This window comes from Phascolarctos cinereus, unplaced genomic scaffold, assembly GCF_003287225.1.
Source record: "Phascolarctos cinereus isolate Bilbo 61053 unplaced genomic scaffold, phaCin_HiC Scaffold_726;HRSCAF=1367, whole genome shotgun sequence".
Taxonomy (NCBI): domain Eukaryota; kingdom Metazoa; phylum Chordata; class Mammalia; order Diprotodontia; family Phascolarctidae; genus Phascolarctos; species Phascolarctos cinereus.
In genome coordinates, this window is record NW_027556098.1 from 389,520,055 (window position 1) to 389,590,536 (window position 70,482).

At 45.0% G+C, this 70,482-nt stretch overlaps 3 protein-coding genes and 1 long non-coding RNA gene across 6 annotated transcripts; 2 read left to right on the forward strand and 2 right to left on the reverse strand.

Moving 5' to 3' along the window:
* Positions 1-512: 512 nt before the first annotated feature.
* Positions 513-17,641, reverse strand: LOC110199167 (F-box only protein 44-like). Of its 2 annotated transcripts, XM_078145679.1 has the most exons (7): positions 17,550-17,641; positions 16,709-16,852; positions 11,257-11,519; positions 7,795-7,921; positions 2,146-2,241; positions 1,072-1,207; positions 513-975 (listed from the first exon to the last, which is right to left on the reverse strand). In XM_078145679.1, exons 2-7 carry the CDS (start codon positions 16,768-16,770, stop codon positions 760-762), a joined length of 900 nt encoding a protein of 299 aa, XP_078001805.1. In that variant the 5' UTR covers positions 16,771-16,852; positions 17,550-17,641; the 3' UTR covers positions 513-759. The 2 variants fall into 2 exon arrangements, with proteins under 2 accessions (XP_078001805.1, XP_020829577.1); XM_020973918.2 differs by lacking the exon at positions 16,709-16,852.
* A 4,380-nt stretch (positions 17,642-22,021) lies between these two features.
* Positions 22,022-36,539, forward strand: LOC144454229 (uncharacterized). The gene is made up of 2 exons (XR_013482553.1): positions 22,022-32,448; positions 33,676-36,539. It is a non-coding gene; the product is annotated as an uncharacterized LOC144454229 (long non-coding RNA).
* LOC110199182 (F-box only protein 44) lies at positions 32,450-43,340 on the reverse strand. Of its 2 annotated transcripts, none has more exons than XM_020973926.2 (7): positions 43,246-43,340; positions 40,855-41,142; positions 37,327-37,453; positions 36,895-36,990; positions 36,118-36,253; positions 34,647-34,830; positions 32,450-33,991 (listed from the first exon to the last, which is right to left on the reverse strand). In XM_020973926.2, the coding sequence occupies exons 1-6, from the start codon at positions 43,274-43,276 to the stop codon at positions 34,687-34,689; spliced, it is 822 nt and encodes a 273-aa protein (XP_020829585.1). In that variant the 5' UTR covers positions 43,277-43,340; the 3' UTR covers positions 32,450-33,991; positions 34,647-34,686. The 2 variants fall into 2 exon arrangements, with proteins under 2 accessions (XP_020829585.1, XP_020829598.1); XM_020973939.2 differs by having other exon boundaries at positions 40,855-41,195; positions 43,246-43,331.
* A 255-nt stretch (positions 43,341-43,595) lies between these two features.
* FBXO2 (F-box protein 2) lies at positions 43,596-57,187 on the forward strand. Its single transcript, XM_020979597.1, has 7 exons — positions 43,596-43,607; positions 45,482-45,795; positions 49,742-50,019; positions 53,059-53,188; positions 53,275-53,370; positions 53,805-53,940; positions 55,993-57,187. Exons 1-7 carry the CDS (start codon positions 43,596-43,598, stop codon positions 56,125-56,127), a joined length of 1,101 nt encoding a protein of 366 aa, XP_020835256.1. The 3' UTR covers positions 56,128-57,187.
* Positions 57,188-70,482: the final 13,295 nt, after the last annotated feature.

Genomic DNA, 70,482 nt, shown 5'->3' on the forward strand with positions numbered 1-70,482 from the left:
ACAGTTGTATAGTCCTTTGGGCACAGGTCTAAATTCTTCTCCAGAATGGTTGGGCTGATTCATAGCTCCACCAACAATGCATTAGTGTACCCATGTCTTTCATAACCCCTCTAGCATTTATCATTTTTCTTTTCAGTCATTTTGGCCAATTTGATAGGTGTGAAAGGGTACCTCATGGTTGTTTTAATTTGTAATTCTCTGTTAGTGATTTAGAGCATTTTCATATGACTACTGATTTCTTTTGATTTCTTCTTTTGAAAACTGCCTGTTCATACCCTTTGACCATTTATCAGCCGAGGAATGGTTCTTATTTTTAGAGACTTGGTTGAGTTATATATATATATATATATTATATATATATATATATATATATATATATATATATATATATATGTGTGTGTGTGTGTGTGTGTGTGTGTGTGTGTGTGAGAAAGGAGACCTTTTATCAAAAGAATTTGCTGTAAAATTTCCTTTCCAGTTCCCTGCTTTTCTTCTTATTTTAGCTGTATTGGTTTTGTTTGTGCAAAATAATCTTTTTAATTTAATACAATAAAAATGATCCATTTTGCCTCCCATGACCTTTTCTTTCTCTTGTTTGTTCATGAACTACGCCCCTATCCAGAGGTTAAGTGACTTGCCCAGGGTCACACAGCTATTCAGTGTCACTCTGAATCAACTGATGTTGTCCCATATCCATTCCCACCTATGGCACAGTAATGTTCCGTGACATTCATGTACCACAACTTGTTTTGCCATTCTCTAATTGATGTCCTTAGTGAGGGTGTCAGGCTGTCTCCCGAAAGGGTCCTTCCCTTCTGCAGGACTGGGTTTCCTAGTGATCTCAGGGCCGATGGTGACACTACTATTGGTGACACTCGGGCCATACCAGCCAGCCCAGAACTGAGTATCTTTGCCTCCATGCTGGAAGTGGATGTAACGGACTCTTGGGGGGTAATTGGAGAATGTGTAGGAGACCTGAGAGAAGCCAGAGGCACCAGTTAGTAAGCAGCATCCCCTCCCCGTCCCGGCCCCACCCCAAACCGTGCGGCCCCCTCCCAGGGCTTCCCTGACCTCTTTCCATTCGGCACCACTCCACTGCTCAATGTACACAGGGGCTGGCGTATACTCAGCCAAGACCTCGCGGCTGTCCGACAACAGCTTCACACAGATACGGTAGATGCAGCCACAGTCGTTTCTGGCGGCAAACCTGTGGGTGGGAGGGTGACAGGGAGAAGGGAATGGTGGGGAAGGCCAGGAAGGTTCTGGCCATGAAGAGAGTGGCTAGGGCTAGCGAACTCTCTGAACTCCTTAGCCACGTGTCACCAGGACTCACAGACATGCTCTAAAGCCCATCAGTCAGGCGCCCAGCTAGGCCTCTCCTGCTTCTTCACTCATGACCGCGCCAGATTCTTGTACTGAGGACACGGTCACCAAGAGTGAATGAAGTTCAGCTGAACGCCCCAGTGCAGCAGGGAACAGTCTCTTGCCTCAGTAGAGCACACCTCTACTCATCATCAGACTCATAGAAACAGGGAAAGAAGCCCTAATCTACTGCTTAAAGAGATGAGCTCTCCAAAACCCAGATGTTTGACACAGGCCTAGTGCTGGGGCTTCCCTGGGAAGGAGCTGTTGCATCCTGGTCTGGGAATAGAGCTGGTCCCCTAGAAAAGGGGTAAGTGCCATCTTTTGGAGGAATGATGACCTGTGAAGCAGAGCCAGCGGAAAGTCTAGGACCCACAACGTGCCAGCAGAGCAGAAAGAGACCAGGAAGCCCTGCTTGGCTTTCATGGATCATAGCGCTAGGGCTGGAAGGACAGCCAGGGGTCATCTAGTCCAACCCCCTTGTTTCCACATGAAGAAGCTGAGGACCAGAGTGGCATAGTGAGTTGCTTAGAATCTGAAAGGTAGCAAGTGGCAGGGCATCACTGAACCTGAGGACTGTGAGTCTATGTCCACCCTTCTGTCTACTGCATCTCTACCTTCGTCACTGATATCCTACATAAGCATGGGTAAGCACCGAGTAGGCTTTCCGTTCACCTATCTAAAAAATAAGAAAAGCTATTTCTTCACAAGGTTATGGTAAAGATGAAGTTGTTCATGGATGTGAGAATGTCCTGCCTTCCCCCAGGCTCCAGCCCAACTCACCAGTCTTTAATCACAATGTCTGGCTTCACTGTGTCCATCAATTCCTTCCAATATCCTGCAGCTTTCAGGTCCACCTGCTGGGACTTGAGGCAGGTGCTGGGGAGACATGAGAAAGTTTTTAGCCCCAGGTCTGCTGAGTAGTGGGCTGTGCCCTTCCTCATTGGGGAAAACATAATTTCTGTATAAGTAATTATTTTATTAATCATGCCAGCAGATAATAAATAAAAGGGGGCAGTGGCACCAAAGTGCAAGAGATCCCTCGTGGACCCCTCAATGCTTTTATGCCCTTGGAAGAGTGTGTGGCAATCAACTCTGATTGGTTAACAATGAGATGAATGAATATTATAATGAGAGGCGGGCTTATTCTAATAAGGGGCTGGAGAACTTGATTCTGATCATTCAATCTTGGACAAAGAGACTTATTTCTTATCCAGACTACTCCCACCTAGGGAAATCTAGACAAAAGGGGGTCCACCTCTGCTCAAACCTGATTGAGTGGAACACAATGGGCCAGAATTCACTTTAAATTCTTTGCCAGATTCTCTATTTGAATAGGGCAATAACTCCACCTAGATAATATGGTCTACATGGGATAAAGTTTTGGGAAAGATCAGGGATCTCCCCAGTAATTTGTTATTTAATACTCATTTCTCTCATCATGTGATTGATCAATCCTCAGTCAGACTTAAGAGCTGTAATCATCCTTCCCATCCCCATCCCAGCAATCGGCATGATGCATGAAGTCTCTCTCTCTCCCCCTTCTCATTCTCCGTCTCTCACTCTCCCCTCCCCCATTATCTATGTCTGTCTTTCCATCCTCATAAGTCTTCAGTAAGGAACCAACTCAAAGAAGTTGATCCTGAATCCATTTTTTCCTCCCCTTTGCTTTTTCTCAGGTTCCTGGGAATTGTTTAATAACAATAGTCGATCAATATATAGCAGAAACAATGTAGTATAGTAGACAGGGAGCTAGCCTGGAAGCCAAGAAGACCATCGTTCCAGTTCTTCTTCTGACACACATTATGTGACGCTGGGCAAATCCCTTCACCTCTCAGTGCTCTTGACAATTCTCGAAGCCTCTGAGCTGTGGAGAAGGTGCTGATTTGTATTGGAAGAGGGAGTTCTTTATACTGATGAAAGTATAGGTCTGATTCTTACCCCTGTTTTATGTAGCAATTTACCCTGTACCAATTAAATTACATTACCTCCCTTATCTGAGCCTTTGAGGTTGGTACTATGAGTGTTATTATTTCTACTTTACATATGGAGAAACTGAGGCTCAGATAATCAAAGTCAGTGAATTGTCCAAGATCACACATTTACTAGGTAAAAGAGGTCAGATTCAAAGCCAGGTCCTTTATCTTAAAATGCAGTGATCTTTCTACTCCTCATATAGTGAGGAGTCCTCACAGGTCACCTGAACCATTCTCTTGAATAAGGGCTAGTGATTTGGGGAGCAGCAAAGGGAGATGTGTCTGGGAATATCCATCAGGCTTTGAGAACTGCCACAGGGTTCAGCATAGCCCCAGACAAACAGGCAACTTCTAGGGCTAGATAGCCATGTGCTTCAATGTAGCCTTGGGGAAACACAGAAACAACCCACCAGCCTCAGCACATGCCAGACACTAGCACTAGGACCCTGGCTTAGCACCAGGTATGCTGCCAGACTCCTACGGCCTCCAATAGCACCAGCCACCCCCACCCCACTCCCTCAGCAAAGCACCAGACATGAGGGTCCCCTGTGGGCCTCAGAGCAATTTTAGTGCAACATCAAGTAAACAGCCAGGGCCTGCCATCCTTGGCACAAGAAGCCTGAGACAGTGCTACTTCCACCTCGGGAACAGAGCTCAAATTTAAAAGAAAGGAAAAAGGGCAAAAAAGATGAGCAAAAAACAACAAAAAAAGGAATCTGATAATAGAAAGTTATTATAGTAACAGGGAAGATCAAGACACAAACTCAGAAGAGGAAAACAATGTCAAAAAACACTTATGGGCAAAACCCCAAAGAAAAACAAGAAGTGGTTTCAAGCCTAGAAATAACTCCTGGAAGAGCTCAAAAAGGAGCTTAAAAATCATGAGAGAGGTAAAAGAAAAATTGGGGAAAGAAATGAGAATGATGCAAGAGAATTATGAAAAAAAGAGTCAACAGCTTGGAAAAAAGAAAACAACTCCTTAGAAAGTAAAATTGGCCAAATGGAAAAGAAGATACAAAAGCTAACCGAGGAAAATAACTCCTTAAAAGTTAAAATTGGGCAAGTGGAAGCTAATGACTCTATGAGACATCAAGAATCAATTAAACAAATTCAAAAGAATGAAAAATGGAAGAAAATGTAAATTACTTAATTGAAAAAACAACAGACCTGGAAGATAGATCCAGGAGAGACAATGTCAGAATCATTGGACTACCTGAAAGCCATAATCAAAAGGAGGACCTGGACAGCATCTTTCAAGAGATTATCAAGGAAAACTGCCCTGATATCCTGGAACCAGAGGGAAAAATAGGCATTGAAGGAATCTATTTATCATCTCAGGAAAGAGATCCTGAAAGAAAAATTCCAAGGAACACTATAGCCAAATTACAGAACTACCAGATCAAGGAAAAAAATATTACAAGTGGCCAGAAAGAAACAATTCAAATATTGGGGATCCATAATCAGGATTACACAGGACTTGGCAGCTGCAACATTAAAGGATTAGAGGTCATGGAACATAATATTCTGGAAGGCACAGGAGCTAGGACTACAACCAAGAATCACCTACCCAGTGAAATTAACATTCAAGGGAAAAAATGGTCATTCAATGAAATATAAGGATTTCAGGCTTTTATAAGGAGAAGATCAGAATTGAACAAAGAAGTTGATCTCCAATATCAAGACTCAAGAGAAACATAAAAAGGGAAAATAAAACAAAGAATTCAATGGAGCTGAACTGTTTACAACCCTACATGGGAAGATGATACTTGTAATTCTTAAAAATTGTACCATTAACAATACAGCTAGAAGGAATATGCATAGACAGAGGGTATGGATACAAGGTAAATTTGAGGGAATGACATAAAAAATAACTAAGGGATGAGGAAGAATACACTGGGTGCAGAAGGAAGCAAGAGGTAGAATGGGGTAAATTATTTCACATGAAAGGGAGCGAAAAACCTATTACAGTAGAGGGGATGTTGGGAGGGTGGGCAATGGACATTGTTTGAACCTTACTCTCAGCAGTATTGGCTCAAAGTGGGAATAATATACACAATCAGCTGAATATAGAAATCTATCTTACCCAACATGGATGTAGAAGTGAAGGAGATTAAGTAAAGTGACAGGGGACTGACAGATGGGAGAGCAGATCAGGGAAACTGGTAGACAGAAATAAAACACTGGTGAGGAAGGAAAGGGTGAAAGGAGACAGAGGACAAACAAGAAGAAAAAGAGGAGGGAGGGAACTACACAGGTAGGAATCATAACTGTGAATGTGAATGGGATGAACTCTCCTATAAAATGCAAGTGGATAGTAGAGTGGATCAAAAACCGGAATCCTACAATATGCTGTTTACAAGAAACACACTTGAAGCAGAGAGACACACATACACAGAATAAAGGTAAGGGACTGGAGCAGAATCTATTATGCTTCAGCTGAAGTTAAAAAGAAAAGCAGAGGTAGCCATCCTGATCTCAGACAAATCAGAAGTAAAAACAGACCTAAGTAAAAGAGTTAAAGAAAGAAACTACATCTTGCTAAAAGGTACCATAGACAATGAAGTAATATCAGTACTAAGCATATATGCACCAAATGGTATAGCATTCAAACTCCTGAAGGAGAAGTTAAGCATTCATACAGGTTCATAACCAAACAAGAGAGACAGCATTACAAAATGTAAAATAGATCATTTTGATTATATTAAATTAAAAAGCTTTTGCACAAACAAAACCAACACAACCAAGGTTAAAAAGAAAACAGAAAGCTGTAAAATAATCTTTACAACAAGTGTCTCTGATAAAGGCTTCATTTCTCAAATATATAGAGAACTGAATTTGCAAGAATAGAAGCCATTCCCTAATTGATAAATAGTCAAAGGATATGGACAAGCAGTTTTCAGACATCAAAGCTATTTTTTTTTTGGTGAGGCAATTGGAGCTAAGTGACTTGCCCAGTCACACAGCTACTGTTATGTGTCTGAGGTGGATTTGAACTCAGGTCCTCCTGTCTCCAGGGCTGGTGTTCTCTCCACTGCGCCACCTAGCTGCCCCTCTAAATCACTATGGATTAGAGAAATGCAAATTAAAACAACTCTGTGGTACCACCTCACACTTATCAGATTGGCTAATGGGACAAAAAAAGAAAATGATAAATGTTGGTGAGAATGTGGGGGAAATTGAGACACTGTTGGTGGAGTTGTGAACTGATCCAGCCATTCTGGAGAGGAATTTGGAATTATGGCCAAAGGGCAACCAAACTGTATATACTAGGTCCAGCAAACTAGGTCTATATCCCAAAGAGAGCATAAGAAAGGGAAAAGGATCAACATGTGCAAAAATATTTATAACAGCCCTTTTCATGGTAGCAAAATATTGGAAATTGAGGGGATGCCCATCAGTTGGGAAATGGCTGAACAAATTGTGGTATATGAATGTAATGGAATACTATTGTGTGATAAGAAATGATAAATAGGCAGATTTCAGAAAAAACCTGGAAAGACTTGTACGAACTGATGCAAAGTGAAATGAGCAGAACCAGGAAACCATTGTACACAGAATCAGCAACATTGTGTCATGATCAACCATAAATGACTCAGCTCTTCTCTGCAATACAGTGATCCAAGATAAGTACAAAGGACTCATGAAAGAAAATACTATCCAATCCAGATGAAGAACTGATGGACTCTGAATGCAGATCAATCAAAGCATACTTTTTTTCACTTACTTTATTCTTTTTCATGTTTTTCCCCCTTTTCATCTGTTTCTTCTTTCACAACTGTGGCCAATATGGAAATATGTTTTACATGATAGCACGTGTATAACCTGCATCTTGTAAAATCTCATAAAAATGAATGCTAAAAATTGTCTTGACATATAATTGGGGAAAAAATAAAATACTATTATTTTTTTTTAAAAAGAGAGATGTTCCTTCCTATCTATGGGTCTTATAATTTATAATATATAAATATAATGTAATACATAATACATAATATAAAAACAATAGACTCAGTATTCTCTAAGGTCCCTTTCAACATTAAATCCTATGATGCTGAGATTTCTATTTCAGGCTTTGTAAGTCTCCTCTCCAATGTATGAGGCAGGAGGGCTTTGGCTCCATCTCCAAGCACTTTTCTCAAGCATGGGGGAACGGGCCAGTTCCTTCTGGTCTCTGGCATTTGGAGAACAGGTCAATTTCAAAACAATTGACGTGCATTCATGAATCCCACTATGCACCAGGCAATGTCTTGTATTCTTATCTCCATCTTTTGAAGAAGGGGAAAAATGAGCCTCCAACTTGAATAAGTTATCCCTGGAAGGGTTAAGTACTGTTCCTCAGCTGCCCAGAGGACTGCCCCTATCCCCAACACAGCCTGCCCTGGTCAGCCAGGTCCCACTCTTATTCCTCCCCCCCCACCTCCCCCCCCCCATAGCCCTTTCAAGCCAAAATTCCTCTTACCCATAGGAGGTGACAAAGCATTTCTTGATCTGGGGGTCTGTAAATTCTGTCCCATGGTCTCTAGGTATGTCTTCCACTTTCCATCTATCTCCTCTGTTCTTGTCAATTTTCCAATATTTGAACCCCTCTAGAAAAAGAGCAAGTCTTTCAGAGGTCCGAAATGATGGATCCACCCTCCACAATATGTCTTGCCCTTCTCTCTATCCAGCCACCCCTTAGCTCAGGACTCATCACCTTGGAAAACCTTTTATGGCGAAAGGAAAAATTGTGCAAGGAAACCTGAAAGTTTCACTTCTTGTGACCCAGCAGCAAAGTTCTGCAGTGAATCAGAGAAAAAAATGTCCACTGCTACTGCTCAGAGCTAGAATTTTTACAGCACTTTAAGGTTCGTCTCATTGGATCCTCACAACAACCCTGGGGAGTAGATGCTATTATTAGCCTCATTTTATAGATGAGGTCACTGAGGGACAAATAGGTTAAGTGTCTACTTGCCCAGGGTCACACAGCTAGGAAGTGTCTGAAGCAGGACCCCAACTCAGGTTGTTCTTTCTGACATCAGGGCCTGGCCTGATGACACTGTACCAACTAGCTGTCCCCAATAATCATCAATTGGCTGGATCAGAACAAAGAAAAATGCAGTTGTGGGACTTGGAATAATCAGGCTGGTTTAATCAGAATTAGGAACTGGAAGAAAAAAAGGATTAAAAGAAATTAAAGGTGCTTTAAATTAGCGCAAGACAGTCTTAAAACCAGGTGGCACAATGCACTGGGCCTGGAGTCAGGAAGACCTGAGTTCAAATGTGCCTCAGATACTAGCTATGTGACCCTGGACAAGTCACTTAACCTCTGTTTGCCTTGGTTTCCTCATCTGTAAAATGAGCTAGAGAAGGAAATGGCAAACTACTGAAGTATCTTTGCCAAGAAAACTCCAAAGGGGGTCATGGAGAATAGGACACAACTGAAAAATGACTTAACAACAACAACATTACAGCATCTGCCAGATATATCATGATGAAAAGATGAAGTGAGCAGCACACATAATGAGTTTCTTTTGTTTTGTTAATATACAGTTTGATTTTATTCAAATGACTAAATACCGTACTTAAGAGTATATCCTAGTTATGGAAAACATATTTTCAGAACAGGCTAGAGCTTGTCTTGCTGCTAAACCAGATTCCAATGCAGTCACAAAGACACCACAGAATTGTATTTAATATTGATGTGGATTTGATGTTCTTAACTGACTCCTACAAAGACTTTAGATAGTGTCATAAGATAATTTCTGCTTTTTCTTACCATAAATTACTTAAGACGAGCCTATCACATAACTAGGTACAGTCTGCAAAATCAAGCAGAGACCACTATGGCCCTGGTGTTAACCGATTCTTATTTCCTGTTCTACCCATCTGAAAATTGAAGCTCGAGACATTAGTTATAGTTCTGATGTTAACCCTCTGGCTCCTCTCTTGCCTGATAGAGGTCTTTTCTTTCTCCCACCTGTTTTTTGATGTGTAAATCATTACCTTTCTCTTCTTCTTTCCCTAAAATTTCATTGTACCCATCCTGCTTATGAAACCAAAACCTATAAAGCTGCTGAAATGAAAAAAAACAACAAAACCCAACAGCCCAGAAAAGAATAAAAAACACCCTCCCTTCAAAAAAAAATGAAACCAAACCAAAAACAAAGAAACTATGGAAAGACCTTTGTAACTAGATCCTGTTTAAAACACCAAAATGGTTGCTGCTGAAAGCTAGGAGTGTTAATCCTTTATCCCACTGCAGAAAAACTTTTGCTCCAAACAAAGTGTGTGTGTGTGTGTGTGTGTGTGTGTGTGTTAGGGATCTCTTGGACAGTCTGGTGAAGACTGTGGACCCCTTCTCAGAAAAATATTTTGCTGTCTACATTCATAATTGAAATAAATGTTAGACCATAGTTAGAAGTTATAGAAAACTAGAAATGTAATTGTTTTTCTCATCCACATTCGTGAACCCCCTGAAATCTATCCCTAGCCAGGTCCATGGACCCTAGGCTAAGAACTCCTGATCTAGGATAAAGCTAACACTGCAGCTTCAGTCTAGAATGTACATGAAGGCTTAGAGGCCACTCTGAGACAAGTAGAAAAAGCTACAGGAGACAAATGGAATCTGCTTCAGGTGATTGGGCTGGGAGAATTCAGTCATTTCAGTCATGTCCAACTCTTCATGACCCCATTTGGGGTTTTCTTGGCAGACACACTAAAGTGGTTTGCCATTTCATTCTCCAGCTCATTGTACAGATGAGGAAAACCGAGGCAAACAGGGTGAAGTGACTGGACCAGGGTCAAGTGTCTGAGGCCAGATTTGAACTCAGGAAGATGAGTCTTCCTGACTTCAGGCCCGCTGCTCTATCTACTGTGCCACCTAGTAGCCACGTGGGAGAACTACATTTCACTCACAGGAGAATCCTCTTCTCATTAATGAATGAGGTTATGAAAGAAGCTGAGACACTCCCATGGGGTAGGACATCCTCTGAGGTTAAGTATTGCTTGAATGACAAGCAGCTGGGACATATATGATGACCTCAGTCATCAGTGATGGCCTGACTCGGGAATGGATCCCTTCTTGCCTAGAGTCAAGGACTTATACCTGGAGGGTCTCAGGTTGAGAATGAAGTCACCCACAATGCACCTTCCATGCCTACAGCCCCGTTAAGGGGGACAGCGCCCTGACCCAGGATACTGGGAAGAATGTCAGTGGGATTGAATAGTCAGTCCTTCATGACATGTAGGAAACCAAGCCCCCAGGAGAGCCTAGTTGGTTTACAAGAGCTCCTGGAATGATGTCAGAGATGTGACTCAGAGTGGGAAACCAATGGACTTTCTGACCTTTACAGATGTAAAGCACTGCCCTTTTAAAATACAAGACATTTTGGTTACTGAGTGAAGAAACATGACATTTGTGAAAGAAAAGCAGCCGGACATAGTTATGAACACCTGAAAGAAGACTATTACCTCAAATGAACGTATTTAGAGGGCCTGATTCAAAGTAGCTCAAAGATACAGCAAAAGTGGGGATGGCTGCAATGCATTGTGGTCCATCAAGTCATTCACATGTAACTTTTTTTAAAGTGTTTTGAAGGATATAGCTGAGAATTAGAAATCAAAGAGCTCTTTGGGGACCATGGGAAAGCTCTCTATCTGTCTTTGTCTGTCTGTCATAGAATTGTGGACTTTGAGTTTTTTAACTTGTGGTAGAGGCAGGAAGCCCTAATACAAGGCATTCTAAGCCATAGGAGAGGAGATAGTGAGAAGCCAGAGACCAGAAGAAAAAACAAACTCACCAGCTGCCTGAACAGAGAAGACAGTCTTGGAGACTGCCCTTGATTTTTGAAAGAAACAGGAGAATGAAGTCAACTAAGAAAACTGCATGAAGTCCTGGAGCTTCCTGGAGGAAGCAGAACCTGTACCGGCTGGCAGGACCCACCTTGGGCGCAGGGGTTTCGGATCAGGTTCCTCCTGAGGCTGCAGAGGAAGTAGAAAACCTTCCAGTCAGCTACTGGCTGATCCCAGTCCTGGGAGATGAAGCCCTCTCTCTGGCACTTGCGTTTCCACAGGGACACGAGGTCGATGAGGTCCCTCCACAGGCTGCAGACTGGCCGGCAGTGCCTCAGCAGCTTCCAGGCTGGCACCAGGGAGAATAGTTCCAGGAGGATGTTCTCGGGCAGCTCATTGATGGTGGCCATGGCCCTGGTGCCAGGGGAGAGGCACATGGTGATGAGGAGTCTATAATGCCTATACACTAAACATGGACTAGGTCTTGGGCCCTTTCTTTTCTCTCGATGCTATCTCTTTTGGTGAGCACATCAGACCCCATTATCATCTCCATGGAAAAGATTCCCCAGTCTTTACAACTCATCCCATTCGTCTTCTAAATCCTAGTCCCCCATCAGCAACTACTTGAGGGACCTCTTCACAAAAGCCATTGGCATCTCAAGCCCAATACGTCCAAAACAGAACTCAGCATCTTCTCCCCAAACTCGCCCCTCTTCTGAACCTCTTTTTTCAAGGGCATCACTATTATTCTAAACATCCCAGTTCACAACCCAAGGAATCCTCCTTAACTCTTCACTCTCCCTCATTCTGTATACAAAAACAAAACAAAACGACTCCAAATGGGGTCAGGAAGAGTTAGGACCCACCGAAATGACTGAATAACAACAAAAACCCCACAACATCTCTCAAATGCACCCTTTTTTCTGCACTCACAGGGCCACCACCCTATGTTACATGCAATCCACCAACCAAAAATCATCTATTAAGAACTTAAAATGTGTAGGGGATACAAAAAAAGAAAAGAAAATAGTCTTCAATTCTACATTCTATGAGGGACATGTGAAAAAATACAAAGTAATTTGTTTTGGGAAATATAGGAAGCTGTGGGGGGGGATCAGCAAAAGCTTGATGTGGAAGGTAGTGATGAGGTCTAGAAGTTTGGGGTGCTGGAACCCCAAGATCGTGAGGCAGGCTCTCCCTGAATGAATTCAACCCAAATCATCTTCCAGCCAGAGAAAAAGTTTATTAGAGATAAAACATATAGGCCAGGTGACGCCCATAAGGACAAGTGGGAATGAGAAAAACTCAGCCTTTTGGGAATGAGAGATTCTCAGCGTTTGAATGGGGGCCAGGGTGGATCTTATATACACTAAAGTAACTTTGGGGTGGCCAAAGGAGGGGGCTGGGAAAAGGGTCTAGGTGAGGATTCTGATTGGAAGGTCTGAGAGATTGAATAGACAATGAGAATAGAAAATAAAAGGAACAGGAAGAAGTGTGAAAGGCATCTGCATAAGATCAAAAGGTGGGGCTAGGGCTTTCAAAGGGAGGTAAGGAGAGTAGCTAAGAGTGGATAATAAACCCTAAAAGTTTAAGGGTTTTCTGGGGCCTGTAGACAAATGGGAGCCAAATTCTTTTTGGAGAAAGGGACAAAGGTCTTGGCTTCTGAAACTGCTTTCTGCTGGCAAGGGGCATAGAGCTGTCCCTGCCTTTCCGGGTCTCATTCAAGGGGTCAGACTTCAGAACCTGGCAGATGCCAGGTTCAGTGGGCTCAGATTTGGTCAGAGGGTGGGTATACAGTCTAAGCAGTCATCTGGAAGTTGATGGCTCCGACCCTAAAAGAAAGGAACCTGGAAAGAATATTTAGTAAACATGGACCAAACAAACACAGGAGAAATATAATCAGTAAGAGAATAAGAATAGGGGGCCAGTATAGAAAGAAGCCAGGACTCCCATGAAAAAGATTTTGGAGCACTGAGGTTATTGTGAATTTCTTGCATCCAACTAGCCTTTTCCAAAATACGTTCAGTGTGGAGCTCAGCTTTCCCAGAGTTGTTGATGTACATGCAACAAGATGTGTTTGCTAAAGCACATACACCCCCACTGGAAGCAAGCAAGTAGGTTAGGACTATTCTATTATCTAGAACTACTTTTGCTAAGGAATCCAGAGATTGCTGGATTTTCTGGAGACCGTAAGCTGTCACATTACCAACTGGTGAATAGTCTCTGTAAGGTTAGAGAGAATATGTTCATGTTGTAGGTTATACCAGGGCATAAGATAGTCTGCTCCCTTTTTAAGAGACCAGAGGACATTTCCTCAAAATCCATGTTTTGCCCTTAAGTTAGAGACTGTGGGCTGTGTGGCATTGAAAAAGGGGGTGCTAAAAATCCAAGGGTGCATACCCCAAAGTCTTTGTAGGGTGTCAAACACTGGGTGCTAGGGTCAGGTCCTAAGGCCTGGGTTAGGGGCATGGGGTGGTTAGTTTAGATTTTAAAATCACAAAAGCTTTAGCCTGGTCGGGGCCCCACTCTAGAGGGCGTGAGTTATGGCCCAGAGGAGCATCATAAAAGGGCTTAACAATAAAACTATTATTGGGGATCCAGAGTCTACAAAATCTAGCCATGCCTAGAAAAGGTCGAAGTTGTTTCTTAGTGGCTGGGACCAGGAGTTCATGGCCCCAAAACTTTACAGACTGGTATGCTATCTGGACTTTGTTCAAAGAGATCCTATAGCCTTGAGTTCCCAAGAAATTAAGTACCGCTGAGGCAGTGGACCTCCTGGGTGGGGCTACAAATACAGCTATGGGAAAATACTTTAGGGTCTCAGAGGTGAACAATGGCTGAGGTGGCAAAAGTAGCTCTCCCAGGAGTTCCCTGATCCCAAATTGTCTCCCACACTTCCAGGGGATCATGGGGAGGTCTGGCACACAGAGGGAAAAGGGAGAGGGGAGGCTTAACTAAAGAAAATTAGCTCCCCAACTTTACCATCAGGTCCCTTCCCAACAAGGGGGCAGGGCAAGAGGAGAGCATAAGGGAGGAGTGTTTAAACAACAGATTCTCAAATAGGCGTGTGTGTGGAGGGGTATGTCTGGAGACATCCCTTAGTTCTCCCTCCATAGCCCGTGATTGGATGGGTCAAGGAGCAAATAGGGCTAGAGTAATTGGTTAAAGCAAAGAACATAACCATGATGAAGTGGGTAACCTTACCTTCAGCCTCGATTTCTGTCCAGGGATTGGGGAGAGAGATGCAGAAAGTGGGAGTGTTGCCTGGACCCAGGCTCCCTTGTCCTCCCCAGTCTTGAGAAGACTGGAGGACAGGGTACTGAGGGGCTGCACTACCACTTCTCTTACCTCGGGGACAATCCTTCTTCCAATGACCCTCCTGGTCACATCTTGGGCAAGGTTCTGGAGGTGTCCATCTTGGGGGCTTCCTCCAAGGGGGTGCCCTGGAGGGGGCACTCCTTGGACCAGTGACCCCCCTGGTGGCATTGAAAGCAGGTTTTCCCACTGCCCAAGTTGCCAGGAACACCCTTGGGTCTTTTCCTAACCATGGCAGCAGCCAGGAATTGAGCATGTTTTTTGTCTCTAGCCCTCTGCCTGTGTTCTTTCTCCTCTGCTGCAACTAGGTCTCTGTTGTTAAAGACTCCAAAGACAATCTCCAATAACTGGGCCTGAGGTGTTTGGGGTCCCATTGCCAATTTCTGTAGTTTTCTCCTAATATCTGGGGCAGATTGGTTAACGAAATACATGCTAAGGATTGCTGCCCCTTCTGTAGAGTCAAGATGTAAATTCGTATACTTTTTAATGGCTTCTACTAGCCTATGTTGGAAAAGGGCAGGGTTTTCCTTTACTCCCTGAGTAATTCCCTTAATCTTCTGAAAGTTTACTTGCTTTTGAAATGCTGTTTTCAGGCCTTCTAACAGGCACCCCCCTCCTCTTTTCCCTATCCTCACTCTTCTGATAATCCCACCCCGTATCACTAGTGGGAACAGCAGCTATTCCTGGGGGGTATTTTGTGCGGTCATTGCTAGCAAAATGATCCCCAAAGTTTTGGGCTTGTTCCCAGATTCTCTTCCTCTCCTCAGTGGTACAACAGGTAGAGAAGAGGACATGCAAATCACTCCAAGAAAGTTGGAATTGTAGGGACACATCCCTGAAGCTCTCAGAAATTTAGTGGCATCTTCAGAGTACAGACCCAACCTTTCCTTAATCTAGTTGAGGTCTGAAATTGAGAATGAAACATGCACCCTAAGTGTCCCATTAGGAGAGGCGAATACTTCCCTTAAAGGAAAAAGCCCTGAAGGTGCTGCAACAGCAGGGGCTTTTGGGGGAGGGAGATAGGAAGTCCCACTTCTGGTGAGCGAGGGACTGGGGAGTGCAGGCTGAACTGGCAAGTCTGAGGAATTCGGCTGGCAAGGGGAAAGACTACCTGACATGGAGGAGGGGGAGAGGGAGGGGTCGGGGAGGAGATGCCAAGGCAAGACCCTTGTCTGGAGCCTGACTGGGGTCTCCTTGGAAGTAGAGGCTAGGGCGAGGCCCTCGCTCAAGGCCTGAGTAGAAGCCGCCTCCAGAGCAGGGGCCTGGGAAGGAAATGGAGGAGCCGGAGGAAAAGGGAAGGAAAACCAAGGGAAAGAGGAGATGGGCAAGGAGGAGTGGGTGTCGGAAGCAAGGGGGGCCAGAGGAGAATAGGGAAATGTAGAAGGGGTCAAGGGAGAATGGGGAGCAGAAGGAAGAGTTGGAGAAGGATAGGGAGCAGAAGGAGGGGTCTGGGGAGAATGGGGAACAGCCTGACAGGCCAGAGGAGAATGGGGTGGAGATAGGTGCTGGGGAGGTGGCTCTGTCGGAGGTTGGGAAGGGGGGAGGTGCTGTAACCCTAGGAGCCATAAGAAGAGGATTATCCCAAAAGGCCATTTGATCCCCATCCCCCGCTAGTGGGGTGGCTCTGGCTATGAGCATCTTACAATCCTTCCTGAGAATGGGGTCTCTAGAAAGCTCAACAAAAGCCATTAAGTAAGAAATCTCCACCCACTTTCTTTTTCTGTGACAATATCTTTCTAACTCCGAGAGGGTCTTTAGCCGTGATGTCCCCAAAAGGGGCCATGCCTCATAATATTCCAGGTGATACTGAGGCCAAACAGTGTTGCAAAAATATACCAGCTTTTTCTTTTTAAGTCCTTTAGAGAAGCTAAAATTTTTCCAATTTTGTAAAAGACAGCCCAATGGTGAATTCTTGGGAACTGAAGAGGATTGACCCACTGTGGGCTTAGGGGAAAGGAAAAAGAGAAAAAAAAAGAAAAAATATCCAACGGTTTCCCAATTCCCTAGCGCCGAGAGAACTGAGAGGATTGGACCTATGCTTCCTGATAGGGAGTCCGTCCTCTATGCTGAGGAAGGTATGCCAGGGTCCAAGTGCTCAAACAGAACCACTGGACTGAGAGCCTGAGAGCGTCAAACTGAGTTCGAGACAGCCTCGTAGCTGCCTGACCTAGCGGACCTGAGAGGTCAGGCCCGAAAACACTTCCAAGCCAAGACCTCGCTAGGTGCTTGGGAATCCCCCTCCCAGCCACAAGACAACAAAGGAATTGGGGAGTGGGAGGCTTCCGTACCTTCCAGTAGAGGCTGGAGAAGAGTTTGAGACTTGGTAATTATTCCTGGTGCAGGGAACCATATGAAGAGGTCTAGAAGTTTGGGGTGCTGGAACCCCAAGATCGTGAGGCAGGCCCTCCTTGAATGAATTCAACCCAAATCATCTTCCAGCCAGAGAAAAAGTTTATTAGAGATAAAACATATAGACCAGGTGACGCCCATAAGGACAAGTGGGCGTGAGAGATTCTCAGCGTTTGAGTGGGGGCCAGGGTGGAGCTTATACACACTAAAGTAACTTTGGGTGGCCAGAGGAGGGGGCTGGGAAAAGGGTCTAGGTGAGGATTCTGATTGGAAGGTCTGAGAGACTGAATAGACAATGGGAATGGAAAATGAAAGGAACAGGAAGAAGTTTGAAAGGTGGGGCTGGGGCTTTCAAAGGGAGATAAGGAGAGTAGCTAAGAGTCGATAATAAACCCTAAAAGTTTAAGGGGTTTTCTGGGGTCTGTACACAAACGGGAGCCAAATTCTTTTTGGAGAAAGGGACAAAGGTCTTGGCTTCTGAAACCTCATCAGTAGTGTTTGAATCTTGATGGATGCTAGGGATCTTAAGGGGTGGAGGGGAGATGAGAGGTCATTCTGGGGATAGGAACTACCTGTGGAAAGACTCAAAGGGTTGAGAGTCATGTGGGAGGAACAAGAAGGCTAGAGTGATTGAAGGAGAGTAGGGCATAAAGAGAAAGGAAGTCTGGGCCAGGTTGTAAAAGGCTTTAAAAAGATTTAAAAAAATTTCTTAAACATTAAAAATTTAAATTAAAATAATTTAAAAATGGAAATTTAAAAAAAATCCCAAAGTACACTTACTTGTTTTATGTTGGTGTTCCTTTGTGCTCACCAGCACCTCTTCTTCCTGGAAGGATTTCATATGTTCTCAAACTTGCAGGGTGGAGCTAGAACTCGCATGCACTAGAGCTTCCTGGGTAGAAGCTGTGGAGGGGCAGTGGCTTCTGGAAGAGGGCTTCTGAATGTTATCTAGACAACTTTTGGTTGGAGAGGTCCAGGTGTGGGTGCTCAAGAGGGAGAGCAAGGAGAAAACAGAGGGGAAGTTGGGCCAAACCCTGGAGACACAGATATAAAGGTAAAGTCTCTGCTCTAGGCTTCAAACCCAGGCTGCATTTGTCTTGCTAAAAGTACAAAGGGAAATGTGTAGCTAACATTTATTTAGTGCTTACTATGTGGGGAGGACTGTGCTAAGCACTTTATACTTATCTCATTTGAGCCTAGCAACAACCCTGGGAGAAAACTGAGGCAAACAGAGGTTAAGTTACACAGCTAGTAAGTGTCTGAGGCCAGATTTGAACTCAGGTCTTCCTGATTCCAGGCCCTGGCACTCTTTCCACTGTGCCACCTAGTTGCCTTCCTATGCTATACGTAGATGACCACGGAATGGGAGGCCCTGGGTGTGCTGAGTAGAGAGATGGTTGTAAAGTTGAGGCCATTTACTCTTTGACCCTCCCAAACCAACTCTAGATTCTGAGAAATGATAATTTCACTTTTGTTTTTAATGACTAATCATAGAATTAGGACCAGGGTTTCCCCCCTTTTCTACTTCATCATCCAGAAACCAACCAGTATGGGAACTCTTAGGCAGAGATTTACCTAGGCCAAGATCTGATCAGATAATCGTAAGAGAAATTCTAAGTTTGGGCTAACGGGTACATTCCTGCTCATTGGGTTTGCTCAGACAGGTTTGGGAAGTAGTGATTCTCCCTTTTGTCAAGCAGGGAAATTGCTAAGTGTCTGCAATCAAGATTTGGGTGATCCAAGTCACATACCCCAAAACCCTCACTGTAATGCAGTCCAGTCTTTCACTGTAATACTCATTTTTCATTCATTGTTAAACAATCAGAAGGGGCAGCTAGCTGGCGCAGTGGATACAGCATTGACCCTGAAGTCAGGAGGACCTGAGTTCAAATCCGGTATCAAACCAAACACTTGACACTTACTAGCTGTGTGACCCTGGGCAAGTCACTTAACCCCAATTGCCTTAAAAAAGAAAATCAGAGTTGATTGCTATTCCTCAGGAACACCTGCTCTTCGAAGGGCATATAAACTGTGACCCTACCACCATGCAGGGTCTTTGGTCTAAGAGAGACAGCCAAATGACTATCCTTTTATTAATAAATGTGCTGGCTTTGTTAAAAAAAATGATTAAATTACAGAAGCTATGTCTCTTGGAATTAAAAAAAATTTAAATCTTCACAAGGAAAAAAAAAAGAAAAATAAACAATCTGAAACAACAAAATAAGGAAATACCTTCAGCCTGCACTTAAACATGGCCAGGACAAGGTTATCCTTCACCTGCTATCATCTGTGTACAGGATCATCTGGGGCAGGAGCATGGATGATCACTTCTGGTAGAGAACAGGGATGCTCATGGTGCATCATAGTGAAGGATAGTCTGAGGACCTGTATTCAAATCCTGGTTCTTCTATTTACTCTCTTTGTGATTTGGGGTAAGTGCCTTCCTCTCTCTGGGACTCAGTTTCCTCATCTGTAAAATGAGTTTTGTGGTTGTGGTTTGTCCTTCATTCTTAAAGAGGACTATGACATCAGGGAGATGATGACATGACTTGCAATTGACTTTGATTTGAGTGAAGGAGGGCTGTGCAAAGTCACCAGCCTCACTTTCTCCTCCAGAGCCACCTGGGTCCAGTGGCCAGATATTGACCAAGACTACTGGAGATGGCCCAGGATGCAGTGGGGGATGACTGGGTTGTAGTGGATGACCTCTTTAAATCTTAGATCCTAGGATCCCATGAGGAACTGGCCCCACTCTAGGGCTCCTTGGGCGTGAGGCTCCCAGCTGCATATCAGAACTTCTTGGTCAGGCTTCTGGCGGACCCATTCTATTTCTCCACCCATGCATACAGGGTTGTATCAGAGGGTAGTATCCAGACACAGTCATGAGTTAAACAGTGCTTCAGACACATATCACAGCAAGAACAAATAGTTCCTCGTCCCAGGAAGCTCTTATCCTATACAGTTATCTCTTCCACAGCATGACTTTCCCCATCATGGTTTTGACACATCACAGGTTGACATCAGAAATTAAATGGAAATTCTGGAGGAGTTTTACAGAAGCCACACATGACACATGAAGGCCAGCAGATGATACAGAGCCTCTGACCTAAGAACCCAAATTTTACAATAAGGTACTGTAAACACTCCATAAAAGAAAAAACAAAACATTCACACTTCTTCTCTGGTATGAATGGAAGGCCAAAATTTTTCATGAGGATTTTCCCGATTGCTGAGGCACTGTGCCCTTAACCTCCAAGATGTGGAAGGTATAACTGTACTAGTCACTTAAGATTCCTTTGCTTCAGTCCTCTCATCTATAAGATGGGGTTGGTGGTACCCATAGTACCCATCTCAAAAGGTTGTTGGAAGGATCATGGTATAGTACAAGTAATGTGCTTTGCAAGCATTTAATTCATGTCCCTTTCTGTGTCTTTATCTCTGTGTCTACTTAAATACATGTATGTTACATGTATGTGTACACAGCCACACACACTCCAAGAGATCTGAGATTTCATGGATGGGAGTCTTCCCCTCAATGGGAGCTATCCTTGCCAGCCCATTCTTTGTGACTCTTGTCTGTGTCCTGCTGGAAGATAACCAGAGGGTCCACCCAGTGTGTAGGAGACCCTCCTCAAATTCTCGTGACTCCTGGTGGATACTAGTGGTATGCATAGACTGTCTATCTCCTGTCCCTCACGCTCACCACAAGGCTAGCTTATCTTTTCCCCCAAACATTTCTTTGATGACATGCTTTACTCTAGGTCCCTTCATAATTGATAGAATCATAAATCTAGAGCTGAAAAGGACTCAGAGGCCACTGAGTCTAACCTCCTCATTTTACAGAGCTGAATCCCAGGCAAGTGAACTAGCGTGCCCCATGCCATACAAGAAGTAGGCATGTGAGATGAGATTGGAACTCAGATCCTTCTGACTCCGAGTCTGGTGCCCTATTACTTCTACATTGCCTCTCCTTCTTTGTCATAGGTCATAGCTTACTCACACCCACCGTACATCTTTGCATTGCCCTCTGGGTGATGTTGTTCATGTTGTTTAGTTGTTTTCAGTCATGTCTGACTCCTCGTGACCCCATGTGGGGTTTTCTTGGCAAAGATACTGGAGTGGTTTGTCATTTCCTTCTCCAGCTTGTTTTACAGATGAAGAAACTGAGGCAAATAGAGGTCAAGTGACTTCTCTAGGGTCACAGTAAATGTCTGAGGCCAGATTTGAACTCAGAAAAAAGAGTCTTCCTGATTCCAGTCCCAGACCTCGATCCACTGTGCCACCTAGCTGTCCCTTCTGGGTGGTACTCATCTTTAATTCAATAGGAGGCCATAGTATTCTGTGTCTCATGGTTATGTAACATGAGGAAAATACTGGTCTTAAAATATGGGCTGTATTATCATGATTAATTAGAATTGTTATTAATATTTAATTTATTGATATATGTTATTAATATTTAATCAATTGTAATAACACCATTAATATAACTGGTTACATCATTATTGATGTTAGTGTTGTGTTATTATTAATTGTGTTGGCTATGTTATTATTAAGAATTATGATGTTCGAATCCGGCCTCAGACACATAACACTTACTAGCTGTGTGACCCTGGGCAAGTCACTTAACCCCATTGCCTAAAAACAAAAAACAAACAAAAAAAAAACAACAACAACAAAGAATTATGACGCATAGAATTTACACAGCACTTTAAGATTTACAAAGTGCTCTACATGTCTTATCTAATTTGATAATATTTGACATTTTTGTTATTGTTATACACTTGCTGTATTGCTTTAATAGGTAGGATGGCCAAGTCCCATCTCTCAAGTCAGAACAAATGTTTCCCCATCTTGTTTGTATATTTTTATTTATTTTTAGTTTTCAATATTCACTTCCACAAGTTTTTGAGTTCCAAATTTCTCACCCCTCCCCCCAACCCAAGATGGCATGCATTCTGAATACCCCTTCCCCTGGTCTGCCTTCTCTTCTATCTCTCCCCCTCCCTTCTCTTATCCTCTTCCCCTTCTATTTTCCTGTAGAGCAGGATAGACTTCTGTACCCCATTTCCTGTATTTCTTATTTCCCAGTTGCATGTGAAAACATTTTTTTTAAAACATGTGTTTTTAAAACTTTGAGTTCCAAATTTTCTCCCTTCCTCCCTCCCCACCCACCCTCATTGAAAAGGCAAGCAACTCAATATAGGTTGTACATGTGCAGTTATGCAAAACACTTCCTTAGTAGACATGTTGTGAAAAACTAACTCTATTTCCCTTAATCCTATCCTGCCCTCCCATTTATTCTATTCTTTCTTTTGACCCTGTCCCTCCTCAGAAGTATTTCCTTCTGATTACCCTCTTTCCCAATCTGCCCTCCTCTCTATCACCCCCCTGCTCTCTTGTCCCCTTCTCCCCCTATTTTCCTGTAGGGTAAGACAGATTTCCGTACCCAATTGAATGTGTATGTTTCCCCCATCTTCTTTGACATTTGTGGTCTGACTAGGTGTCTACCACAGAAAGAGCACAGGAAACTTCGTGTGATCTTTCTGGTCTAACTGGGTTTCAGTTATCCTATGTGAAAAATAGGACTAGTACTACTGCCTTACTTTCTTTATGAGATTATGGTGCTGGAAAGAGAAAGCATTTGTTGAGCACCTAATATAAGACAGACAGTATACTAAGTGTCCGGGCGTACAAGAACTAGACAAGACAGTCCTTACTCTCATGGAAGTTACATTGTAATGGGGAAAGTGAACACAGAAGGAGGGGCTGGAAGGGAGGGAAGGACTACTACCAAAAGGAAGTCTAGGGTGTATGCAAGGTGAGCATGGCTGGGGCCCCTCATGGAATGACAATGACAAGAGCAGGCCCCAAGTTGGGGGGTCAGCTCCTGTGCAGGGACATTGTCCCTACTCAGCCCCCACCTCTCCTCAACAGTCCTTGACCACAACATCTGGCTTCGCTGTTGTAAGGAAGTTCCTTCCAGTAACTTTTGGCCTTCAGTCTACCAGCTGAGAGTCAAGAGAGGTTCTGTTGGGCCATAAGAAGATTTTTAGTTCCAGATATGCTCACTGAAGAGTTTTCTCTTCCCCTACTGACCCTTGTATACCTGGGAAATTTGGCCCTGGGTAGGTCAAGAGGTCAAATTTTCCATTCTCCCCAACCACATCTAAATGCCAGTAAAGGACATGGGTTCTAGAACAGTGTAGGGCCTGGTGGGTCTCAGGCCCCAGAAGTCTTTTCAGAGTTGAAAGGGTCCTCATTGGCCATCTAGCCCAAGTAACTCCTAAAAAAGAATATCTAGAACAGATGGGTCAAACATGGGGTCAGAGGGGCATGGAGGCAGGTCCTGAATCAGAACCAGAAAGAACTGGGTTCAAACCTAGTCTCTGACACCTACTGGTCATTTGACAGGCCAATGAACATCTTAGTACCAACCTACCAAGATTATGAATTCCCTATCTTGAGACTCCTTTCCCCCCTCATCCCCTTTGCCTAACCCAACATAATTTTATGACATTTTTTGAATGCTTGGAAAGATGTTGAAGTCTACCATCACCTCTGCGTAACCGAAAAAGTGATGGGAAGATGAATGGTGAGGTGAAGTGGTCTGCAAGGTGTCCCAGGTAAAACAGAAAAGAGTGCCAGCATTAGAACAATGGAATTCCACAATGACTCTGGACAGCATTGCTCCTTGCATTTCTCTCTCTCTCTTTCTTTTACAGGACATGTAAAAACACAAAACTGACTTCTACTCAAGGCTACAGAACTCGTCTTTTTTTTTTATTATTTTAATTAATTTATTTTGATTTATCAACAATCACTTCCATAAGCTTTCAAGTTTAAAATTTTTCTCCCCCTTCCTCCCCACCTCCCTCCCCAAGACGGCATACAATCTGATATAGGCTATACATGTACATTCCTATTAAACATATTTTCACATTAGTGATGCTGTAAGTAAGAATTAGAAGCAATAGAAGGAACCACTAGAAAGAGGAAACAAAACTCAACAGAAGAAAAAAAATAGCAAATAGTATGCTTCAATCTGCATTCAAACCCCATAGTTCTTTCTTTGGATGTGGATAGCATTTTCCATCATGAGGCCTTTGGAGATGTCTTAGATCCTTGTATTGCTGAGAAGGGTTAAGTCTATCAATATTAGTTATCCTACAATGTGGCTGTTATTGTGTACAACATTCTCTTAGTTCACAGAACTAGTCTTACTTTATATCATTCCTCCAAATGACCTAAGTTCCCCTTCCAGTTTTACTATGTATCCTCTACAGGGAGGATGGCCTCCTGGGTGGTTCTCAAACAAGATACAGTTATCCCTTCCACATTGTGGGGGTTAGGGGCGTGGCATCTCCTCAATCTGGAAAATCCACATAAGATTTTTTGGTCCTTCCTTCGTGCCATACCAGAGAAGAAATTTTTTGGCTTCCTGGATTTCCTTCTTTTATTCTTGATGTTATATAACATTATACGTATATTTGATGCATTTTTGAGTTCCTAAACTTTTTCCATGTAGCCTTCTGGCCTTCATGAGACGCCCCCAAAATTCCCATTTCATTTCTTATGCTGACCCGTGATATACCGAAACCTGTAATAGGGAAAGTCATGATGTAGAGGGGATAGCTGTACTTCATCTCCTGACTCTGGGCATTTCCTTTGGCTGTGCCCTATGCCTGAAATCCTTTCCCTCCTCCTCTCAGACTCTTGGCTTTCCTGGCTTCCTTTGAGTCCCACCTTCCATAGGAAGCTCTTCTCTGTCTCCCTTGATTCTAGGGCCTTCCCTCTATTGATTGTCCCCAATTGATTCTCCGTATAGCTGGTTTATACCTACTTGTTTGTCTTCCCCATTAGACTGAAAACTCCTTAAGGGCAGGGACTGGTTTTGCTGTATCCCCAAAGCCTGGGACATTGCCACATTGTTGGTGTTCAGTCATTCAGTTGTGTCTGACTCTTCATGACCCTGGGGACCACAGCACTCCAATATGGCCACGGAGTTTTCTTGGCAAAGATACTGGAGTGGTTTGCCATTTCCTTCTCCAGCTCATTTTACAGATGAGGAAACTGAGGCAAACAAGGTAAGTGACTTGTCTAAGGTCACATAGCTAGTGTCTGAGGCCAGCTTTGAACTCAGGTCTTCCTGACTCCAGGCCAGTCACTCTATCCATTGCACTACCTAGCTGCCCTGTTTTGCATATAGTAGAAGTTTAATAAATACTTGTTGAATCAGATTAAATTGAATTACAAGCCTAATGGGGAATATTCCCGTAGTATGGTAGAAAGAGCATGGGCAGTGGAATCGGAACATCAGGATTCAAATCATATCTCTGATATGATCTAGGTGACCTTGGGCAAATTAGCCTCCCTGGGCCTTGGTTTCTCCATCTGTTAAATGGGGGGATTGGATGAGATGGTCTCCGAGGCCCCTTCTAGCTCTAAGTCTATCATCCAGTGAACTATATGTGAGGGAGGGACAAAAGAATCTGTTGTATGGTGGGAGGGGCATGACTGACAGGGGGAATCAGGGAAGGCTTCCTGAAGGAAAGGGACTTGAACTTTACTTTAAAAGGGCCAAATAAAGGAATGAGTGAGGCAGTGAGTTCCCAGTCACACTAAGTGTGCAAGCAAGGTCTGGATAACCGACTGTCAAGAGAGCTATAAGAAGGAACTGTTTACAATGTGGGAGGTTGAGGTAAGGCTATTTCACATCAAAAGATGCTTACGAACCCCAGAGGCTGGGAGTGGTTTTACCAGGAAGAGCCCCAAAGCCTGAGAGACCCTTTGCAAACAATCCCACCTTGGGCTGGGCTCAGGAGCGAGAAATGCAGCCAAGAGTCCAAGGAACAACGTGGCTGTGAAGCAGGAAGGGACCTCAGGAGCTAGCTAGCCAACTCTCTCATTATACAGAAGAGGAAACTAAGGGTCTAAGAGATTATAACTTGTCCAAGGTCACAGAACTATTAAGTAGCCGAGGTACGGTTTGAACCCAGGTCCTTTACATGTAGGGCCAGAATGCTTTCTCGTGTCCAACACTCTCTCCTACAGAACCCCATCCCATCCAAGCAATCAATTGAGAAACATGTATTAAGCACCTACTATGTGCCAGGCACTGTGCTAAGCACTGAGGATACAGAGGCAAAAGACAGTCCCTGCCCTTAAGATGGGGCAGCTAGGGGGCGCCATTGTGCACAGAGCACTGAGCTTGGAATAAGGAAGACCCATCTTCCTGAGTTCAAATCTGGCCTCGGACACTTACTAGCTGTGTGACCTTGGGCAAGTCACTTCACCCTGTTTGCCTCAGTTTCCTCATCTGTAAGATGATCTGGAGAAGGAAATGGCAAACTGCTCCAGTATCTTTGCCAAGAAAACCTCAAAGGAGTCACGAAGAGTCCTACGTGACTAAAACGACTTAACAAGCCCTCAAATTGCTTACAGTCTAATAGGGGAGAAAACCTGCAAAAATGAGATAGAGACTACAAGCTACACAGAGGATAACTGGGTGACGATTATCAGAGGGAAGGCAGTAATCAGAAAGGAGGAGGCAGAGCCTTCCAGGCATGGGGGACAGCCAGAGAAGATGTCCGGAGCTGAGAGACGAGGGTCTTGTGTGTGGAACAGCCAGAAGACCAGCGTCACTGGATGCGAGAGCATGTGCTGAGGACCAAGGTATAAGAAGGCTGGAAAGGTAGGAGGGGGCATTGAATGCCAAACAGAGCATTCTGTATTTGATCCTGGAGGCAACAGGGAGCCACAGGAGTTTATTGGGGGGGGGGTGACATGTTCAGACTTTTGTTTTATTAAAGTCACTTTGGTGGCTGAGTGGAGGATGGGCTACAGTAGGAAGAGACCTGAGGCAGGCAGACCCCTCCCCCAGCAGCTTTTGCAATAGTCCAGGTGTGAGGCGATGAGAGCCTGCATAAGGGTGGGGACGGTCAGAGGAGAGAAGGGGGCGGCTACTCATCCCACAGAATCTCTGCATTCTGGTAGCAGCACTGGGAGCCAGCCATCTCTGGAGCCCCAGGTACCTCTGGTTCCACCTTATTGTTGCTAATAGGATGCAGAAACTGGTGTACGGTAAGCTGAGAGGAGTCGCCTGGAAAGAAATGTGGGTCAGAAGGAGCTATTGAATGTCTGGGCCTTTAGCAGAGAGCAGCCACCTGGGGTTACATAGCCACACCAAGATGAGCAAGGACACTTTCTTACTGAATCGACCAAGACAGCACTCAGCCCAGGGCCTCTCCCAAGGCAGGTGCTTAATAAATATTTGCTGAATCGAATGAATTTGAATCCAGTCCATGAGAATGACAGCTCCTTGTAAGTAGGGGGATTTTCCCCATTATTAGATTTTATCTCACCGTCTAGCACAGATGCCTGGCTTGCAGGAACCGCTTAATGATCCTTAATTGGAATTCTGCACATTGGCTCTGTGACCTTGGGCAGTCACACAATTTTGCTGGGCCTCAGTTTCCTGATTTGCAAGTAATACTGTCTTGGGCCCAACTAAATATCTTATTGGAATCAAATGAAATGATGGGCTTTTTAAAAGTTGGGGGTCATTTATTTATTTTTTTAGTGAGACAATTAGGGTTAAGTGACTTACCCAGGGTCACACAACTACTAAGTATCAAGTGTCTGAAGTTGGATTTGAACTCAGGTCCTCCTGACTCCAAGGCCAGGGCTCTATCCACTGTACCACCTAGCTGCCCCTAGCTAGGAGTCATTTAAAAGTACATGACGAGGGGAAACATAAGGCCCGTGAGCTCCGTGAGGGCAAGGACTGTCTTTTATCTTTCTTGGTGTCCCCCAGAGCTTAGCATGGTGCCTAATATAGGCCTGTTGCCTTATCGCTCTGCCTGCCACATAGTTGCTTAATAAATATTTGTTGACTGACTAACTATGGGAGGATATTAATTTTTAATGAAAGAGAGAACCTCATATAGCGGGTACAGGGTAGGCTTTGGAGACAGGAAGACTTGGGTTCAAATCCTGACCTATGACACCCACTGGCTGTGTGTCCCTGGGCAAGTCACTTCTCAGCATCCCAGGCTACCTTTTAAGAGCATTGTTGCTTGTCCTTCATTTTTGAAGAGGACCAATGATATCATGGGTGATGTCTTGACTTGTGCGTGAATTGGGTGTAAGCGAGGCAGAGCTGCACAAATTCATCGGCCTTATTCTCTCTGCCAGAGTTGTCAAAGTTCAGTGGCAGGACAAAAGTCAGGGTGACCAGGATGCAGTGGATGACCTTGGCGTATTTGAGGCCTGACCAAGCTCTAAGCGCTCCACGTGGCCTGCTTCAGCTGCCTTCGCGGCCACTGGAACAAATTGTTCTCATCTGCCCATTTCACCGGGGGACGTCTTCCGTGCTTGGGGTAGACATCCCCCTAACTCACTGACAGGTTTCAGACCTGTCAGTCATCCTCACCCTGGCTTAGCCTGTCTGCCAAGACGGTATTAATGGAATGTGGCTGCTGCACATGCCACAGTTTCTTGGAACCACAGCTGAGAGTTGAGTAGAACAGGTGGGTCCCAAAGATGGATGAGCAGCCCTGAGAAGGGCTCGGCAGCCCCCCCCCCCCGAGCTGCTAGCCTGCCCTAAACATCCTGCATGCCCCTAAGAGTATTGTCAGAGATGAGGAGTGGCTGACCCTGCATCTTCTGCATATGCAGTGTGCTTTCCAAACCTTAAATACTCTATAAAAACATTAGCTATTATTACTAACCTATACAAATTGCCTTACAACACCTTAAGGTGCTATATAAATGCTGTTATTGTTATTTAAGTCCATATTATAGCTATTATTATTTATTTTTAATAGTAATAATTATTATCATAACCTGAAGTTGCTCAGTGATGAAATCATGGTTCCAGGCCCCCCAAATATTAATAAACACATTTACAGACTGATTTCTGTTGTTGTATAGTGTAATTGTTATAATATCCCATTTTACAGATGATGGAAACTGAAGTGCAGAGTGACTTAAGTGAATTGTCCAAGGTCTCATAGCCAGTTGGTGTTAGAGTCAGGATGGAACCTAGGTCTCTCCTTGTCCAGCATTCTTTCCATCGCTGATTATTAAACAGTGTAACTAGACTGTGGGGCCTGCAGGGTTACCAGAGCCATCTCCCAAATATCTACACTAGCAAAGGAAAGCACAGACATAAATAATCCCATATTAACTCCCTCAGTCAATTTGATATTTACCTATGTGATATTATAATAGTCATCATAATACTGATTTTTTTTTTATCCGACTGGTGATTTCATTGATATAAGGAACTCTCATTGCAGAATTCCCTCTTCTGATGCAGGTTGGCACCTTCTTGGCAATTTATAGTCTCAGAGTTGTCTGGGAAGGTGACCTGGCCAAGGTCCCACAGCCAATACAAGTCGTGGCTCAGGATTTGAGCCCAAGTCTTCCTGACTCCAAGGCCATTCCCATATTTACTACGCTTGGTTCTGCTTATTAATAATTTCTAATTTTGCACTTAGTCTCATCCTTAACCCATCTTCTCTAATTCTCTATTATGGTAATTATAGTTGACACTTAAATAGGATTTTATTTTTGCAAATCAATTTCTACACTTTATTTCCTCTGATCCTCACAATATCTCTGAGAGGTATAACAGATATTTTACACAAACTCCAATTTTTGAGATAAAGAAACCGAGGCCCAGAGTAGTTGGGTGATATGTCCATGATCACAGCTGGTGTTAGAGGCAAGATTCCAGCCCAGGTTTATCTAACTCTTAGAAGTCAGATTTCCTTTCTTCTCTGTGCTCATTTCAGGAAACATTAAGTTAATCCTTCTTTGACATGGAACCAACTAAGAGATGGAGGGTGGTCCATAAGTGTTTTGGGGGTAGGGGAAATGAGTATGAGGGATTTCAAATGTCTGTAATCTACAGAGATTGTGTCAAGGTGGTCCGGGTAAATCCAAATTAAAAAATCAGCAAATGTGTTAAGCTCATTCTAGGCACTGGGGATATAAAGAGAAATAAGCTTACATTCTCCTGGGGGATTCAACTTGGTTTTTTTTTTCCTTTGTAATCCTAAATATTTTATTTTATACATTTTCTCCATATTAGTTATGTTGTGAAAAGACACAGAGCCAAAGGGAGAAAAACCATGAAAAAAAAAAGTGAAAAGCAGTATGCTTTGATCTGCATTCAGATTCCATCAGTTCTTTCTCTGGGTGTGGATAGCATTTTTCATCATGACTCCTTTGGAATTGTCTTGGATCACTGCATTGCTGAGAACAGCTAAGTCATTCACAGATGATCATTGCATACAATATTTATTGTATACAATGTTTTCTTGGTTCTGCTCACTTCACTTTGCATCAGTTCATATAAATCTTCCCAGTCTTTTCTGAAACCATTCTGCTCACCCTTTCTTATAGCACAATAGTATTCCATCGAAATCATATATCACAACTTGTTCAGCTATTCCCCAGTTGATGGGCAAGGGATATGACTTATACTCCAATACTCTACTGTATTTGTGCCTCTCATCCATCCATGCCTCCCCATCCTGTATGGCTCTTGCCCTCCTCTGAGTTTGCCACAGGGAGTTCACCCAACCTGCGGGTAGCCTTCCCTGAAGTACTTGGGCGACACATCCTCATCTCTTGAAGGGGGTTAAGAATAGTGCCCACCTCACAAGGTTGTTGTAAGGTACAAATAAGATAAAGATTGTAAATACTAGTTATTATTATCCCTTTCCTCTTGCTATGTGACCAGCCCATATTCTTTTTTGGATCACACATTTATTTGACGACGTTCTTTATTCATTATTTTATGACAGTAGGCAAACACAAGACAATTTGGAGAGTGCTAACAGCTGGGGGTGGAAAGGAATTGAGAGAGGGCCTTGTGGCACCTGAACTGAATCTTAAAGGGAGCATAAATAAATATTTTGAAAAGTGATTTGATATGTATTCTAGGCCCATTTATTCTAGGTCCAGGGGCCTAGAGAAAATGAAATTATCTGGAGGCACTGGAGATAATGACATTCTGACTCTGGGGTCAGTTAATGATCTAGTTTAATTGAAATAGAGAGTGGGTGCAGGGGATAATCGTGAGGCAGGCTGGGGTCAGACTATGTCAGGCTGAGACATTCCTATTGCATCCTGGAGGTAATAGTGAGCCACTGAAGGTTTTCAGAAGGGGAGAATGGCATGGTCAGGCCTGATTACTTTGGCAGCTGCACTGAGGCCAGATCTCATAGAAGGGAGAGTCTATCATTGGGAGTCTAAGCTGAGAGGTGATAGGAGCCTGCATTCAGCCCTTTCCAGCCCCCAACTCACCAGGCCATCCTGGGACCAACCCGGTTGTAAGGATGAGGCTGCAGAGGGTTAACAGTACAGAGGCCAGCAGCCTATGTGCAGACAGATGCCCCATCCTCTGCTCCCCTCAGCAAGCCATCTCACCCGTGCTCGCCTCCCTGTCACTTCTTGGTGCCGTCACTCTCACAGCGACTGCCTTCTCTACTCTGCAGACTGCTGCAGCTGAGCGAATCTAACCACAGCCCAAGTGAGCTAGCTACAGATCACTTCAGAATGAGGGATGTGCTCTGATGCACATTTCTCCTAGTAACCAAGAACACATTGCTCTTATTAACCCCTGAGCTTTTTGGGCTCAATTTCACTCACCAGAGGCCTTGAAATGGCTGTTCTTCCTTTCACTCAAGCCTCTATTCTGCCTTCTGGGAAGCAAGAAGAGGCAGGGTTGGAGCCATCAGGGTCTCACCCCAGCACTGGGCTCTGTTTTTGTCTCTGCAAAACCCCAGTGGCCAGTCAGCAAATGCTTCTACGCCCTGGACCCTGGGATCACACTGACCTCCTTAGCTCAGGCTAAGAGGGTCCTAGGCCTTAGAGATGCTAGTCAGTTCAACTCCCTCATTTTATCCACGACGAAACCAAGGGCAAAGACATGACTTGCCCAAAGAGACCCATGTGGCACAGCCAGAATCTAAACCCTCTCCTCGGCCTCCCAAGGCTTGTGGTTTTTTTTTTTTAATTCTTGCATTTCATTCTTGCAGCTAGAAGGGACATCTCCCAGCTCTTGCAGGAGTCTTATCTACAGCCTCTAGTCTCCGACTCAATTCCTCCACTGGCAGTCAGATCACAACCTCAGTAGGGCAGCTTCGGCTCCTTCTAGGGAACTAGATCCGTTTTCAGACAGGAAGTTCTGAGGCTGAGCTTCCTCCATCTCTTTCTTGCTCTCCTAGTCCCCAACACCCTCACCTTGCCTCCTGCAGGCCTGCCTCCCCAATCTACTACTGCCCTGTCCTCTCTAAGGCAGCATGTGAGATTTGGGGCACAGCCTCTGGCCCTGACATAGATTTAATTTCCAGTTTGGGGCTCCAACCCATAGATCTGGACCCTAGTCCCTGGGTGCAGCTTCTCCCGTGCTCCCTCCTTCTTTCAGGTAACATCATTAACCTGATAAGCCTCGAGGGTGTGGGTGGCAGCCTGGGGGAGAGGTCACATTGCTTCTACTACCACCCTCTTCTGGACTCTGGCAGAGAATCCAAGTTTTCCTCTGTCCTAGGATCACAGGATTTAGAGCCAGAAGGGACCTGAGACATCATTTGGTGCCTCCCCATTCTGACCGCCCCATTTTTCAGAGGAGAACACTGAGGCTGCCCCCAGGAACCACAGCTGACAGGTTTGACCTCAAACACCTTTTATTTGGCTACTTGCTCCAAAGAGAAGAATCTGAGGAGGAAAACTGATGGCACTTGAGCAGGAAGGTGTGGGGTTCAAAGCAGCAGGAGGGAGGGGGAGGGGGGAATCCTGAGAATGGCAGCTCCCACCAGGAGCTTCTGATTACTCGTTAGTGTAGGCAAGGCTTGGCCCATGGGGGCTATTAGGAGAGAGGGCAGGTGGGGGAGGATACCCAAGCCCAGGAGGAGGGACAGCCCTTCACCTAAAGGGGAGGGAGGGGGCTGGTGTTATCTGGCTGTTGGGGAGAGGGCACTCTTTTCCTTGATCCCCATCTGCCCAAGTTGAATCCTGGGGTCTGATTAGGCCCTAGGCATTTGGGTCCACCTTGAGGCAGACCCCACATGCCACCTCGCCCTCCTGTGGACAATTCAGGATCAGCAGGACCTTGCCTGCCCTAGATTCACCTAACTCATCCCACTCTCCACCCAGGGTCTTCCTTGGACCTCTGTTCTCTCTGGGGCTAAAGCACCATCTGCCTGGGGGACAAGGTGTCAAAGAAGAATTAAGCATGGAAACTGGCCTCACCCTCAGTGGGGGGGGGCTGGTCCAGCAATCTATCTCCCCCCTCTCTCTCTCTCCCAGAAGCTCTTAATGGCTCCCAGGGCCACAGCTGATAAGCTCAGCCCTGGTGCCTTTTCAAGCCTTAGAAAGGAGAGACTGGTGATTAGAAATAGGGGACAGTGAGAAGGACTGGAAAAGTGGGGGAGAAAAGACAGTTCAAAGCGGCTGGTGAGTTAGCTAGTCAACTCGCCACTATCCGCACTAGGCTGGGAGGATCCCAGACTCCAGCTTAGATCTCAAACCCCCCTGTGCTCCAAAGCCCCCGTGAGCCTTCCCCTGAACTGCTCTCCAATTGTCCCAAAGAGGTCTGGGCGACTTCTAGGTCCTTACTTACCCCTTCTCTGGTCAGAGGCACTAACGAAGAGAGGGCCTTGGAAGCAGGCAGCAGAAAGGGACCTGGACTTTAGTCCTGGCCACTACCTCTCTGTGTGACCTTGGCCAAGTCTCTTTCTCTCTCTGAGCCTCAGTTTCTTCCTCTGAAAGACGGACATGCTGGTATCTGCCTTGCTTTTCCCATGGGAATGAAATATTCTCGAAAGTGCTCTCTAGAGCACAGGGGTCTCTGTGCAATAATCATAATAATTCTCATTTCTATATTATCCTTAAGGGTTACAAAATGCTTTCCTCAGCACCATCCTGGACTCATCCCCATTTTACAGAACAATAAACTGAGGCTCAGAGGAATTGCAGTGACTTGGCTCCAGGTCACACAGGAAGCATTAGAGCTGAGAATTCAAACCCACATCTCCTAACTTCAGGTCCAGTGATTTCTTTCCAATGTATCACGCTGCTCCGATGGCAACCAGGAATCATCATGCGATGGAGAGGGGCCTGGATAATGTACCTGTCAGGCTCACAGTCCCTGGATAATTGAGAGTTGACTGTAACAGCAGTGCAAAGAAGGAGGACCTAGGATGATGGAGCTGTTAGAGAAGAGGAACAGAATGGAGAATGTTAGAGCTGGGAGAGGCCTTAGAATACAGAGTATCAAAGCTGGGAGAACCTTACAACAGAGAATGTGGAGCTGGGAGAGACTTTGGAAGATACAACGTCATAGCTGAGCAGGACCTGGGGACAGAATGTTAGAGCTGGAAGAAATCCTAGCACAGAAAATGATTGGACAGGATGGGGCTTTAAAACATAAAATAACAGAGTTGGGAGGGGCCTTAGAAGAGATGTCAAAGCTAGAAGGGTCCTTAGGACACAGAAGGTCAGAGGTGGGAGAGGCTTTAAAACCTGATGTCAGAACTGGGAGGAGCCTTAGCATAGAGAATGTCAGAGCTGGGATGGGCCTTGGAACACAATGTCAGAGCCTACAGAAACTTCAGGACATAAAATGTTCAAACCAGAGACCCTGGAGCTGGGAGAGGCCTAAGAACACAGATAGAGCTGGACAGGACCTTAGCAATCAGCCAGTCTAATTCATTTTATAGATGTGGAAATTGAGGCCTAGAGAATGGAAATGTCTTGCCCAACTTCACTGAGGTAAGAAGTCACTGAGCTGGAAGGAATATACCATGTCCAGCTGCCTCCTCTTAAAGGCCCAGACTGAGGGACAGCCTCATGAAGCTTACTCACCAGTAGGTCAGGGTACAGCAGTGGTGGGCTGTGGGTTGACTCAGGTCAACTCGGGACCAATGGTGATGCTACTGTTGGTAACTCGGGGACCATACCAGCCTGCCCAGTAGTGTGTGTCTACTCCTCCATGCTGAAACCAGATATAGCGAACACCAGGTGGATAGTTGGAGAATGTGTGGGAGACCTGGAAGAAGGGAAGAGGAGGAGGGCTGAGGGAGAGGGTCTATTCAACCCCGGCCCGAGGAAACCAACCCAGGGGAGCAGGGAACCAGGGGACCAAGGCTATACTTAGCATCCTATGAGTCCCTTGTGAAGCCACTCTACAATCTATGTGATTTATTGGGATAGAAAGTTAGGAAGGTGCTTAGAGATCATCTTGTCCAGGGGTTCACAATCTGTGGGCTCCAAGGCCCTGAGTCTCAAGGTTATTTTTTGAGAAATGAATATTCTACCAATTAATGGCTATCAAAGGCACAACTACCATCAAAGGAATTGGCTGCAAAACATTTTGATGATAGGAAGAGGCCCTATACTCACAAAAAGGGCGGGGAACCATTGTTGTGGTCCAGCAATGTTAAAAGATGTGCCAAGAATTACATTGAATTTATACTTGGAACGACAGGCAAGCTAGGGGTACAATGGATAACGTTGAGCCTGGAGTCAGGAAGACCTGAGTTCAAATCCAGCCTCAGACACTAGCTTTGTGACCTTGGGCAAATCATCTAACTGATATCTGCCTCAGTTTCCTCATCTGTAAAAATGGAAATAATAATAGCACCTACATCCCAGGATTTCTGTGACAATGAAATGAGATCCTATTTACAAAACTCTTTCCAAATCTTTAAGTGCTGTAGAAACGCTGGCTATTATTATTATTTGTACATGAGAGTCTGCTGACTTTTCTGTGCTGTTGTCAACTGTTCAATGCACCTTGGCTCTTCATACCAAAGAATAATACTGTGCCATGTGTGGAAAAAAAAATTAGAAACCAATAGTCTTGTTTAACCCTCTAACTACAGATGAGGAAACCTAGGCCCAGAAAGAAGGAGATGTGAACTTGTACCCTCCACTTTTCCCCTTAAAAGCCACACAGACCACTTAAAGTACCTCTAAAGTACTTAGCATATACTGTTGTGTTACTGCTGCCTTATCCACTTAGTAGATTGTAAGGTCAAAGAAGATAGGGAATATTTATCTTTTCTGATCTTTACATAACTCCCAAGGCAGCAACTAGCCCAGGAGGTGTTCTTGTTAATTGTATTGTAGGTGGAAGAGCTGAGACTTGCCATCATCTGACTCCATGTTAAGCATTTCACCAATCCCCCTGGCCTCCGGTCTAGTGCTCCTTTGGCCGGGCTATGGAAGAAAGGATCTGGGCTGGGTGGTTCCCCTGGCCATCGTGGTCTTAGATACTGGGAAATCCCCTCCAAGTGAGAGGCCATTCTATATCCCACTCTTTCTCCTTCCTCACCTCTCTCCACTTGGCATCACTCCACTGCTGGATGGCAACAGGATCTGGCTGGAAGGTGCCCAGAGGCACATGCCCTGAAGACAGGAGCTGTACACAGACCTGATACTTGCAGCCACAGTCTTGTCTGGCAGCAAACCTGGGGAGGTTTGAGGAAGAAGGGGGCGTGGGTGGTGGAAATCAGGAACTGACTACAAAAGGGTGCAAATGCAAGGTGGTGAGAAGTGGGATGTTGAATTCAGAGAATGGTCGTGCCCTCAACATAAGCAAGAAGGATGGTTTAGGGGAAAGGCTGATGAGTTCTGGTTTGGACAAGATGACTCATCTAGGTAGAGATGTATAACCACTTATGGACTTTGGAGTAGTTTGGTCACTGGGAACTTGTTAAAAACAAAATTATGTAAAGCCTGTCTTTGTACCTTCCACTCATGGCTGTTAGTTCTTCCCCTGAGGCCAAGCAGAATGAATGTCATCCCCTTACCAGCAGCAGGCAAGTGCTCTCCACCCTGGCTGGAAGGGACTGTGACATACACATGTGTGTACCTGCCATGCAACACCATGCCTATAAATGTCTGTCAACAGACATTCACGTGAATTACTGAATGAGAAGAATAGAATCCAGAGGAGGTCCCTGGGGTATCCTCACTTTCTTCCTGCCCATATCCACATGGATTCCCTCCTGTCCTTTTGCCTACTCTCAGCAAGATCAGGGCAGGACAATCACTCAACTACTAGAACAATCTTAAGGGAGCCGGACACCTTCCTCCCACCATGACTCACCAATCCTTGACCACAATGTCTGGCCTAGTCCGGTCCATCAGCTCTTCCCAATATCCTTCAGCTTTCAGGTCCACCAATTGAGACTTGAGGCAGGTGCTGGGGGAAATGTATAGGGGGAGGGACCCCAGGGGAGATGTTCATCTCATGGTCACACTGAGGAGGTGTCTCAGGTCTTCCATACATCCTCGCCCTGTCCCTAGTCCCCAGCCCCTGGGCAGCCTGGTCACCATGAGGGATCCTGGGTTCAAATCATTCATTCCATGGCCCCCAGCCTGTGGACTTCTTTTGGGTCAGTCATCTGTGACAGGTGGGGCAAGAGGATGTGGAGATCCCTCCCCATGAAGCTCACCAGCTCCCTTTCCACCATCCACCAATAGCCCCTTTCCCTGGGGCCAAGACGGTCTCCCCACCCCCACCAAACCCAATTCTTACTAATAAGACGTGACAAAGTATTTCTTGACGTGGGAGTTGGGAAACACCCTCCCGTGGTCCCCCGGCAAGTCTTCCACTTTCCACTCATCTCCTCCGTTCACATCCAGGGTCCAAAATTCAAAGCCTTCTATTGGGGAGCAGAGCAAAAATTAGAGGGGGCAGCCTCCTTCAGGGCTGTGCTGAGGTTATCACCTCTGTCACCACCTGTCCTCACTGAGGCCCAGGGGTGGGGGTGGATGCTTGTTGATGAAACAGGATGACAGACTTAAAGCTGGGGGAGCATCTAGTCCAACCCCTTGATTTACATAGAAGGAAGCAGAGGCTGGGAGAGGGCAAAAGTCACATAATAGAACCAAGATTCCCACTCAGCTCCTCTGGTTCCATGCTCTTTCCCACTGAACCACTGATCTGGGCTTGTACATTGCCGTCCTCCCATTTAGAAGCTCTGAGGAACTCACTCCTTTACAGCCAGGTTCTGTCTTCCTCCCCTGCCTTCTCACAGTGACAGTGACATTAGAGGTGGGAGGTGGCAATGGGAGACGATACCTCTGAATGCGTGCTCGTGAGTCACTCTTATTTTTGAAAGGAGGGGGCTGTGAGGAGCTGGCTGGGACCTGTCTCTGAGCCTTCCCTCACCTGCTGGGTAATGCTTGATGATTTCTGCAAGGGATACCATGTGGCGTGCCTCATGGCTTGAGTAGAATCTAGATCACAGAAAAGTGCCCGGCAACAATGTTTATGATATAAGCCAGGCAGTCTCAGGCTCTGCGTCCACGGTGTGTGGCACATGGTAGAGAGTCACAGAGAGCCATGAACAGATTGCATTGTATGCTGTGGAGGGCTGGTGCCATTCATGACAACCTGTAGGTGGGTTATACTGTATCTCCAGAGTGATGAACAGTATTGGTGTCTACACTGTCCAGTTAGTGCCCTGTACACATGAGTATGGACTGTGGGTTTAGGAACACTCTGTGCTGGGGGGCTCCCCCTTTGTCTCCTTACCCCTGACTGGGGCTGGAGCCTGGACAGTGCCAACAGCTTGGGGAGAGGGGAAAGTAGGAAGGGAGAGAGAGTACTAGACTGGGGCTGGGAGAGGGTAGGCAGCTCTCTCTGGGGAAAGACAGAAATAAAAGACTCTACTTGACAAATATATGTATGTTATATAAAATATGTGTATAAATGTATACATACATATATACATACACACACATATATACACATCTATATCTATATATACACACAACAGTCACATACACTGTGAGTGTCTATACTAGGAAGGGCAGCTAGGTGGCGAAGTGGATAGACCACTGGGCCTGGGTTTAGGAGGACCCCTCTTTCTGAGTTTAAATCTGGCCTCAGATACTCACTAGCTGTATGACCTTGGGCAAGTCACTTCACCTTGTTTGCCTCAGTTTCCTCATCTGTCAAATGAGCTAGAGAAGGAAATGGCAAACCACTCCGGTATCTTTGCCAAGAAAATACCAAATGAGGTCCTGAAGAATCAGACACAACTGAAATGGCTCAACAATAACAAAATAATTTATATAGCACTCTAAGATTTACAAAGTTCACTGTGCTATGACTGACTTTGATGGACTTGGCTCTTCTCAGCAATGCAAGGATCTAAAACAACTCCAAAAGACTCATGATGGAAAATGCTGTCCACATCCAGAGAAAGAACCAGGGAGCCTGAATGCAGATTGAAGCAGACTATTTGCTCTCCTTTTCCTTTGTTGTTTTGTTTTATTGCTTCATCCTTGTGGTTTCTCCCATTAGTTCTAATTGTTCTTTACATCATGACTAATGGGAAAATATGCTTAATTTGAATGTCTAAGTGGAGCCTATATCAGATTGCATCCCCGTCTTGGGGGGGCAGGAGAGAGAGGGGGAGAAAATTTAAAACTCAAAATCTTATGGAAGTGAATGTTGAAAACTAAAAAGAAACAAATTAATTATTTAAAAAAAAGATTTACAAAGTTCTTTACAAATATTATCTCATTTGAGTCTTCCAACAACCCTGGGGAGTAATAGGGGTGATTATTGTCCCTGGTTTATAGATGATGAAACTGAAGTAGACAGAGGCTAAGTTGAGCTGCCCAGGGTCACGCAGCTAGTAAGTGTCAAGTGTTTGGTCTGAGGTCGGATTTGAACTCAAGTCCTCCTGACTTTGGGGCCGGTGCTCTATCCACTGCGCCACCTAGCTGCCCCTTGAGGCCAAATTTGAACTCCTGTCTCCTTCCTATTTTATATACTCCTGGCATAGACAACATTCAGCACATGCCATATATATCATAGATGCCTATACTATACAGCCAATGTCACGTACCCTATGAATACTATAATTATGTATGTTACCTACTGGTGTCTTGAACATTGCAAGTGTAGACAGTATGTAACCTGTGCCATAGATACCATGGTTGTCTGTCCTATAATGTATACTGTAAGTATCTGTATCGTTAAGTTGTCTTATATACTATACAGGTATAGGCCCTATGCAGTCTGTAGCATGCATTTCATAGGTATCTACACTATATACTTAGGGTTATGCATACTCTGAGTGTCTACTCTGGCCAGTTGGTATCACGTTCACTTAATGTGTCTATGCCATGTAAACAGAGACACAGCTTCGTGCAGCTGAATGCCCGCAGGACTTGGAGTTAGGAGAGACTAGGTAGGGTAGTCCTGCACGTCTTAGTTTTCTGATCATGGGCAAGTCACTTAACTTCCTTGTCTCAGTTTCCTTAGCTGCAAAATGCTGGATAATAGGAATACTTACCTTGAAGGGTTGTTGTGAAGAAACATACGTAAAGGGCTTTGTAAACCTTAAAGTGAGATACATATATTACATGATGTTCAGTTGTTTTCAATCATGTCTGACTCTCTGTGACCCCATTTGGGGTTTTCTTGGCAGAAATACTGGAGTGGTTGGCCATTTCCTTCTCCAGCTCATTTTACAGATGAGGAAACTGAGGCAAGCAGGGTGAAGTGACTTGCCCAGGGCCACATAGCTAGTTAAGTGTCTGAAGCCAGATTTAAACTTAGAGTCTTCCTGACTCCAGGCCTGGCAGTCTATTCACCTCACCACCTAGCTGCCCCTCTGCATATATGTTTGCATACAAATGTCAGCTAGTATTATATATGCCATGCCTATCTATACTGTACAGTACGTAGTGCACATTATAGCTACTCATTCTGTATAGTCAGAGTCACATACACTATGACATTTACAATAGGCTGTTGTAGTCACGTATGCTATAAGTGTCTACACTGGATCTCTACATGGTATAATGACTATAATGTACATTGTGGGGGTACATAGTATATTGATTTTCTGTATGGCATACTATAGGTATCTATACTGTGTACAAGGTACTATGAGAATAATGTATATTCTAGCTATCTTGTGCAGTTGAGATATATGCTCTAGGTGTCTACACTGTATGGCTACTGTGATGTATACTACTGATATCTACACTGTAGCTTCTCCATGGATAGACTCTATTATAGTACCAAGGACAAGGAACCCACCTTCAGCACAGGGGTTTCGGATCAGGTTCCTCCGGAGGCTGCAGAGGAAGTAGAAAACCTTCCAGTCAGACACAGGCTGGCCCCACTTCTTGGGAATGAAGCCCTCACGCTGGCACTTCAGCTTCCACAGGGACACCAGGTCGATGAGGTCCCTCCACAGGCTGCAGACTGGCCGGCAGTGCAGCAGGAGCTGCCGGGCTGGCACCAGGGAGAACAGCTCCAGAAGGATATTATTGGGTAAGTCATTGATGGAAGCCATGGTACCAATAGTCAGGACGGGCTGGGGATCTGCAAACACCAGACACAGGTCTGTGAGGTCCAGTGTCTATAATGGCCACGATCTGTGTTGGGGACACACAAAAATAGTGGAAACATGCCTGTAAAAGGCAGTGTCTACACTGACCATGGCTCTACCAAGTGAACGTATACAGCACAAATACTTTCACAGAAGTCTGGATTCTGCATTGCCCTGGGTCCAGGTGCTGGGACACACACACACACACACACACACACACACACACACACACACACACACACACACCCCTATGAGGAGTGCTGTCTTCAGGCACCATAGCCACAGTGCTAGGGATGGGTTAGGGACAAAAGCACAGCCACCACTTCAGAACTTTCATTTCCCATGGGTTCAGTTGTTATGTCTATGATTTTCTGATCTGTCTGTATCTGTCTGTCTGTCTGTCTGTCTATCTATCTATCTGTCCTCTTTCCTGAGCTATAGTCCCACATCATTAACTAACCGCCTATTCCAAACTGAATGACATTCTGTCATTTCAGACTCAACATACTGAAAACAGAACTCATTATCTTTCCTTCCAAAGCCACTCTTCTTTTAAAACCTACCCTTTTAATCATCTAGGTTCACAACCTTCAAGCTGACATTGCTGTTCCTCACACACAAAACTCCATATCTCCTCTCTGCCTCATGCCTGGAATGCCTTCCTTTCTTTCCTCTTCCAAATCCTTTACCTTAAGCTCAAGCAACATCTGGGGGTTGTTAACCTTCCTTTTTTATGCCATGGATCTCTTTGGCAGTCTGGTCAATCAATTACTTGGTCAATAAGCATGTATTAAGTGCCTACTATGTGCCAGGCAGTGTGCTAAACATTGGTGATATGAAAAGAAGAAAAAGACAATCCCTGCCTTCAAGGAGCTCGAAATCTAAAGGAGAAGAAAACAAGCAAATATGTACAAAGCCTATGGTTGTTAATAATGTTAAATTCATAAAATAAAATAAGGATTTGCAAAGGAAACCAATTATATTATATAGTACAATTATCAACATTAAAAAACAAAGGCTAAGTTTACAGACTCCTTTTCTTCTTTACATAAAGCTTTTCCTGATCCCACCCCCTGCTGCCTCTCCCTCAAATTATCTAGTATCTTTTTAGCATATACGTATATATGTATGTGTTGTCTCTCTTGGCTAGATCGTAAACCTCCAGAAGGCAGGGACTGTTTCATTTTTGTCTTTTGTCTCAGTGCTTGGCACATAGTAGGCACTTAATAAATGCGCCTTGATTGATTGATTGGCCCTTCAGAGTGGCGTCTCCCCGTTGACAGCGGGTATGGGCTGGAAAAGACCTTTACGCTCTAATCCAAATCCCTCATTTTACTAATAAGGAAATTGAGACCCAAGGAGGCGCGGTGACCTTCCCACAATCAGCCAGATTACAGTAAATGACAGAGCTGCGGCCCAGGCTCATGCCCCAATTCCATTCCATTTAAATATCATTAAAATGCATAGCATCGTTGTGCAGAGTCAGATTAGGAATTTAAAGTGATCTTTCGATATTCATATACATTTGACAGCCGAATATATACATTCTGGGGATTATTTGTATTGTGGATCATTTGTGTCCCGGGTCCCATTTCTATCAGGGATAATCTACAATTAAAAGTAATTGTGTGTACGTGTGTGTGTGCTCGTGTTCGTGTGTGGGCATCTGTTGCTCGAGTACTTTCGTGAATGGTATCCAGTTAACCGCAGTGAGATCTTGGGTAAGCTTTTGCCCCTCTGCGGACCTCAGTTTCCTCTGTTGTCAAACCAGCGGAGTGGGCTGGGTTGGCTCCCTGTCCTGTCCGCCTCTCGCCCTCCCTGCCCTCCGCAGTTCCATCTCCTGGTCCCTGAGGGCCCAGCTCCCTTGGCTTCTGCCAATTCAGCCTGGAAAATTACTGTCGCTGCCTCCGCCGCGCGCCCCCGCCCGGCCTGCACTGCGGCACTGCCCTTGGGGGACAAGGACCCTGGCGCACTAGCTCCCAGCTCCTGCCTCGGCCCCTCCGCAAGGCTCCGAGCCACAGGGAGCCGTGCCCCCTCCCTCTTTGGATGACTCTCTCCCGGCTCCCCATCGTACCGCCCCCGCCCCCAGCAGTGACCTCGACAACGCCGTTTGGAGACCCCCAGCATCCTGCGCGGCGGGGACCCCCTCCCAGCTCCGGGCGCGGCGGGCCGCTCAGCCGGCGGAGTGAGCGCTGGTCTGGGCTGAGGCCCCGCCCCTCGGCTCTGCAGAGTCCCGCCTCCTTTCCCCCTACCCCCCAATCCCAGGCTGCCAGGACCGCCCATTCCCAGGATCCCAGAATCTGAGTAGTGTTAGAGCTGGGGAGAATATTAGAACAGAGGATGTCAGAGCTACAGGGCCCTCAGACAGAATGTTACAGCTTGGAAAGAGCTTAGAATATAGAATGTCAGAGATAGAGTATGGGGGTGGTGGTGGTAGGGTGCGTGCATGTGTGGGCAGGTGAGTGGCATCTTAGAACATGGAGTCTGAGTTCTGAGGGCCTTAGAAAATACATCAGAGCTAGACGTGTGCCTTAGAACGTAGAATGTCAGAGCTGGAGGGATCTTTTAGAACAGAGAATGTCAGAATTGGTAAAGACTCTCACAACCAAGTATAACAGCTGGGAAAGCTTTTAGAACATATCAGTGTGTATGTGCACGCGCATGCCTGAGCCTCTGGATGGGTGTGGCACCTTAAAACAGTCTTTCTGAGCTCTGAGGACCCTTAGGTCATAGAATGTGAGAGTAGAAAGGGTGAATGTCAGAGCTGGAGTGTACGTGTGTGGGTTATCACCTTAGAACATAGACTGAGTTCTGAGAGTTCTTAACATAGTGTCAGAATTGGAGGGAGGAAGGAGGTGCTTCTTAGAACAATAGTGTCAATCTCAAATAGAAATGGAGGCCAGTACATAAGTATCCCTGTGTGTGGCATGTTGACTTAGTTTTAAAATTTAATGTTATTTATGTCTTATTGTAGTTTTTGGTTAAATATTTCTCAATTACATTTTAATGTGATTCAGCGTGCACTCAGGAGTGTTGCAGCCGCACACCTTGGCTTCAGAATTCGGCATGCTGGAACTGGAAGGGTTTCTTAGAGCAAAGAAAGTTGGACCTGGAAGAGACTTTAGCACTAGGAATGTCAGAGTTGGGTGGGATCTTAGAATATTGATTCAGACTCTCAGAGCAGGGAAGGCTCTTAAGAAAACAGGCTGTCAGGGGAGTGTGTGTGTGTGTGTGTGTGTGTGTGTGTGTGTGTGTGTGTGTGCCTGTAATTTTACTACACAAATACAGGAATTAAGAGGGCCCTTAGATGAGATTGTCTAATACAAGTCCCTTATTTGAAAGAGGAGGAGGGCCTGAAGTCTAGAAGTGACTTCTCCCTCACTTCTGCCTCAAGTCACATCAGCAGAGCTAAGATTGGTAATCTGGCCTCCTCCTTCCCCTCAGGCCCCTCTCCCCAACCACTTGGGTTTCCATAGCGCTCTGGGAAATCCAATTATCTGAAGTGTCTAGAGGAGCTAGATACTATCATCACTCTCCTAGGGGAAGAATTAGGTAAAATTTTTGCCTTTTAATTTGCTGTTTTCCTATCCAACTTCTGCCCCAAATACTAACCCAAGTGGAGACACATTTGGAGATGAAGGTGACCTTACAACCTAGAATGTCAGGGCTGGAGGGGCCTCAGAACAGAGAAATCAGAGCCAGGAAGGATCTAAGAATGCCAGAGCTGGAAGGGACCTTAGAACAGAGAATGTCAGGGCTGGGAAGGGATCTTAGAATGTGGGGGAGGGGTGTCCTTTGGAACAGAGAATGTCAAGAGCTGGGTTGGGGGCATCGGGTAGTCCTTTAGAGAGTGCTCAGTCCAAGATCCTTGTTTTCCAGAGGAAGAAAATGAGGCGCAAAAAGGTTTAAAATGATATGCTTCAGGTGATACACAGCAGAGTAGGGCTAGAATCCTATGTCTCCTACTTTTAGGCCAATGCTCTTGCTACTTTGGGTTGCAGCATTCACTGTCCCCCTCCCCTCCACTTCTAGCCTTCCCCCAGACCATTGGCACTGCCTCCTCTACAATCTAACTTGATCCAGAAGCAGCCCCTCCCCCTTCTATTCCTCCTTCTGTCGCCCCCCCCCCATCTAGGCCAGGATAGTTGGCTGACTTCAGCAGGTGCGGACTTCCATCCTAGACCTCTTTCTGAAAGGGCACCCTCCCCCAGTCCATTCATGCCCCTAGAAAATGATCTCCTAGTCCCCGCGGACTCCTGGCTTCCTAGGTGGCCTTCTACGCGCTACAAGGCGAAACAGCTGACTATGGAGCAGGGAAATGCGCCGCAGTAGGGGCCAGTATTGACCCTCCATTCCCAGCGGAGCCGAGTTGGGCCCAGAGCCAAGGGCAGGGGAGGAGTTCGGCGGGCTAGGGCGGGGAAGCGGTTCCCTTTAAGAAGCGCTGGCCAGCCTAGCCTTCTCGCTCCGGCGCTGGAGAACAGAGCGGAGCAGAGCTGTGACAGTCTGTGCAGGGCAGAGGAGGGCGGAGCATCTGGCTGCCTGGGACCCGAAGGAGAGGAACATCTGGGGAGGCGATCCGTAGCTCCTAGTCCACTGATAGCTGCGTCCCCTGCCCCAGGAAGACATGGAAGAATACGCAGAACCAGGTAGAGAGAGGGAGACGAGACCCGGCTGGAGCCGGAGAGGGCCCATTAACTCTTGGCCCAGGGAACGCTTTGCAGGGCAGGGAAGTCGCCAGATCTCGGGGGACCCACAAGGGAGTGGGCGGTGAGGAAGGGGAGGCGGGGCACAAGAGAAGGCAGCAAAGGGATTTTCCATGTCCAGGAAAAGTAGATGAAGGTGGCCGTCTGGAGAGGGGGTTAGCACTTTTGGGTTTTTGTAAGATATCCGCCGAATTTACGCACCCCTGGCCTCAGTTTCCCCATCAGCGTGGGCCACAGAACGAATTTCCCTCTGGCCCTCTTCCATCAACTTCCTGTGGGCCTCTCTAAAGGAGCCCATGTCAATGGGGTCTGACGTAGTACTCTAGGCTTGTGCGCCGGTCTTAGTTTGGGGAGGAGGGGTTTGTGGGAGAAGCTGAGTCAGGTGTGTGAGGGAGAAGTACATTATTTAATTTTCAGGCTGGTTCATTATCTTCTTGTCTCGATCTGTAACCCATAATCTCCTTCTCTATAGCATCTCAAGGAGTGCTACCTCTTCTCTTCCCTCTCCCCTTTCCTTTCCCTCCCGTCGAAACCTTTCCTCCCATCCCCTTTCCTCCCTTCCCTTCCATTTTCTGACCCTCTCCTCCCTTCCCCTTTCACTATCTGATACCTGTCTTGCTCCCCTCTACCTCACTGGCACTATCATCTCTCAGTGGTGCCAGGCTGGCCAGCAGGACAGCAAGGACCAATTTGCATTCAGGTCCCTGAGAAAAGGAGAAGCCACCAAGTACTGTCCATGGTAGGGGGTTGGCCAAGAATGTGTGCAAAGAGGCACAATTCTAATGCTGAGAAACATAAAGCTGTGCTCTTCCTTAGATGGGTTGAGAGGCCGTTTGCTGAGTCAGTGTGTACATTTGGGGAGATGGGGGTGTCTCCAGCTGGACCTTTGGCCTTGAGACTCACTCAAGATTAATTTTATCCCCTGCTCATTTCCCACCACCCATGCCCAAACTCCTTGAGGGCAGGGGCTGTTTTATTTGTCTTTTTATCTCCAGCACGATGCCTGACACAGAGTAAGTCCTTAATAAATCTTTGTTGATTGATTAATGTCCTCTGAGGGAATCTTGTCCAGGTGTATTTGAACCTGTGTGCCCGAGACCCCTAAATTCCCATCCTACTTAAATCAGGTCTAATAATTTAAATCCTCCCACTCTTGAATAGCTTGACCTACAGTTTTATACTTGGCTCATAGAATTAACCTCATCTAGTCCAACACCCTCATTTTATAGATGAGGAAACTGAGTCTTAGAGACATGCAGTGACTTCCCCAGGGTTACACAGGTAGTGAATAGCAGAACTGGGGCTTGACCCCAAGTTTCCTGATCCCAAATCTAGCATTCTTTCCATGGTGCCATACTGTCTCTCCACTTTACCCTCTGCATGGCCCCAGAATGAAGGACCTGTTGTTCCCAGGGTCCACTAATTCCCTGGTCTCAGGGGCCAAATCTAGGTGAGTGAGTCAGCTCTTGTGGCAGCTTCCAGGAGCCAGATAACTTTCCAACCAGCAACAATACAGGTAGTTGTGTGTGGAAGAGATAGGGGGGTAAGGAGGTAATCAGATCCTGAGTTCAAAGCACAGGGCCAGGGGCCAGGAGAGATGACTGGAGCAGGGTGTGCCTTCCTGAGAGCATCAAGTGTCCAGCCAGGGCCAGAGCTGGACCCTGAAGACAAAGGAGTGGTTAGGACACCTGGGTCCTGGTCCCAAGAGAATGTCCTAATCTACAGGATAGAAAGCCTGAGTAGTCCTGGCTTTTAATTTCGGTGACCTAGGGAAAGTGACCAAACCATTCTGGGGCTCAGCTTCTCTTTACTTCTTCTTTTAAAAGTTCTATTTATGTCCTTTTTCTTTAATTTTTAAAATGGATCCTTTTTGTTTTTACATTGCATTAATTTCCCAAGATATCCCCCCCTTCTCTGAGAGTTATCCTTTAGAAAAGGATAAAAATAAAAGAAGGGGAGGGGAAAGTAGTTTAGCAAAACTGACATTGATCAATCCCATCTGATAGTACACGCTGTTTCACACCCATAGTCCTCCACCTCTGTACAGATGCCAGGAAGGTATACTTTTCAGGGCCAAGCTTGGCTATCATAATCACATAGCATTCAATGCCTTTTTGTTTTATATCAAAGTAATTTTTGGATTCTCTTCCACCCCTACCTTTGTGACAAAGAAAAACAGTGATGCAGTGACCAAATCTGATGGTGTTCACAACACTGTATCCCATCTGGAATAAAGAAGATGCACTTCCTTTCCTCTCTTGTGGGGCTCAATATTGCTGGCTACAATTACACCTCCTTCATTTTCTTCTTTTCCTCTATGTTACTTATTGTCTGTTTCTCTCCTTTTTTGATTACTTCACTGCATCATTTTATCCAAATCTTCCCATGGTTCTCTCAGATTCCCTTCCTGTAAAATGGGAGGAATAATTCTTATCTCCATCCCACAGGACTGTAGCAAAGGTCTAGGGAAAGCTGGGCCTATACGCACTTAGTGCCTAAGAGGCACACAATTCCATTTCAAATCAATACTTATCCAATGCCAATTATGTGTGAGGCCCTTGGCAAAATACTCCTGAAGATGAGTCAGACCAGACTTTTGTCCTTGAAGAGTTTACAGGCTGGTCAGGGAGATGAGGTATATACATAGGTAGAATGTAAGTGCTTCAAAAGCAGGATTGTATCATTCTTTGTATCTGTAGCATCAGTTTCTAGTGCAGAGCCTGACACATATGCTTGTTGATTGGTTGATCAATAATTCTAGCATAAAGCACTATATGGGAAGGATAACAATGTTTTATGTATTCAGAAGAAGGAACTGTGTCAGTGTAGGGAGGGAAGATCAAAGAATTTTTTTCTGGAGGAAGTGGCATTTGAGCTGGACCTTGAAATGGGTACAATTGTACTGAACTTGGAATAATGGGACCCAAGTTCAAATCCTGGCTCTGATGTCTACTACTTGTGTGACCTTGAACTTCACTGTGATCCTCAGTCTACTGGCTATAAGAGGAGGAAGTTGGACTAGATGATCTCCAAAGTCCCTTTTGACTCTAGATCGAATGTGCTATGATACATTCAGAGGAAGCCTGGTGGAGATCCAAAGGATGTCAGGTGACCTGGATTGAAACCCCACCTCTTATGTTTACTACCCATGTGTGACTTGGAGAACATTACTATTCCCTCCTGGGTCTTGTATGGAGAGCATTAGATAGACTAGATACCTCTGAGGTCCCTTCTAACTCTAGAGATCCAAGGATCATTGGATCCTAAGGATCCTTCACAATCCCTTGAAGTCCTTGGAGCCTTAGTTTCCTCATCTGTAAAATGGGGTTAACAGCATTTGCACTACCCACCTCTCAAGGACATTCTGGAGAAAGTACTTTGCAAAACCCTCCAAGCACTAGAGAAATATGAGGTACTGCTATCTCAGAGCCCAAGAGCCCTGTGTTTGTATTCGCTAACATACTGTATTCTCTGTCACTATCCTTGGAATATTCTATTCAATTCAAATAAACATCGTTTAAGTGCCTAGTATTTCCAGAGCATTTTATTTTGCAGAATTGAGGATACTAGGATCCTACATGTAGAGCTGGAAGAGACCTCAGAAGCCAACCAGTGCAACATAATCTCCTCTATAACAGAAGAGGAAATTAGCTAAAGGAGGTTAAGTGACTTGTCCAAGGTCACGCATCAGAGCTGGAATTTGAATTTAAGTCCTTTGACTCCAGACCCAGTGCCCTTTCTGCTATACTGTATTGTCTCTCAAAGATAAGTGGGAGCTGATATTTTTAGCTGTTGTTTTCAGAGGAGATCCTTGAAGAAGAGAAGTTGTGATCCCAAGGCAGAGGACTGATGAGAATTCTCCTCCCTTTTCTACCCAATCTGTCTCCAGAGTGTCTGGATCAGCAAGAAGCGTGCATGATGACCTGCCCGATCCTGTCCTGATCCAAATTCTGGCCTCACTGCCTGCCACTGAGCTGGTGCACATATGCCGCCTGGTGTGTCTGCAGTGGAAAGCCCTGGTGGATGGTGCTGCGCTTTGGGTCTTCAAGTGCCAGCAGGAAGGACTGGCAAGGGAAGATCAGGTTGAGGAGGATCGGGAAAACTGGATGCTCTTCTACTTCCTCAGCAAGCGGAAAAGGAATCTGCTCAAGAACGTTTTTGGAGAAGGTAAAGAAAAGTGACCTGGGGAGGAAGGGGAGTGAAGGGAAGGAGAGAGGAGAGAAGAGAGGGAAAGGGAAGGAGGAAGGGAAAGGAGAGGAGAGAAAGGAAAGAGAAAGGATATGGGAGAGAAAGAGAGGAAAGGATAAAGGGAAGGGAGGGGACTTGAAAGGAGAGGGGAAGGAAAGGGGAGGGAGGAGAGTATAGGGGAGGGGAAGGAAAGAGAAGGGGAGGGGCAACTAAAAGGGAAGAGGAGGAGGGAAAGGAAAAAGGGAGATGAAAGAGGAGGGGAAGAAGATGGAAGGGAGAAAGAAGGGGAAGTAAAAGCGGAGGGAAAAGAGAGGAGAGAGAGGGAAGGAAAGTCAGAAATATAGATTTTAACTTGTAACCACCACCACCACCCTTCCCCCACCTGGCAACTGAGGCAAGTAAAGGGACATCTGATTGATCAGCAATAAAAGTGCCTGTGTCATTGGCAATGGAGGTGGATAGGTTTGGGGACAGGCTGTAGGCTACACGGATTTGCATGTCACCTCATCCCCCTACTCACCCACCACCTCCATAGGGTCACCCCTAAATAACCTTAGTTGAATTCGACTCTCATTTTAGTGTCTGTGTCTAAACACCAGCATCTAATGTCTTATTTAGACCCATAGAATTTTTAGAGCTGGAAGGAACCTCAGAGGGCACCCAGGCCAACCTGTATCCAGGTAGGACCTCTTCAGTATCCCCTGACAAGTGGCCAGCCAACTTCAGGCTGAGCAGCCTGCAATTCTTGGTTCTAACCCCAGCTTTCTTCCCATATCCCCACCACACTTAGAACTGTGTGATTCCTGGCCAAGTCATTCCACCTCTGTGTGCCTCAGTTTCCTCATCTGTAAAATGAAGTTGTTAGAATAGATTTCTTTTTCCTTTTCTTTTTTTTAGGCAATTGGGGTTAAGTGATTTGCCCAGGGTCACACAGCTAGTAAGTGTCAAATGTTTGGTCTGAGGCCAGATTTGAACGCAGGTCCTCCTGACTTCAGGGCCGGTGCTCTATCCACTGCTGCCCCTAGACTATATTTCTAAGGACACTTTCAGTTCTAGATCTCATGACAGCCAGTAGTAGGGAATTCACTACTCCTGAGGCTGCCTAGTGTTCTTGGATGCTTCTAAGTATCCAAAGTATCCAAAAATATGGAAGCTTCTTACATCAAACCAACACTTGCCTGCCCTTGGTTCTATCCTTTAGAGTCAGGGAGAATAAGACTAAATCCTCTTTCCTGAGTCAGCCCTTCAAATACCTGAAGATAGAGATCATGCCACCCCACCCCATGCCACACACATCCCTGGCCCAAATCTCCTGTCCAGGTTAACCAGCTCCAGCTCCTTTAAATTATCTTCCTATGCCATGGAATTGAGGTGCTCTACCATCTTAACTGCCTTCATCTGCACACTCCTCAGCTTATCAATGTCCTACCTAAAATGTGGGGGCCTGGAACGGAATTCAGGACCTTGGATAGGGACTGATGTAGCCTGAAAATACCACACCCTCTTTTGGCATATTGACTTATACTGAACTGTGGCCCACTCAGAGCCCCAGATCTTTTTTCCACAGGTACTATTGTCTAGTCCAGAGGTGTCCTCCTACCCCATCCCCCATGGGCTATAATGAACCAGATTAAAATGTTATTGGGAAATATTTAACAGAATTAATTAAAGAATGCAATAGAACATAGATAATGTTAATATGTTTTTCTAAGCCAATATGTGGCCCACAGGGATCCTTATGTATGGTTTGGTGGCCCCTGCTTCTATTTTAGTTTGACACCACTGGTCTAGCCCTATACTCTACTTATAGCTTTTTTTTTTTAATCCAAGAGCAGGACTTTACATCTATCTATACTAAATTATATATTAATAGATTCAGCCCAACATAGAGATAGAAGCTGTGAGATGTCAAGGACCTGAGTTTGTATCCAGGCACTATCACTTTCTGTCCATATGACCAATCATTTCATCACTGACCTCAGTTTCCTCAACTGTAAAATAAGGGAGTTGGGCTGGATGACCTCTAAAATCCTTTCTACCTCTAAATCTGGACTCCTAAGGGTTGCTGTGATTTTTTGGGGATCTTAGTTTAGTCATCCAATTTGTTGACTATCCCTTCCATATTTGACCCATTTCTTCCCTTCTGAGAATGAGGGTCTAAGCAGTTATTGGAGAAAGGTGTCCTAAAAGTGTGGATTCAAATCTCTTGTACTTCCCTGCCTCTCAAAGAAGAAAGGAACTAGGAGCCCATTTCTGGCTCTTTCAGTGTAAAGACAAACTTCTGAACAATTGGAAATGTCCAGAAGTGAAATGGACTGCCCCTGCAAGGAGTGGGCTTTTTTTCCCCAGAAGGAAGATGCATCATTTCAAGCAAAGGCTGAATGTCCACTTAGTTTAGATATGCTTTAGAAGGATTTCTTTCTTTTCTTTTCTTTTCTTTTCTTTATTAGGAAGGGTCCCTACAACTCTGAAATTCTGTGAGGGGGATTGGGGAAGAGCTCAGAGTGTTCAGGACAAAGACCCTCCTTGTGCTTGTGGGATACGGGCTAGGCTGTTTGAAGGCAAGGGTTGTTTCACTTCTACCTTTGTATCCCTAGTGCCTAGTATAGTGCTTTGGCACATAATGCTTAATAAATACTTGTTTGATTGATTCATAGGGGCTAGGAAAAAATGAGGGATGGTACTTTGTGACTTAACAAAGTACTTTATGACTCAGGGACTGTCCTTCTTTAATTCACTGGGCCCAGGAGAAAAAGGAGGTATGGTGGTGCTCAGATGCTCAGAAGCCCCACTCCTTGTTCTAACCACTAGACCAGGCCTAGGTCAAGCCTGGATTCTCAAGCAGCCAGTCCTAGTTTACATTTCTTGTTTTTAAAGATCTTTTTCAATCTCAAGCCAAAGCAGTACCCGCTTTTCTCTCCACACTACGCAGCCTTGGGCCCAGTTGATTTAAAGAAGGGAAATCAGATGTGCCATGGCTGCAACGGATGGGCAGGCTCTGCTTTTGACTCCCTACAGATGATTTCGAGGCCTGGGAAGAGGTCGAGAATGGTGGAGATGGCTGGAAGGTGGAGGAAATTCCTGGAGACAATGGCTTTGATTTTCCGGAGGATGAGAATGTCAAGAAATACTTTGTTACTTCTTATGAGTAAGGGAACAGGATGGAACCTGGGTAGGGGAAAGGAGCGGGATGCCAGGGGTGGGTTTCACTTCCATTAACCCCTTCTCTCTAAGGTGGTGCCGCAAAGCCCAAGTTATTAACCTACAGGCAGAGGGGTACTGGGAAGAAATGATGGACACTCTGCAGCCCTCTATCGTGGTGAAGGACTGGTGAGGGACACACCGTTGGGGTGCAGATGCAGGAACCATGGAGGTGGGGTGGAAAACTTTCAGCTCTGCCAACTGGGAAACAGCTGGAGTTGACTGGGAGGGCTAAGGCTGAGGAGTGGGCCAGGGCATGGAATGCCTTCCTCCACTTTCCGAGAACTGTGGTAACTTGCTGGCCTCCTTTCTGTAGAGGGGGTGGGAGAGAGGATGGAAGGGTACTAGGCTGGGCAGGAAGGGATGGTGGATCAAGGGGTATGGCTGAGGTGAGCTGGTGGCCAGGATGTAGAATCTATCACCCCCCTTCTGAGACCTGCAGGGACTTGTTGGTTCTTTGGGAGTAGGGGGAGGAGGTGGGAGTGAGTGAGGGTGGAAGAGTCCTAGGGAGGGAAGAAAAGGGTGGGATTGGGAGCCAGGCTGAGGAGAGGGCTCCCCTGTAGGTACTCGAGTAGGAGTGATGCCGGCTGCCTATATGAGCTGTGTGTGAAACTGCTGTCGGAGAATGATGATGTGCTGGCCGAATATAGGAGCGACACGGTGGCGTTGCCGGCGGGCCGAGAGTCGGGTTGGAGTGAGGTGACTAATGTAACATGATGATTCAGGGCCAGCCTGGGCTTAATTAGACAAAGGCATAGAGCAGAGGGGACTGGGAGTGGGCTGGGGGCTTCTTCCTTCTTGGGGAGGTTGGGGGAAGGCCTGTCTGGCAGGACCTTGGCTGAGCCTAAGAAAAGGGGCCAGCTCTGGGGCAAGGAAACTAAGGAGAGGTGGAAGGCAGCAGATACGAAGTTTAAGTCCCTCATGGAGCATACAGCCTATGGCTGGTGACGGTGGGTAAAACAAAAATCATTAACTGAGAAGCATAGAGTAAGTAGGAAAGAAATGAAGTAATCTGATTTGGAGGGATCTGTACAATTCCTTGGAAGGAATTGCTATATGTAACCTGGAGCATAGAAGAGAAGGCTTGCATGGAGCAAGACTGTTGCCTCAAAGGATTTGAGGGGCAGTTGCCTGGAAGAGGAATGGGCTCATTCTCACCCCTGGGACCAAGCAGAATGTAGAATAGTGAGGAGAAATTGTAGAGGTTTAATGTAAAGGGTAATTTTCCCCACAACTGGAGTTGTCCAAGAGGGTGACAGGGGACTCATCTTTAAGTCAAAGTGAGGTGATTCCTTAGCAAGGATGTTGTAGAGGGTTTTTTAGTCATGCAGAGCTTAGACTAGATGGTCTTTGAGGTCCCTTCCCACTTGAAATTAGGGCTTGAACCCGCGTAGCAAATGGATAGAGATGGGGACAGGGCCAAAGTAGTAGGGAGGAGGCTAGAGCCCCAAGGACAGGGACTCAGAAACCAGTTCTGTTCTCTCCCTGAAATCTGAGAAGTATATATATATATATATATATATATATATATATATATATATATATATATATATATATATATATATATATATATATATATATATATATATATATATATATATATATAGTCTCCTAGGACAGACAGAGGAAGGGCTGGGCTGACTCAGAACAGGGGTCAGTGGTAGGGGTAGGGGCTGGGGGGGGATGAGAAGGAAAGAAGGTTCATGGGCTAAGAGCTGTTTCCTACCTTCAGGGCTAGAAAAGGCAAAAAGGTTGAAGTAGGCTGGTCTGGGAACAAGAGAGCTCAAGACAGGTAGTTCTTTCCTTGGACTGGAAAGATTCCAAACCAGATCCACAGTGCCCTAGTTCTGTAGCCGGTCTCTGTTGCTAACCAGGTCCCAAGTATGTAAAGCCCTGACTAAGGGAGGACAGAGCTCAAAGACTGGATTTGGGAAGCACTGGTGGGTAGAGCAATCTCTACACTCAGGAAATTCATTTTCTAACTCAGTACAAAATCATAACATCATAGACAGAGTTGGAAGGGACCACAGAGGTCATCTACTTCAGGTCCCTGAGTTTGCCATTAACTGTGGTCCTGAGAGGTTATCACTCCAGGTCCCACAGGTAACAAATAAGTGGAGCTGGGATATGCTCCAAGTTCCTCCAATACTGCATCCATTGCAGGGGAAGAAAATTTAGGGACTCTTTCTTCCCCTGAAAAGTGTCAGAAAGCTATTTCAAACTATGAAAATTAAGGCTATGGGAAAGAAGGGAGGGGTGTGTGTGTGTGTGTGTGTGTGTGTGTGTGTGTGTTGAAGAAGGGTCTTAAAAATACTGTAAAGGATGGGATTCATTGAGAGAGATTAGAGTAAATGTGGCAGAAATGAGGCTGGAGAGGAGTGGGAGCCACGGAGCAGGTTTGCTGGGATGAATACGTGAACAAATATTTATTAAAGTACTTATGAGTTCAGAGCACTGTGCTAGGTATTGGGGGTGGTGGTGGAGATGATATAAAGAAGAGAAGATATGGATGGCCCTTATCTTCATGGAGGTTATGGTCTAGTGGTGGTGAGTAAGCTGAAAACATGGATAACTGTCATGTAGAAGTCCCTGTTGGGAAGGAAAAGGAAGAGAGGGGGCTTTGAAAGCTTTGGTTTTATCTTTGTCTCCTTTGTTGTAATGGGTGCTGCTGAGAGCCAGGAAGGGTGTGTGTGTGTGTGTGTGTGTGTGTGTGTGTGTGTGTGTGTATGACCCTGCTTTCCATCTCCCCAGATCTCTCACACCTTCACAAACTATGGGCCAGGAGTTCGATTTATCCGCTTTGAGCATGGAGGCCAGGACACAGTCTACTGGAAGGGTTGGTTTGGTGTCCGGGTAACCAACAGCAGTGTGATGGTGAACCCCTAACCTGATCCAGGTCCTCCTCCCCTCGGGCTAGGAGCTATCTCAGCTGTGGGTGTTGCTCTGTAGGATGGAGAAGGGCTCAGTTTTAGAGTTTTCACCCTTCCCTCAGCCCTTGACTCTTGGGGAAACCTGGGGGGGGGTTGAGGCTGGAAGCTAGGCTTTGTGTCTCTACACTATGCACTCTCTGATTTCTGTCTTTCTTTCTTGGGTGTCCCTCTCATTCTCCTTATACCCTGCTCCCATGGGAACTCCTAAAGGTGAGGGAAGAGTGCTCATTAGCTTATATCTGCATATTACTTGCATGTCTGCCCAACCATTTTTTCTTCTGATCAAAGTTTGCCAGTACGAATTAGATCAGAATGCCTGGGAAAAAAAAAAAAGGCTTCATTGGGCCCCAACCCTTTTAGTTTCTAGAACTGGGATCAATCCAGGCTCTGTTGTGCCTTGGGACTCATGTGAGGGCCTGGGAGCTGGGGCTAGGCTCAGCAGCCACAGAACAAGGGCTGGGATTGTGAAGGCTGGAGGAGATAAGGAGAAAGAGAATCAGAGAGCTGGGAACCTGGAGCCTGGCTGATACTTGAGCATTCCGGAGGCAGGAACCAGAGAAACCAAGAAAATCTTTATCTGGCCCAACCCATTCCTTCAGCCCTCTTGGAATGCGCCCCCCCCCCCAGCTCCTACATCTTTGCATAAATCGAGGCTGAAACACCAGCCCATCTCTCCCCAGCACTATCTACATAAATTAAGCTCCCATTCACTCTGCAGTTGCACCTTTGATCATGGTGGCCCATGGGGAGGTGGGGCTACTTCCTGCCTAGAAATGTGGTTGCTAACATCCCTGGCTCCATTGGTCAAGCCTCTTTTCCTCCAAAGGATGGTCTCAACCCTTTAATAGCCAATGTTAGCTAGTTTCCTTCTTCTATGGAGTTGGGGGCAGATTCCTAGTCCATAAGCTATCTGGCTTTTCTGCCACCCACCTTGGTTGAGGCTGAGGGGACCTAAAATGTGCTGAATTGGTGCCTCTGGAGGAGGACAATTAATAAAACCACTGTGTCTGCTGCCATTGGGTCCCGGCTCTCTCTGGGGACCTTTGGTGGCTGGGTCAGGCCACTGGCACCATCTGCCAGTAACAAGTTGGATAGAGTCTCTCGCTGATGTGTCCCTGTGCTGAGATGAGAGCAAATTTTCAGGAGTGTCTCATGTTGAGGGTGACAAGCTACTGAAGATCATTGCATTTTGGAGCAGGAAAGGACCTTAGAAGCCATCTTGTCCAACCCCCTTGTTTTACAGATGAGGGAAGTAGGTTGAGAGGAGTGAAGTGATTTGCCCATCGTACAGTGAAGAAGACACCGGATTAGAGTCAGTCACTCCATTTCTCTTGATCTCACTTTCCTCATCTGCCAAATGAGGGGGTTGGATTTGATGAGCCCCAAGGACCCTTCAAACTCTCTTACGATCTCCGCAGAGGATGTGACCAACAGACAAAAAGGATTGACATGGGAGGTAGAATGAATGAATGAATGAAAAAGCATGTATTAAGTGCTTACTATTACAGAGCACTGTGATTTGGAGTTGGTGACCAGAGTTCTCTCCCCTGGTGACAAAATTGGTGTAATTGGGAGAGGACAATGATGAGAAGATACTAGCTCATAGAATTTTAGAGCAAGAAGGCATCATAGTGGTCATCTACTACAAGTCCGAATTTGTACTAGATTCTTATCCTAAAAGAGTTCCCAGTACAACACACCCACCGAGTGGTCATCTAGCCTGTATTTGAAGGCATCCAGTGAGGTGCAAACCACTACCTCCCAAATACATTCACTCTTGGACTGCCCTAGAAGTTTCCTCCATTATCAAGCCTGTTTATCTCTGCACCATCTATCCATAGCTCCTAATTTTGCCATTTGAGACCAAGTCTAATCCCTTTTGCACATGACAAGGCTTCAAACACTTGGAGACAGCTTTCATGTACCCCATGAGTCTTCCCCATGTGAAACATCCCCAGTTCCTTCAATGGTTCTCACATGGAATGGACCATATGATGGCTCCTCACCACTCTGGTTGCCCTCCTGAGGATGCTTTCTGGCTTTCCAACATCCTTCCTACAATATGGTGCCCAGAAGTGAGCAGGACTCCACAGGTGGTTGGACCAGCGCTTGTGTTTGTGTGGTGCACATCCATACACTAATCTGATCTTGACAATGGCAACCCTGTGAGGCAGGTAGGTAGGGACAAGCATTATTACTCCCATTTTACAGAAAAGGAAACTGAGCTCCTGGAAGTGAAGTGACATGTCCACAGGCACGCATCTAGTAAGAGACAGAGCCAGGATTAGACACAAGGACTTTTGCCTTCTAGTCCTAGACTCTAAAGCAAGGTCCTGTCCTTCTGGGGTTTGTGACCTACCACTGGGGGTTGCCAGAGATAACCCCAGACCAAGGGATTAGCATTGGCAGTCACGTTCTTATCCAGTCAGGGATACAAAAACAGGAACACTTTGTGTTATAAATACCCGGTTACACTTTAATTTTACCAGTTGGTATTGGTTTCGCCAGGAACTAAGGTGGTTTGCATTCTCTGAGCCCAACTCATCAATGCTGAGACATCTGTGTTTCCATTGATGGAGGTTTGAACCTGGAAACAGGAAACCTGGGTTCAACTCCCAGTTCTGATTTTTACTTAGCTTTGTGACAAGTCACCTAAAGTTTAGGTCCTAAGCATCTTTGAGCCACAGTTTCCTGTCTTTGAAATAGGGGAGAATAATGACACATTGCCAACTCCCACAGGCTTGGTATGAGGCAAAGATGACATAACAGGGTGGGGGAGGTGGGGGAATTGCTTTGCAAGCCTTAAAGAGTTCTATATATGGGAGCTATGCTTACTGAAATTTAAACACCGTCGCTTAGCATAGGCTTGTACTTGGTCTACCTTTTCCTTCACTGGGCCCCCTTGTCCAATTAGTTTCTACTAAATCTAGGTCTTCTGACATTGGTCCTGAGACAACAGAACTTGAACTCAGCCTTAGGTGGTGCCACAGTGCATAGAGTGCTGGGCCTGAATTCAAATCCGACCTCAGATGCTTACTAGCTGTGTGAGCCTGGGCAAATCACTTAACCTTGTTTGCATCAGTTTCCTCATCTGTAATCCTAACCCTGTAGAGCTGGAGAAGGAAATGACAAACCACTCCAGTATCTCTTCCAAGACAACACCAAATGGGGTCATGCATGAAGAGTTGGACATGACTTAACAACAACATTTTTGGGGTAGCTAGGTGGCTCAGTGGATAGAATTCCAGGCTCATCATTCTCAGGACTCATCTTCCTGAGTTCAAATCTGGCCTCAGACACTAATTGTGTGACCCTAGGCAACTCATTTAACTTTCTTTGCCTCAGTTTCCTCATCTGTCAAATGAGCTGGAGAAGGAAATGGAGAACCACTCCAGTATCTTTGCCAAGAAAACACCAAAAGGGGTCACAAAGAGTCAGACACAGCTGAACAAAGTATTTGGAAAGGTATTATGATAGCTAGAAACCATAGTAGTATAAGGTTTACAAAGTGCTTTCATCATAACAGAAGGCAAATATTATTCTCAGTTTATAGAAAAAGAATTCAGGAGGTAAAGTAACTTACCCATAGTTAGCAAGCAGGATTGGAATGAAAATCTAGAGAGGTCCTGGGACTCCAAGTCTAGGAAGGAGGGAGGAGATGCATTTATAAAAAGTTATAGGCAATATTTTTATGTAAACAAATTCTCCATCTCCTGGGGCAACCATATTATTTAATGACACATTTAAAAAATAAAGTTCTCCTAATTCCTGATTTGGTCATTTCTGCAAAACTACTGAAATTAAATCTCCCCCGACTTAGTTTCCCCAGAAGTAAAATGATACTCAGATCATACACCTCTAAGAGTTGTTGTGAAGGCTTTGGGAACCTTCAAATGCTATGTAAATGTGATTGATCATTATGAATAGATATCTAGGCACAGTAAGATCATTGTGTTTTCAGTTAGAGGACCCAAGCTTGATTTTTGGTTTTACCAGCTACTGTGACCTTGGGTAAGTCACAATCTATGTGACAAGTCTATGATTCAATCTCCTTATCTGTAGAAAGCTAATGCCTGTCCCACATACCTCCTAGGGTTATTGTGGGGCTCAAAAGAAATATTTTATGTGAAATTAATAGCTATGTGTCTGCTATTATTACTAGTTAATATTAGGTTTACTCAAAATGAGGTTGGCCTGTACTGAAGTATCATGAGAAGTTCTCAGGGTGGCCACGAGGTGTCAGGATTGACAAGGGAGCTCCAGAGATTAAGTCTATGCAGGTCAGCTTTCATGGGTCCAGCAAGATCTTAGAACTCATACTTAGAAGAGAATTTAGAAGCCATCCAGTACAATCTCCTTATTTTAAATAAGAGTAAACTGAGGTCCAGAGAAGTTAAACACAGGAAATTTCTGTGATTTCATAGGGTCATAGACTGTTAATGCTGGAAGGTGCCTTAGAAATCATGTGGTCTAAATCCTCCCAGTTTGCAGATAAGAAAACTGAGGCCTGAGGGTCAGGTTTTTCTGGGTTCCTCTGTGGGAGAGAGTAGTGCTGGAAAAGGAGCTAGGGCTCGGATTCTTTCCCTTCCTCTACCCAATGCTTCCATTCCTGCACTATTGTCTCCCTGCACGTTAAGATTGTAGGAGTAAACTATATAACTTCACTGGAGAATCCCCTAGTTTTCTCCACCCAGAAAGCAAGATACCCTTTCCTTGAATCCTTCTGCCCGAGAATATGAAAAAGAGACCTAGAGAAGGCAGTAGCTTCAGACACCCCAGGGAAGAGGTTGCTTTTTGAGTGGCTATCACCTTTGTCTTGGACTGAACCTTCCTGGGGTGGAGGAAGCATCTCCTTCTCTGCTGTTTTGCGACTGGGATCCAGAAGGCTGATTTTTTTGGGGGAGGGGAGGGTTTGGGAACATGCTTGTGAAGTGGCACAGGGATGGAGGCTTAGGTTGGAGGATGCTGTGAAGGGCGGAGCATGAGTTACAAACCACAATCAAACCATAAGTAAATTCAACCCTTGAGCGTCCTAGGGTCTAGGGAAGGACGCAGAGACAGATACTGTGATGGAATGTTGCTATTTAATTAAACTTAATTCAAAGAGCATTTAGACAGAATCCCTACTATGTGCTGGATGCTGAGCCTACCAAGCCAAAATGAAACAATTCTTGCCCTCAAGGAGTTTACCATCCATAAGGGGGGGGGAATAAAATAAGCACCAATAAGCATATGGAAAATAGCTAGCTAGATCAAGAACTTATGAAGTACTTACTATGTGCTAAGGGCTGGGTATACAAATAAAAGTCACTTTCTTCTGACACTCAAATGAGGTGGGAGGGAGAAATTATCAAAGGGAGGAAAAGGGGGTCCGATGGTATCTGTGGCGGAAGTGGAATGGAGGTTTGAATCCCAGGAAGATAGGGCAAAACCCAACCCCTCGGAGCCATATGGAATAAATATACAGGAAACATTTTTGGTGGGTAGGGGATGGGAGAACTTTAACAATCACAAGCTGACGTGGTCATGAGGAACCTGAGGAAGGATGGATCAGGTGAAGCCCTTCTGCTCCTAGACCGTGGATCCAGTGACTCCTGAGAAACAAGCATCCCGGAGCCTGCGGGTCAGGCCACTTGGCTGCCCCCCCCCCCCAGCGATCCAGATGCAGTCCATAATCTCTGGAAGTTTGAGCCCCTGCTTCGCCCTCAGGCTGGGACAGGGTCTCTCTAACTTGAAAGACCAAATGGGGAGGCATGGCATGGTGGCGGGAACCTTGGGTCTCAGTTCAGGTCCTGGCTCTGCCTCATTTGGTGACTGTATGACTTTAGACAAAGCTACGGGACCTTTAAGGCTCTGGCTAGCTATAGATCTCATGACCCATTCAGGCATCGTGGAGAAGAGTCACTTACCCTCTCAGTTTCCTTATCTATAAAAATGAGAGAAGAGGCTAGCTAGGTGGTACAAAAGATAATGGTTGGGCCTGGAGTCAGGAAGACTCACATCTTCTGAGTTCAGATCTGATCTCAGACACTAGCTGTATGATCCTGGGCAAGTCACTTAACCCTGTTTGCCTCAGTTTCCTCATATGTAAAATGAGCTGGAGAAGGAAATGACAAACCACTCCTATGTCTCCAGTGTCCAAGAAACCCCAAATGGAGTTATAAACAACTGAAAAAAAAAGACTCAAAACCAACAAAAATAGAGTTTGGAGTTACACTAGATGACATTTACGGTCTTTGCCAGCTGTAAGTTCTATGGGGGATGGGCCTGGAGTCAGGAAGACTTGAGTTCAAATGTGGCTTCAAACACTTACTAGCTGTATGATCCTGGGCAGGTCACTTAACCACCATCTGCCTCACTTTCTTCATCTAAAAGTGAGAAGAATAATAGCACCTTCCTCTGAGGTTTTTGGGGACAAAATGAAATAATGTTTACAAAGTGCTCTGCAAACTTGAAAGCACTAGATAAATACTAATTGTTGTTATTATCATCACCTTGGAGAGGAGTCAGACTCTTCCCTTCTCTGGGCATCAGTTCCATCCTCTGTAAAAATAAGGATGTTGCCCTAGATTGCTTACTCAATCAATTAATCAAAAATATGTCTTATGCATTTGCTATGTGCTGTGTACTAGAAAGACAATAAACAGTCCCTGCCTTACATTCTATCAGGGAGACAATATCTATCTATCTATCTATCTATCTATCTATCTATCTATCTATCTGTCTGTCTATCTTTGTCTATCTGTCTGTCTAGCTGTTTATCTGTCTGTCTGTCTGTTTGTCTGTCTGTCTATCTGTGTCTATTTATCTGTCTGTCAGTCTGTCTATCTATCCATACATACACACATATAACACACATATACACTACATTAATGCATAAATATAAGATAGTTTTTTGGGGAGGAGGCACTAGAAACTGGAGTGAATCAGGAAAGTTTTCAGGTAGAAAGTATGCTTGAACTGAGCCTTGAAAGAGAAAGGGATTCTAAGAGGAAGAGATGAGGAAGGAATACATTCTTGGTGTGGAGGACAGGCCAGCACCAAGGTTCATAGACTAGAGATGGAGGGTCATGGGGGAGGCACAAACCAAAATGTCAAGACCTGGATTCGGATTCTGGCTCTGTAATTTGTTAGCTGGCTGACTTTAGGTAAGTCACTTCCGCTCTCTGGACCTCAGTTTCCCTGCTTGTAAAAAAGGGAATTGGGATGCACACATGTACATGCACATACAATACACCCACGCACATACATACACACACGTACATATATACACACATGCATATATACACACACATACACACACGTACATATATACATACACACATACACACATACACACATACATATGCATGGCTTCTAGAGGCTCGGTTTCATCTTTCAATCCTATGAGCCTCTCTCTGCTTTACAGAGGACACTGTTATCCCTGCCCGCCCCCTGCTGGCTAAAGCGAATATTGCCGAGCAAAGACGATCCAGTTTATACCAACCATTGAAAGATGATTTAGTATTTTTTTTCTTCTCCTGTAAATTAAGCCTAATCTTGTGTTGACTCTGCTGTACAGGGAGAATAATGAATACAATTAAGATGTGATCTTGTTCATTCTCTTTGAACAAAAGATATTTAATCCTCAGCAGAGTTATTGTAGCAAGGGAGTTGTCTACGGCAAACCCTGGGGTCTGAGATAGGTTCCCTAGGGTGTGTGTGTGTGTGTGTGTGTGAGATAGTTTTTCTTCTGCACTATTCTCTCGGGCCCTATTTAAAAATCAAGTCAATAAGCATTTATGAAGCACCTTCTATGTGCCAGGCACTGTGGTAAGCAGTATGAAAACAAAGAAAGCTCTCCCCCCACAAAAAAATTGTCCCTACTCTCAAGGAGTTCACAGTCTAATGCACCATTGTTAGCTGAAATCTGGGTGGATTGGTGATTGACGAAGGGGCCAGATAAATTTTTTTTTTTTAGCAATTGGGGTTAAGTGACTTGCCCAGGGTCACACAGCTAGTAAGTGTCAAGTATTTGGTCTGAGGCAGGATTTGAACTCAGGTCCTTCTGACTTCAGGGCCAGCACTCTATCTACTGCACCACCTAGCTGCCCCCCCCCCATTTCTGAGGCAATTTGGGTTAAGTGACTTGTCCAGAGTCACATAGCTAGTGCGTGTTATGTGTCTGAGGTTGGATTTGAACTTAGGCCTTCCTGACTCCAGGGTCAGTGCTCTATCCACTGCACCACCTAGCCTCCCCCACCTTTCTATTAAGAAGCAGGAGACATGAGAAGGAAAAGAGGAAAGCCTTTTGTTCAGATTCTGAACCCTTTGGAAAAGGATAAAGCGCCTCAGTGGCGGACTGGAGCCAGCTCAAACTAGCTTGGGAGAAAGGAGTGTTAAGTTTTCAGTGTGAGCATTTACACTTCAGAAACTGCCATTTGGCCAGATCAGGGTTTGACTTATTGTTTTGTTGATTGTCAGGACTTAAGAAAGTGAAGGAGAAAGTGTTACAATTCAGATTGAATTTAAAAATAAGTCTTAGGGAGAGCTAGGTGGGGCAGTGGATAGAGCAGGAGGACCTGAGTTCAAATTCAGCTTCAGACACTGACTAGCTGTGTGACCCTGGACAAGTCACTTCACCCTGATTGCCTCCAAAAAAAGTAAGTTTTGGGAACATTTTTTAACTAGTAGTTAAACCTTTACCACCATACACCCTTGTGATGTCTCCCAGGGAGAATCATAACCACGAAAAACAATGTTAGACCTGGAAGGGACTTCTCCAAACCCTCATTTTTGCAGTTGGGGAAACTGAGGCCCATGGTGAAGTAACATGGCCTCAGGCTTCATGCTAAAAAGTGATAGAGTCAAGATTTGGCCCCAGATTTGCTGATTTTAAAGTCTACCATGCTTTCCACCATAGGAAGCTTCTTCTCAAGATGAGCTCCAAGGTCCCTTCCAGCTTTCAAAATGCTTCCTCTGGCTGTCAATTCCTCCAAGGTGTCCCTGGATAGGGAATTCAGTTTTCAAATCCAAGTTGGTTTTTTTTTTGTTTGTTTGTTTTGGCAAGGCAGTCAGGGTTAAGTGACTTACCCAAGGTCACACAGCTAGTAAATGTCTGAAGCTGAATTTGAACTCAGTTCCTCTTGACTCCAAGGCTGAAGCTCTATCCACTGTGCCACCTAGCTGCCCCTCCAATTATTTTTAATCCAAGTGGGTAACTCCCTCCATCTATGCACATCAGCAGCTCAGCTGCATGCTATCGTCTTAGAGTTGTCTGGGAACATTTACCTAGGGTCACATGGCCTTTCCGTCTTGGAGGCCTTTCTTCTATCCATCATGTATTCTGCCTAAGTCCAGGAATAGTGCATAGGAATTGGACCCTTCAGATCACCGAGTTCAACCCCTTCATTTTCTTTCTTTCCTTTTATAACTTTTAATTTTAATTTTAGTTTTTCTTGATGATATATAAACAAAATTTTTTAACATTTTTTTTTTAATTTTGAGTTCCATATTCTTTCCTTCCTTTCCTCTTCTTCCCCCTCCTCAAGAAGGCAAGCAAGTTGAGGTAGATTATAAATGTGTAGTCATGCAAAACATGTTTCTGTATTAGCTACATTGCAAAAGAAAATGCAGACCAAAAAAAAAACCCACAACCCCAATAACAATAAAGAAAGTTTAAAAAAAATTGCTTCAATCCACATTCAGGCTCCATCAGTTTTTTTCACTGGAGGTAGAAAGCATTTTTTTTTTTTTATCATGAGTCCTTTGGAATTGTCTTGGATCATTGTATTTCTGAGAATAAGAAAGTCATTCACAGTTGATCATTATATAATATCACTGTGTTCTCCTGGTTCTATACACTTCACTTTGCATCAGTTCATGTAAGTCTTTCCAGGTTTTTCTGAAAGCATCCTACTCACCATTTCTATATCACAACAGTGTTCCACCACAATGATATATCACAACTCGTTCAGCCATTCCCCAATTGATGGGCATCTACATTTCCAGTTCTTTGCCACCACAAAAAGAGCTGCTATAAATATTTTTGCACATGTAAGCCCTTTTCGATTTTCTTTGATCTTTTTGGGCTACAGACCTAGTAGTGGTATTGCTTGGATCAAAGTGTATATACAGTTTATAGCCCCTTGGGCATAGCTCCTCAGAATGGTTGGACAATTCCACCAGCAACTTATTAGTGTCCCTATTTTTCCACATCCCCTTCAATGTTTGTCATTTTTCTTTTCTGTCACATTGGCCAATCTGATAGGTATGAAGTAGTACCTCAGAGTTGTTTTAATTTGCATTTCTCTAATCTATAGAGATTTAGAGCATTTTTTATATGAATATAGGTAGCTTTGATTTCTTCTTCTGAAAACTGCCAGTTCGTATTCTTCAACCATTTATCAATTGGGGAATGACTCATATTCTTAAACAAATTGACTTAGTTCTCTCTATATTTGAGAAATGCAGCCTTTATCAGAGAAACTTTCTATAACCCACCCCCCCTTCCATGTTCCTGCTTTCCTTCTAATCTTGGCTGCATTGTTTTTGTTTGTGCAGAAACTTTTTAATTTGATGTAATCAAAATGATCCACTTAATGTCCCATAATGCTCTCTGTCTCTTGTCTGGTCATAAATTCTTCCCTTATTCATACATTTGACAGGTAAAATGCTCTATATGCCCTTAGTTCACTCATGCTATTACCTATTATGTCTAAATCATGTACCTATTTTGACCTTATCTTGGTACACAGTGTGAGATGTTGGTTTATGCCTATTTTCTGCCAAACTGCTTTCTGGTTTTCCCAGAAATTTTTGTCAAATAGTGATTTCTTGTCCTAAAATCTTGGGTCTTTGAGTTTGTCAAACACTAGATTGCTATGGTCATTTACTACTGTGTATTGTGCACCTAACCTATTCTACTGATCCACCATCCTATTTCTTAACCAGCATAGATGGTTTTGATGATTACTACTTTGTAATACTGTTTGAGATCTGGTACAGGGACGCCACTTCCTTCACATTTTTTTTTTCATTGATTGCTTTGATATTCTTCACCTTTTGTTCAATTAACAAGTATTAAGAACCTAATATGTGCCAGGCCCTGGGTTAAGTGTTAAGACAAAGACAGTTGTGGTCCTCGAGAAGATTATATTCTACTAAAGAAAAAAAAAAACACATGGAGGAGTTGTGGCCAATAAAGGAAGTTTATTCTGGGTGATCATAGGAATGGTAAATGGAGACATTGTTACACCTTTTCCAGTATCAATAACAACATAGATTTTTAATTATTGCTCCTAGAACAAGATCAAGTAGAGGTAGAGAGAATGATACGTATATGGGGGCAGGACAGATGGTAAAATAGCTATGCTTGGCAGGCCCGGGTATCTTGCTGGTTGGGGATGGAGCTAAGGCTCAGAGAATTTAAAGGACTAAAGATTTTTGTTAGATATAAGGATCAATCAACCAACAAGTGTGTTTTAAGCACCTACTATGTGCTGAAACAGGTACAAAGGATAACTACTGCCATGTTAGTCTTTGACTAGGGATTACTTTATTCATTGTAATAGTGCCTGGCACATAGTCAGTGGTGAACTGATGCTTATTGATGGACTAAGTGGTTGATTGGACTCTGGAAAAAGAGGTCAGGGGAAGGGGAGGGAGTCAGGTCTAAGATCTGTCCCTCATAATTATCTGAGAAGGAGTGGACAGGGTAAACACACTCCCAGCTGCCCTTGATGAAGCAGTGCTAGTCTTACCTGGAGGCTGGGAGATGAATGATGGAGAGTGCTGTGGAGGGCCGATGCCTTCTTGGGATTGGATAACGGACTGATGGCAGAGGTGCGCCTAAGCAGATAGAGATCTTGGTGGCCACTGATAAGGGTGATTCACACTGAAACAGGTCTTGGGCAAAATGCATTCTTCAAGGTTTTTAAGAAGAAATGTGTCTAGGTCTGGGAGGGGGCAGGAGTCTCTCCTAGGATCTTCAGGTTTCCTCTCTTCAGTGCTTTTTCCTAGTGCCAGAATAATCTTGCTCATAGACCTGGTTATATAATGATAATAATAGCAATGACCCACTTTTTACATGATGCTTTCTGGCTTATGACATACTTTGTTGATAGCTGCCTTATGAGGCAAGGGTGAACAAGTGTTATTATTTCCATATTATATATAAGGAAAGAGAGGCATCCAGAAGCTAAGTGGCTTGTTGAAGATCCCATAATTACTTAGGATCAGAACCAGGAATTGAACACAGGTCCTATCACCTCTGGTCAAAAACTCCAGTAGCTCCCTGTTGTCCATCCAGTAAAGTTTATACAGCTCTGTCTGATATTCAAGGTCCTCCCTTGAAATATGAGCACTGGCTCATATTTCCAGATATTTTTGATATTGTTCCTGTCTATGCCAAACCCATATGTTGTCTCCTCCATTCGAATGTGAGGTGCCTAAGACCAGAAACTGTCTTCCTCGTCTATTTGAATCCAGGGCTTAGCACAGTGCTTGGCACATAGTAAATGCTTAATAAATACTTTTTGTCCATTTCTTCATTCATTCATTCATTCATTCATTCATTCATTCATTCATTCCTCTCTCTCACATTTACTCCCTCAGTTCACAGAGTCTAGAGTAAGAATAGTGGGAGACGAGAGGTCACCTAATCACTCCAAATGGAAGGAGGCCAGAGGGAGCCAGAAATGGTCTATTTGGAAAGAGCCCTTTCTCCTTCCTCCCCTAGGAGGGTAAATTCCAAATGCCTGTCCTTTACCTGAAAGACAAAGATGACTTTAACAACAACTAGGGAGAAAAAAAAGGAGGTAGGAAGACGAGAAAGTGATTTTCTCGCCTGGCATTTCTGGGGAATTAAATCTTGTTTTTCGTCACCAGCGAGTGGAATAATCCAATATATTAAAGCTAATGTGGCCCACGTATTTATTGTGGTGCATTTGACCTAACAGAGTTTTACTCCTGCATTAAGAATAAGACTGTGGAGGGAGGGATGCAAACCCTTCACTTCCCTTCCCCCCCCCCGATCAATTACTCCCCTCACCAACACTGGAAAAATGAATTATTCTCCGAAAAGCAGGCTCCACACCCAATGAATTCTGCACTGCAGATCTGGCGAGCTACATCAAATTGGATTTGGTTTCCAAGCAACATTTAAAACCAGGAGGAAAGGGTGTTGGGGGGGGTGTACTGAATAGTCCAGTGAAGATTAATGGGTCTTCTGTCATCCTCACTGCCCGCTGCCTTGGGACTCGGGCTGTCTGTGAGGGGCTTGGGGACCAGGTGCACTTTATCAGATTGTATGTTGGGGGAGGTCAAGGAGGAGACTGGAGACCCCCTAAACCTGTCCCCTTCACCCCTTGGTAACAGTCCTCCTTTTGACAAGATGAATGATATTATTGAGGAAAGAACACTGGCCTGGCAGGGATCATGAGAGGGGGGCTTCCCAAGCATTCCAAAGGGAGGTAGAATGAAGGATTGTCTAGTCTGAGATGGGGTGGTGGTTTACTGAGGGAGAGAAAAAAAAGGAGGGCTAGTTCTTTTTGGCTAGGCAATGGGGTTAGGTGACTTGCCCAGGGTCACACAGCTAGTAAGTGTTATGTGTCTGAGGTCAGATTTGAACTCAGGTCCCCCTGAATCCAGGGCTGGTGCTCTATGCACTGTGCCACCTAGCTGCCTCTATGGGAAGACTAGTTCAAATTACCATGTTATCTTTGGAAAGCTATGCCATACTTCTAGTCTTCCATTTCCTCATCTGTAAATTGAAAAGGTTGGAGTCAATGGTCTCTAACATCCTTCCTAGTTCTGACATTTTGTGTTCTAAGAGCCCTCCCAGCTCTGACATTCTGGGTTCTAAGGGCCTTCCTTACTCTCATATCATATATTCTAAGGGCTCTCTCAGCTCCAACATCCCATGTTCTAAGGTCCCTCCCAGACTGGACAGCCTGTGATTGTCATTGTTCTTTGAATCCAGGCTTCCTGATTCCCTGTGGACCTTTTCCCTCTGGCTATCACTGTTTATATTATGAGAACCTCTTTCTCTGCCTTGTAAACGGACGTGACTGTGTCCAGGGTCATAGAGCTTTAACTCTTCAGAGGAGAACTTCTCTTTCTCATTCCTCTTGCCTCTCTTAGTACCAGGGTGAATGGAAGCCGGCCACATGGCTCATGAGCTGTGCTTTCATCCTCCCACAGCTGGATCTCTCTCCTGGGGCTGAGCTCTGCTCCTCACCATTTTGAGGATATTTTCACTCCTACCCCCTGAACTCCAGAATCTCCCTACCTACCCTTTTTTAGGGTCTAGTTTTCCTGACATCCTCTTTCC

What these genes read in the sequence shown, in the direction of transcription:
- LOC110199167 (XM_078145679.1), bottom strand. Translation starts at nt 16,770, where the DNA reads ATGGTTCCCTGCACCAGGAATAATTACCAAGTCTCAAACTCTTCTCCA. An exon ending in TCTCCAGCCTCTACTGGAAG is followed by an intron (nt 11,520 to 16,708) that starts GTACGGAAGCCT and finishes CCCTGGCACCAG; the next exon opens with GGCCATGGCCACCATCAATG. An exon ending in CCGAAACCCCTGCGCCCAAG is followed by an intron (nt 7,922 to 11,256) that starts GTGGGTCCTGCC and finishes CTCTTTTTCTAG; the next exon opens with AGGGGTTCAAATATTGGAAA.
- LOC110199182 (XM_020973926.2), bottom strand. Translation starts at nt 43,276, where the DNA reads ATGCTGGGGGTCTCCAAACGGCGTTGTCGAG. An exon ending in GACATTGTGGTCAAGGATTG is followed by an intron (nt 36,254 to 36,894) that starts GTGAGTCATGGT and finishes AAACCTCCCCAG; the next exon opens with GTTTGCTGCCAGACAAGACT. An exon ending in GTGATGCCAAGTGGAGAGAG is followed by an intron (nt 34,831 to 36,117) that starts GTGAGGAAGGAG and finishes CCCTTCTTCCAG; the next exon opens with GTCTCCCACACATTCTCCAA.
- FBXO2 (XM_020979597.1), top strand. An exon ending in TACTTTGTTACTTCTTATGA is followed by an intron (nt 53,189 to 53,274) that starts GTAAGGGAACAG and finishes CTTCTCTCTAAG; the next exon opens with GTGGTGCCGCAAAGCCCAAG. An exon ending in TCTATCGTGGTGAAGGACTG is followed by an intron (nt 53,371 to 53,804) that starts GTGAGGGACACA and finishes GCTCCCCTGTAG; the next exon opens with GTACTCGAGTAGGAGTGATG.